The sequence below is a fragment of the Phyllobates terribilis genome, unplaced genomic scaffold (assembly GCF_046119375.1).
Source record: "Phyllobates terribilis strain yellow unplaced genomic scaffold, ASM4611937v1 Scaffold_7__3_contigs__length_470593459, whole genome shotgun sequence".
Classification (NCBI taxonomy): Eukaryota; Metazoa; Chordata; class Amphibia; order Anura; family Dendrobatidae; genus Phyllobates; species Phyllobates terribilis.
Window position 1 is genome coordinate 332,766,992 of NW_027362767.1, and position 72,089 is coordinate 332,839,080.

Below are 72,089 nucleotides of genomic sequence, written 5' to 3' on the forward strand. Positions count from 1 at the left end.
AACTTGCAATGCCCCTTACAAGAGCCATGCAGTACAGCATATTACAAACATTATTCCCATTATTGGGGAGTGGGTCTCCCATAGTCTTTGCTTATGCCTTCCAAGCAAAAGCTGCCAAAAATTAGGACGGAGGAACTTGCAATGCCCCTTACAAGAGCCATGCAGCACAGTATATTACAAACATTATTCCCATTATTGGGGAGTGGGTCTCCCATAGTCTTTGCTTATGCTGTGGCACCCCAGGGGTCTGGTTTCCACAGTAACAAGCAATGTTATGTCTGAGAGCAGGTGGGAGGTCTCTTGGTCAGGGATCCTGTGCATGCCACACCTCCTGCCCAGTCCTGGGAGGGGAAGAACTTCCCCTATATAAACCTAGGGCTGAAGCAGGGTTAGTGAGTAGAGAAGAAGTAGAGACAGAGAAGCAGATATAGGAAAAGAACATCAGGAGCTCTGTGGGAGCAGTACTACAAGGAGTCAGGGGCTGGCAGCTGCAGAGCTCGCCCTGACTGGAAAGTTATCACCGGACCCGGAGTCCGAGGCTGTGGGGACTAACTCCTATCCAGCAGCAGAAACCGACCGGCAGGGGATTGCAGGTCCTCTGGCCCAGAAACCCAAAGGCACGGTCACACGCGTGGGACCAGCACCGCCGTCGTGGAGCGGAAGCTACTAGAAGGCCCCGAGTCACCGGCCATACGGGTGAGCACCACACGGTACACTCAGGGACGTGGGCTACTTATACCCGCCTCTAGCAAGGTAGCCGGAAGAGTATCGTTAGTTTGGGAGGCCTACAACTCCGCCTGGCCAGGGGAGATCCCATCTGCTCAAGGACTGACCAGGCCCCAATCGCTAGCCAGTACTCCGGGAGGGTCTATCTTTGTCACCAGTAAAGACCCTGAACTACACCGTACCGTCTCCGAGTGGTTCCTGCTACCCCCATCATCCACGTCGGCTGCCCTGAGGCCATACCCCTCCCGTTGGGGGTTATACTATCACGCTGCACAATCCTACCACCGGCCTCAGCGGTCTGCCCTGCAGCGGCAGCTCCTTAGCTGTACTCAACGGGTGGCGTAGTCGTCCAACATCTACCGCTAATACAGCGCCACTTAGTCTGACTCCCTGGGCACGGACCGGATCACCGCCACGAGACTACAACCCTCAAGAGATCCGGCTCCGGGTAAGCTCCCGCGTGCGCAACGCAGCGCGACACAGGCCCAGGGGCGCGTCAACTTTTGGCGTAGTCGGCAGGATTCCGTGCCCGCAACCACCGGGTACTGCGTGCCTGAAAAAAAAAAAAAGAGACTTTTAAACTTACCATCGGTGAAGATTCCCGCCATCCGGCGCCATCTTCAGCCTTCTTCCCGCCATCGGTGAAGATTCCCGCCATCCGGCGCCATTTTCAGCCTTCTTCTCGCCTTCCGTGGAGTTTTCCCGCCGTTGGACGCCATCTTGAAGACGCCGCGCGGGAAGAAGAGGGGCGTGGACTCCGAAAGCGCGCGAGAACTGAAGCCCCGCCTCACGTCCGGACGTTGCATAAGGTCCTGGAAGGAGCCCAGCAGACGCCGACGTCACAGGAGCGCGACGGAAGGTCCTCAACCCTGACGATCCACTGCGGAGCCGCGGCCTACGGAAGAGAATCATTGCAAGGTAGGCCACGGTCCACTAGGGGGGAGAAGGATGTCGGATACGGAGGAGAGCTTCACCGCTTCAACCCCCGCCAGCGCCACCGCTGTTGCGGTCATGTCTTTCACCATGCCCTATATCCCGGGGGCAGCCTGGCTACCCCAGTACTCAGGGGAGTCACATACCCTGCATGACTTTAGAGAAAAGCTGGATAGCCTCTTCCAGGTGTACCCCCTCACAGAGGAGCAAAAAGTGAGCATCCTGGTGGCCCAATTAACCGGGGCAGCCCAAAGGGAGGTAAAGTCCTGGCCACCTGGGGGGAGGACTGTCGCAGGGATACTAACCCGGCTGAGGGACACCTTTGATACCCGCACCTCAGCCGAGATCAAGCTTAGATTCTACGGGTGCAAACAGCGGGCACATGAGAGTATAAGGGACTATGCCCTGAACCTACAAGAGGCCCTGAGAGCCATTAAGCAGACCGACCCTGACGGCGTGGAAGATGAGGACAGGCTGTTGACTGAACAATTTATAGAGGGTTTATATTGCAATGCCCACCGAACCCAGTTGCGGGCAATGGCCTTACAGGACCCTCATCTAGGATTTGCACAGTTCAAGGACAGAGCCATCCGGGTGCTTCGAGAACCGGCACCAGGTGGCGTTGTGACCCCCAGACGCCCCACTGCCACTTACCACCAGGAGGCGGCGCCCTTGTCGGCAGGGCCTGTGGGGGCTGATGCGCAGGCTTTGAACAATGACCCGGCTCCAGACCTGCACCATCAGGTCCAAGAGCTAGCTAAAAGCGTTGCTGCGCTAACCCGAACTGTGCAGTCTTTACAGGTTTCCACTCCAGGGAAGATCCAGCTGGCATCCGGACCGGAGGACATCCCGTGGCGTCGACCAAGGAGGACCCCACCGGCCAGAGGAAGACCCAGCGACCGATACAACGAGGACGGACGACCCATCTGCCGCCGCTGCAATCAACCCGGACATATGGCAAGGTACTGTCCTTTAAACTGGCACAACCTGGGGTAGAGGGCCAACCCCCAGGAAAAAGATCACCAGGCCCATCGAACTGGCGCGACAAATATGTGGGAGGACGTCCAGTCTTACCCGTGGTACTGGATGGCATTCCTATGAGTGCCCTACTGGACACCGGGTCACAGGTCACCACCATCCCGTACGTGCTCTTCAAGCAGTACTGGAATGACTCGGATATCACCCGCTACCCTGACGACGACTTGAGTATCATCGCCAGCAATGGTCAGCCCGTGCCACAGATTGGATTTAAAGAGGTGACCATTAAAATCGGTAGAGTCGAACTGGCAGCACAGGGACTGATCATTGTAGACATTGACAAACACGAGAGTCACCCAAAGATAACTCTAGGAACTAATGTAATTGAAAATTGTCTTGCAGAGGTGATTTTCCTTTTACAGCAGGTTGCCAAGAACGCCAGCTCCGGCCAGCAGCGAGTGCTCCAGAAAGAGACCCGGGCACTGATGCGACGGCAACAGCTAGAACTCTCCGGTGGTGAGATTGGTAGCGTGCGAATGTGTGACCCTTTCCCTATTGCCATGCCCCCGAAAAGTGAAATGATGATTTGGTGCCGGCAGCTATTGGTCTGAGAGGTAGAGATTACCAGGCAATGGTAGAACCAGTTTACTCAGACAGTAGGCCCACCATTTTGACAGCACGGGGGGTGGTCAATGTACGCCATGGGAGGGTGCCCGTTCGCATAATAAATATCGGGAAGAGGGAAGTGTACCTGCCCCGGTATGCCACGCTAGCCAAATTGTATACCATCAATCAAGATTCCATACAGTCCGTAGAACCCTTGCCTCCATCTTCCCCGGAGGAAGGTAACGGCTCTCAGAAAACAATGGAGGACTGGTGTCAGCAACTACATTTGGGTACTGACTCCACTCCCTCACACCAGAAACAGGGAGTCTATCGGGTGGTTCAAGAGTACGAGAGAGTGTTTAGTAAACACCCGTTAGACTTCGGGCGAGTCAAGGGGGTAGAACACCACATCCCCACGGGAGACCATCCTCCCATAAAAGAGAGGTATCGACCCGTACCCCCTGCACACTACCAACACGCCAAGGGGATGCTTAGAGACATGAAGGAGGCTGGGGTGATCAGGGATAGCTGTAGCCCCTGGGCAGCTCCACTAGTCTTAGTCAAAAAGAAAGACAACACCATGAGGATGTGTGTAGATTACCGGAGAATCAACCGTATCACACACAAGGATGCGTACCCCTTACCAAGGATAGAGGAGTCTTTGGCTGCTTTAAGATCTGCTAACTTCTTCTCTACCTTGGATCTCACTAGTGGGTACTGGCAGGTTCCTGTAGCAGAGGCGGACCGGGAGAAGACCGCATTCACCACCCCGATGGGACTTAGCGAGTTTACCTGCATGCCGTTCGGACTCTGCAACGCACCAGGAACCTTCCAACGATTAATGGAGTGTTGTCTGGGCCACAGAAACTTCGAGACGGTCCTGCTGTACCTGGACGATGTCATCGTATATTCCAAGACGTATGAGGACCACCTGAAACACCTGGCGGAAGTGTTCGAAGCTCTGGCAAGCTACGGCCTAAAGGTGAAACCATCCAAGTGTCACCTCCTGAAACCAAAGGTGCAGTACCTGGGACACGTGGTGAGCGCTGATGGAGTGGCTCCCGACGCTGATAAGATCACCGCAATTAAGGAATGGCCAAGTCCCTCCAGTGTAAAGGAAGTGCGGCAGTTCCTCGGGTTGGTAGGCTATTACCGCAGATTCATCCCCGGTTTCACCAAAAAGGCAGCTCCTATGCAGGACCTCCTGATAGGCCAGTCCCGGAAGGCCAAGAACCAGAAGCCGCCCTTCAAATGGGAGAAGTTAGAAGAAGAGTCCTTCCGCCAGCTGAAGATGGCCCTCACGGGGGATGAAATCCTGGCATACCCTGATTACAGCCAGCCCTTTATCCTCTAAACCGACGCAAGTAACATCGGGCTAGGAGCCGTACTGTCCCAGATCCAGCAGGGGAAAGAACGAGTAATCGCTTACGCTAGCCGAAAACTGCGACCCACCAAAAGAAACCCTGAGAATTACAGCTCATTTAAGCTAGAGTTCCTGGCAGTGGTGTGGGCAGTCACCGAACGCTTTAAGCACTACCTCGCTTCTTCCCGGTTCACCGTGTACACGGATAACAACCCGTTGACACACCTGGACACGGCAAGACTCGGTGCCCTAGAGCAGAGATGGATGGCCCGTCTGTCCAACTACGAGTTCACAATCAAATACCGGGCAGGACGCTCCAATACCAACGCGGACGCCCTGTCCAGGATGCCAAACCTACCGGACGAAGGAGAAGATCCAGAGGGACTGGAAGAAGTCGAACTCCCCGCGTTCCACCGTCATGGGACTATCCAGTATTCCCATCGGGTAAGGAGTAAGCAAGCCGCTACGTTTAACCCCTTGCCTCACTACAACTGGGAGGAAACGCAAGACAGTGACCCTGCCGTCCGGCTGGTGAAGGAGATGCTGACTCGGCCAGAGGCTCGCCTTGACCCAGACGCTCCGGAGGAAGCCAAGCAACTGTGGGCTGAGAAGAGTCGACTGTTCCTTTACAAGGGGAAGTTGTGCCGCAGAATGGTTAACTCCCGGACGCATGAACTAATCTGGCAAGTAGTGGTGCCACGGAGAGACGCAGCCATGGTGATGGAAGCATACCACGACGGGGCTGGACACTTCGGATGGAAGAAGCTGGAGTTCCTGCTGTGTGGGCGGTTCCACTGGGTAGGCATGAGGGGAACCATCGAGAGGTGGTGCAGAGACTGTGGCCCGTGCAACCTAAGAAGGAAGGACCGTGCCAGCCAGAAGACTCCCCTGCAGTCCATCGTCACCCGGCAGCCGTTGGAACTGGTAGCCTTGGATTATGTAAAACTGACCCCAAGCAGAAGTGGCTACGTCTACGCGTTAACCATTGTGGATCATTACTCCCGGTTCTTGGTTGTCGTCCCCATTAAGGACTTAACGGCTCAAACAGCAGCTAGAGCCTTCCAGCAGCACTTCTGCCGTCCACACGGATACCCGGACCAAGTGCTGACGGACCAGGGACCTGCCTTTGAAGCGGAGATCTTCCAAGAATTCTGCAATCTGTATGGCTGCCGGAAGATAAGGACGACACCCTATCATCCGCAAACTAATGGACTTTGTGAGAAAATGAACCAGGTGGTAATGGATCTCCTGAAAACGTTGCCCCTGGAAGAACGCAGTCTGTGGCCTGAGAAGCTGCCCGATCTGGTGGACCTATACAACCACATCCCGGTAGGTTCCACCAACTGTACCCCGGCTTACCTAATGAGGGCGAGACCTGGTAAGTTACCTGTTGACCTGGAAATGGGAGTCCTGACACCCGAGGACACTTCACCGGAAACAGACTGGGACACAGAGAGGCAGCAGCAGTACCGGAAAGTACAAGAGAGCGTGGAGCGAAGTCTCTATCTCGCTAGGGAAAGACAAGAGAAAAATTACAACCAGTATGCTCCCGCTGTTCCCCTGGTACCCGGAGAGCAGGTCTTGAAGAGGAAGAGACGGCTCCACAACTTGGACGACCAGTGGGAGAAGGACCCGTACACCGTACTGCCCTCAAGCCACGACAACCCAAAGGTTTGTACCATCAGTAAAGACGGAGGGGAAACCACACCCATTGTATCCCGGGATCACCTGAAGAAGTGTCCCGAACAGCTACGGAACCCAGAAGGAGAGCAAGAAGACCCTCGACCCGTAGAGGAAAGGGAAGATATGGTTAGTACTGTGCTCGGAGACTTCCCTCGATCCTGGACTCAAGTCAATGGTGCAGTTGTGGTACCCGTCCTCACGTTCCTCCAACCAGCATCCCAAGTGCCTACGGAGCAACAGGTAGAGCTGGAAGAGCAGCCGGTCCAGGAGGCAGCAGACTCCACACAAGCAGAACAGGAGGATCAACCGTCTGCTCATAGTGAGCCTGCCATACCCCTAGTGAGCCAAAGAGCAGTGAGCCAAAGAGCCCGTAGACAGCTGCCCAGTTTATCCTTGATAGCTCCTACACCCTGTAGTTCAGGGCCAGACAGTCAGCTCCGTAGGTCCACTAGGGCCACTAGAGGCCAGTTACCCGCACGTTGGAGGATTTGAAGTGTTTAAATTGTTTTATTTGTGGTCACCTGTCTGTTACTTGTAAATAATTATGTGTTTCTAGTTATTTTTAGGAGTCCTTGGTGGATTTACCGGGAATCCTTGTACAATTGGTTGGAGCGTAACCCAGGAATGGACTAAAAGACTGTTAAGGACTCGGGGCAGGACAGACCCCTACCTGGTTACGTCTCCCTGTTTTGGTGAAATGGACACCTTTGTTTTCTTCAAAGACTGCACCCGGTTGCGGACACGCCGTAACCATCTTTATGTGTTTTTCTTATTGTATTATTATTGTTTATACCTTGTTATGTTTTTCTAAAAATATGTTTAGTCCCGGAGTACTAAATTTCACTAGGGGGGGAATGTGGCACCCCAGGGGTCTGGTTTCCACAGTAACAAGCAATGTTATGTCTGAGAGCAGGTGGGAGGTCTCTTGGTCAGGGATCCTGTGCATGCCACACCTCCTGCCCAGTCCTGGGAGGGGAAGAACTTCCCCTATATAAACCTAGGGCTGAGGCAGGGTTAGTGAGCAGAGAAGAAGTAGAGACAGAGAAGCAGATATAGGAAAAGAACATCAGGAGCTCTGTGGGAGCAGTACTACAAGGAGTCAGGGGCTGGCAGCTGCAGAGCTCGCCCTGACTGGAAAGTTATCACCGGACCCGGAGTCCGAGGCTGTGGGGACTAACTCCTATCCAGCAGCAGAAACCGACCGGCAGGGGATTGCAGGTCCTCTGGCCCAGAAACCCGAAGGCACGGTCACACACGTGGGACCAGCACCGCCGTCGTGGAGCGGAAGCTACTAGAAGGCCCCGAGTCACCGGCCATACGGGTGAGCACCACACGGTACACTCAGGGACGTGGGCTACTTATACCCGCCTCTAGCAAGGTAGCCGGAAGAGTATCGTTAGTTTGGGAGGCCTACAACTCCGCCTGGCCAGGGGAGATCCCATCTGCTCAAGGACTGACCAGGCCCCAATCGCTAGCCAGTACTCCGGGAGGGTCTATCTTTGTCACCAGTAAAGACCCTGAACTACACCGTACCGTCTCCGAGTGGTTCCTGCTACCCCCATCATCCACGTCGGCTGCCCTGAGGCCATACCCCTCCCGTTGGGGGTTATACTATCACGCTGCACAATCCTACCACCGGCCTCAGCGGTCTGCCCTGCAGCGGTAGCTCCTTAGCTGTACTCAACGGGTGGCGTAGTCGTCCAACATCTACCGCTAATACAGCGCCACTTAGTCTGACTCCCTGGGCACGGACCGGATCACCGCCACGAGACTACAACCCTCAAGAGATCCGGCTCCGGGTAAGCTCCCGCGTGCGCAACGCAGCGCGACACAGGCCCAGGGGCGCGTCAATGCCTTCCAAGCAAAAGCTGCCAAAAATTAGGATGGAGGAACTTGCAATGCCCCTTACAAGAGCCATGCAGTACAGCATATTACAAACATTATTCCCATTATTGGGGAGTGGGTCTCCCATAGTCTTTGCTTATGCCTTCCAAGCAAAAGCTGCCAAAAATTAGGACGGAGAAACTTGCAATGCCCCTTACAAGAGCCATACAGTGCAGCATATTACTAACATTTATTCCCATTATTGGGGATTGGGTCTCCCATGGTCTTTGCTTATGACTAGTGTTGAGCCACCCCCATAGTGTTCGAGTTCGGTTCGGTTCGTCGAACACCCGTGTGTTCGCCGAACTGTTCGTCGAACTGTTCGTCGAACACCTTCGAACACCGTTAAAACCAATGGCAGGCAAACAAAAACACATAGAAACACATAGAAAACACCTTCAAAGGTGTCCAAAAGCTGACAAACTGCTCAGAAGACACAACTAACACATGGAAAAGTGACAAGTACATATAGTCATGCGAAAAGAAAAGAGGTGGAGGAGTAAAAGGAGGGGGAGACACAGATATAGGCATGTCATGCCCTTCTAAAATCCAAAAAGTGAGAAGCCGAGACGGCCAGTCCGCTCCTGCCCGTGCCACCTCCGTGTCGCCGGGTTTGTGCCAGAGCCGCGGTGAACCCTGACGGCCAGCCCCCCTCTCCCAATACTGGTGCCTGTCCGCTGGTGGGTCGAGAGAGCCCCCCTGTGGTGGAGGCAGCTCTAAGCTTTTTAATTTAAATTGTCCCTCTAATTTGAATGAATACACTTTAAATCCATTTACAAGGATCTATTGGAGGGCAAGTCTCATGCCAGCAGCCGCGTAATTCCAGCTCCAGTAGCGTCCACTAAAGCTGCTGCAGTTAAAAAGCTTTTATAAGGATCGAGCTCGGCTGTCCACCGCAAGGCATCCTAGTGCCAGTCCCAGCCCCTATGCCTTGGGGTGCCTCCTGATGCTCTTCACTAAGTATCCCGTGGTCCCGAAGCATTTCCTTTGAAAAAATTAAGTGTCCAAACTACAGGTGGTGTAGCTTGCTTAACAGCCGGGATAATCCGCTGACTAGCAGACACTGCTACTAGGCACAAAGTATTTCCTGGGCTAGATGCAGTTAAAAATTTGTAAGTAGATACTCTCGTTGGATGCTGAGAAAGCATTCCATAGAGTCTCCTGGCACGCCATATATGATTCTCTTAAAAAGCTTGGGGTAGGGGTCTAGGGGACCCTTTTATAGCCAAAATCACGGCCCTGTATCACAATACGTCACCTAGGCTGAAGATAAATGGAACTGTAGCACCGAGGGCTCGGTTGCTACAGACGTATTGCACCTCACCCAGAGGTGTGATATCTCACTCTCAGATAAGGATGGAGTGTGGATCAGGACCCGACACCTGCATGCATTACACCACATTGCCGTGGGGCAGGGCGACCAATATGCCCCTGAGATGGGCACGACAGTCCCTGTCCCTGGCTGGAGTGGGGGGAGGGAACACTGAGGAAGGGGAACCCTGCAGTGCAGGAGCAGGGAGGAAGCAGTTCCTGGGTGCATTGAGAAGGGAGTATAAAAGGTGGGCACCATCTTAGTTCAGTGCAGAGAAGTCTGAGCAGAAGTGGCAGGGAGCAGGGGCTCTGCATGAGCTCTGCTCCGGAGGCGGGCCTAGTAACAGAGGCCCAGGCCTGCAAGAGGGAGAAGGAAGGAAGAGGAGCGGAGAAGGCTCCAGGAACGAGGAATGAAGGGATCCCAGGGGTGCGGACGGGCGAGTCGCCACCGCACGCCCGAATCCACCTGCGTGGAGGGGTCAGGCCAAAGGGGGAGACCGGTCCCCGAACTAGTGGAGGCAGGAAACGACCCTCAGCTAGAAACCGGAGGCTCTGACATTTTATGTGGCGGAGCCCCTTGCTCCACCCGCTAGGAAGGCACCACATAGGGTCAGGGAAACTGGCGCCAAGTTTACCAAGAGGAGGCCCGAGGCAGCCGGACAGAAGTGTTGGTAAGAAAGGCCAGACAAAGGACACACAAAGGGGGTCCTGTGAAGCGCTCCAAAGTTATCTGGGAGTTGTCTGAGCCCCTCACCTGGTGAGCACAGTACGACGTGGGCAGCCGTTACCTGCAGACGTGGTCTGGATAATAAGAACTGTGAGTAAAGGCCCTGAACTGCATCACTGACTCCGTGTCGTTACTGCTGCTGCCCTGCACCATCACCCCCATCCTCCGCATACACTGCCCTGAGGCTATACTCCTCCCGTGGGGAGTTATGCTACGCTCTGCTGCACCCACAACACCAGCCTTAGCGGTCTGCCCTGTAGCGGCGGTTCACACTGACCGCAATCCACGGGTGGCGTAGTCGGACATTTAAACATCAAAACCACATAAATAGTTCCGCCACTGGTTTGACCGCCCTGAGCCACGGAACCGGATCGCCGCCACGAAGACTACAACCACCAGCATCCACCAAAAAGGGTCCGGCTCCGGGTGTCCCAAGGCCCAGGGGGTGCGTCAGAACATTTTCATCACCTTTCACAATCACCAATGGGACAAGGCAGGGATGTCCTCTGTCCCCTCTCTTATACATCCTAGTGACGGAGCACCTGCTCTCATCAATTCGCCATAACCCCAATATTAGGTGGATTGAGGTGGGAGGCACCGAGTACAAGTGCTCTCTATTTGCTGATGATGTCTTAGTATATATCACTCAATCACATATATCCATCCCTGCTGTTATGGCTGAAATAGATCACTTTGTTACATGGTAAAATTTTAAAATCAATGCAGCGAAGTCTGAGGCCCTCGATGTCTCCCTCCCTAAATCCATATAGGATTCCATCCAGTCCAACTTTCCCTTTGCCTGGCCCTCACAGGGTATCAAATACTTAGGAATTCCTATTCATAGAGACCTCTCCCATCTATGTTATCTTAATTTTGGGCCCTTTATTGAACAATTCCATACAGACCACGGTTGGCAAGTTGGAACTGTGAGATTCACTACGTGCACCACTGGTATTTTGTGGAAAAGCACATGTAAGATTCTGCAACAGTCTCTGCTGATACTCCTGCATGCGTGCATCCCTTTCTATGGCAGGAATAATTTCTGCAAATTTACTTTTGTACCGGGGATCTAACAGTGTGGCAACCCAGTAGTCAGGATTATTTCTAATTCTCACAATTCGAGGGTCATGTTGCAGGTAGTGCAGCAAGAAGGCACTCATGTGTGTTGCGCATCCAGGAGCACCAAGTCCCTGTTGTGTTGGTGGCGAGGTAACAATCATGCTTCCTTCCTCTGTCCTCTCCCCCCAACCTCGCACAACAGAAATGTGATCAAGGTCTCCCTCATCTGATGAGTCTTCCATCAGTTCGTCCTCCACTTCTTCCTGGGCTCCTGCACCTTCCTCACTAGTTTGGCTGCTACCATGCGCCCTGGTAAAATCATCTCCCCCACCCTCACATGCCTGCCGCCCTGGTGCTGCCGACCGTCTGGACCTTGCAGATGTTAGCCCTTCCGCATACAACTCCTCCTCCTCTACTTCCTCCACCTCCTCTTGTGCCACCACCTGACTCCGAATTCTGTTTAACATGTGCTCCAGCATGTAAATCACCGGAATAGTCATGCTGATAATGGCATCGTCAGCACTAAACATCTTCGTCGCCATTTCAAAACTGTGCAGAAGGGTGCATAGGTCCCTGATCTGAGACCACTCCTCCAGCGTGATTTGCCCCACCTCTGAATCTCGTTGGCCCAGGCTATACGTCAGAACGTATTGCACCAGGGCTTGTCGGTGCTGCCACAGTCGCTGCAACATGTGCAGAGTTGAATTCCACCGGGTAGGCACATCGCATTTTAGCCGGTGAAGTGGCAGGCCCAACGACTTCTGTAGAGATGTAAGTCGCGGAGCTGCGGGATGCGAATGGCGGAAGTGAGCACACAGCGACCGTGCCCTCTGCAGAAGGCCATCTAGTCTGGGATAGTGGGCTAAAAATTGCTGGACAACCAGGTTCAACACGTGAGCCATACAAGGCACGTGTGTGACATTGCCCCGGCAAAGGGCCGCACCCAGGTTTGCAGCATTGTCGCACACGGCCTTCCCAGGTTTCAGGTCCAGTGGAGACAACCATTCATGAAATTGGTTCTCCAGAGCTGACCACAACTCCTCAGCTGTGTGACTCACATTTCCCAGACATTTCAATGTAAAAACCGCCTGATGACGTTGAGCCCTACTGCCAGCATAGTAAGGAGGTGTGCAGGATCCCTTCTGCGCAGTTAGAAAGCTTGTGGCATGACCAGACAGGCTTTGGGTGCAGGTGGAAGACCGAGAGGAGGTTGAGGAGGCAGAAGCAGTGGAGGAAAAATTACATAAAGAGGATTGACGCACAACTCGTGGGGACGGCAAGACTTGGACAGCAGCCCCTTGTCCTGCTGTCACCATAGTTACCCAGTGCCCAGTCAGCGACATGTAACGCCCCTGTCCATGCCTACTCGTCCAAGTGTCTGTGGTGAAATGCACCCTGTCACACACAGAGTTTCTCAAAGAAGCGGTGATGTTGTGTGCGACATGATGGTGGAGCGCAGGCACACCTTTCTTTGAGAAGTAGTGCCGACTGGGCATCTGGTACTGGGGCACTGCGACGGACATAAGGTCTCGAAAATCCTCTGTGTCCACCAGGAAAGGCAGCATTTCTGTAGCCAAGAGCTTGCAGATGGTGAAATTCAACCTCTTAGCTTTCTCATGGCTAGGAGGAAATGGTCTTTTACTTGTCCACATCTGAGGGACCGAGGGCTGGCTATTGTGCTTAGACGGGGTTGATAAGGGTGTCCCCGGCAAACTGCCGGTCTGTGAGGAAGATGCAGGCGGACATGTTAGGTTGCCTTGATCCAAAGGTGGTGCTATCGATGTCGGACAGCGCTCAAGACCAGCTGGTGTTACCACCTCCAAAGAAAATGATGACCTGCCAATCACGCTGGCTGTTGCGGGTAAAGAGGTGGCAGGTCTGCGCCCCAAAACAGGTGTGACTGCTGTCCCCCCAGTCACAGAGGATGAAGAGGCCGCGGATGCACAAGATATGGCAGACGGTGGTTGGCCCGGCCGGCTAGACCGCATTGTAGCACACTGAGCTTCCCACTGCAACTTATGCTTCATGTCCATGTGCCGGTTCATGCATGAAGTACTCAAACTATGTATTTTTTGGCCTCTACTTAGCTTTTGCTGACAAATGTTACAGATAACACGAGTTGGGTCATCTTTATCGATCTGAAAAAATGCCCAGGCTATGCAAGGCTTAGCACCCATGCGACCTGAAGAGCCACCACGACTTGTGGTGAGAGGCAGAGTTGTGTTTGAGGATGCAGTTGTTGACGTGCTTCCAGTACTACGTCTCTGTCCAGGAAGGCGCAACCTGACCTCGTCGTCACTAGCATCTTCCTCCACCTCCTCTGCTGACCTCATCTCTTGGCTGACTGTGGGTTGACAGTAAGTGGGATCTCCGACCTCATCATCATCACCCTGTGCGTTATCACACCCGTCGTCCTCCGAGCCAACCTGTTCCTGCCCTGACAAAAAACTAAAGTTGTCGCTCCAATCAGGTATTTGAGTCTTATCATCGTCTTCCTCATTGTCTCCACCAACAGGAGTTACAGTTTGGGAATGAGGGTCTACATTATGGTCAGAACCTTCTGCGTCTGGTCCTGGATCCGACTCATAAAGATTCTGGGCATCAGTGCAGATCATTTCCTCGTCTGGATTCACAGAAGCGCTGGAGTCGACCTCTGATTCCCAGGCTATAGTATGAGTAAACAGCTCTGCAGACTCAACCATCTGTTCTACCTCATACTCAGACGGGCAGCTGGAGATTTGGGAGCTGTGAGGAAGCAAGTGCGATTTGGGTGACACCTTTGAGGACTGGAGTATTTGTGATGTTGAAGTTGATGTGGAGGAGAGCCCACTTAAAGGAGCACTTGATATCCGTTGAAGCACCTGCTGTTTTTGTGCCTCATCTGGAATTTGTAGCGATTGGCGTGGCCGTAAGAAAGGGATCTTATCACATTGTCCGCTAAAAGAAGTAGACATTTTAGTTTGGCTGGAAGATGGTCTTTCTTCTGCACCTACCCCACGGACACAACCTTTTTTCCCCTTCCCAACACGCCTATTCCCCTTTCCACCAGCAGCAGGCCTTTTTCCACTCATTTTGGTGGTTAACTAATTCACAACTCTGGAGTTGTTTGCACAAAAAAACAATGGATGGTAACCGAGCAGAGCTGAGTGGCCAAACTGTGCTATTAGGCCAAAACTATTGGCTGGGTTAGATGCAGAAAAAAATTATTTTTAATTTGCAACCTGATGGAGGTCAGTATAGATGGACTAATAGACCAAGTCCCAAACACCGCTAGAAGCCCAAATATTTTTTCAGAGCTAGATGCAGAAAATTTTTTTATTCAATTTGCAACCTGATGGAGGTCAGTATAGATGGACTAATAGACCAAGTCCCACACACTGCTAGAAGCCCAAATATTTTTTCAGAGCTAGATGCAGAAAATTTTTTTATTCAATTTGCAACCTGATGGAGGTCAGTATAGATGGACTAATAGACCAAGTCCCACACACTGCTAGAAGCCCAAATATTTTTTCAGAGCTAGATGCAGAAAAAAATTATTTTTAATTTGCAACCTGATGGAGGTCAGTATAGATGGACTAATAGACCAAGTCCCACACACTGCTAGAAGCCCAAATATTTTTTCAGAGCTAGATGCAGAAAAAAATTATTTTTAATTTGCAACCTGATGGAGGTCAGTATAGATGGACTAATAGAACAAGTCCCACACGCTGCTAGAAGCCCAAATATTTTTTCAGAGATAAATGAAGAAAAAAATTATTTTTAATTTGCAACCTGATGGAGGTCAGTATAGATGGACTAATAGACCAAGTCCCACACACTGCTAGAAGCCCAAATATTTTTTCAGAGCTAGATGCAGAAAAAAATTATTTTTAATTTGCAACCTGATGGAGGTCAGTATAGATGGACTAATAGACCAAGTCCCACACACCGCTAGAAGCCCAAATATTTTTTCAGAGCTAGATGCAGAAAAAAATTATATTCAATTTGCAACCTGCTGGAGGTCAGTATAGAAGGACTAATAGAACAAGTCCCACACACTGCTAGAAGCCCAAATATTTTTTCTGAGCTAAATGAAGAAAAAAATTATTTTTAATTTGCAACCTGATGGAGGTCAGTATAGATGGACTAATAGACCAAGTCCCACACACTGCTAGAAGCCCAAATATTTTTTCAGAGCTAGATGCAGAAAAAAATTATATTCAGTTTGCAACCTGATGGAGGTCAGTATAGATGGACTAATAGAATGATGCTATGCCTAAAAGATTTTACTTCACTAGGTGCAGTAAAAAAATTGGTATTCTATACACAGGTGGTATATCTTGCAACACAGATAGGCTACTCCACTGACTAACACACTCTGCAATAGGCCAAAAAGGATTAGCTTTGCTAGATTCAGCCAAATGCTGTGAAAAAAACTTGCACAGCACTGGCACAGACCTGCCTGGCAAAAACTGATAGGAACTCATGTAACCTAGTCCTGAAAAGGACTCCAATTACAATTAGTCTTTACTCCCACAATCTATCTATTTAAGAGCACAGACCTGCTTGATAAAAGTCGTAGGAAATGCTGTAACCTAGTTCTTAAAAGGACTGCAATCACAACTATTCCCTACTCCCAAGCTATCTGTATATTTGTGCGAAAATTGGCTTGAAATTAACAAGGTATAGCGCACACAGCAACAGCGGTGCCGTCTAACACGCAGCTGCAACAGTGAGAAAATGGTGGCGACGGGGAAAATGGCTTGGTCTTATAGGGCAAGGACATGTGACATACACTGCCAATCACACATGCCCTTGCTTGTGTGAAAAAAAGCACTTCGCTCCGTGTGTGCGCTGCTGATAGGCTGACAGATTGCACCTCCCCACTGCAAATGCGGGAAAGAGAAAAAAAAATGGAGATCTTCATTGTTCCTGCAGAGATCCATCCCCTGCCCCTCCCCCCGCCCCGCTGTACACTCAAACTGCGTATTAACATTAATTTTCATCATTACTGAGAAAAAATCCAGTTATGATTTTGGTGCACGAACAGTTATCGAACATAACCTCGAACAGCCGAATTTTTCTCAAATTGTTCGTGTTCGCCGACCGGCTCGAACACCGCCGAAAACAGCTCGAATTTGAGATTGGCGAACAGTTCGAGTAGAACAACGCTCATCTCTACTTATGACTTCCAAAGAAAAGCTGCCAAAAATTAGGAGGAAATGCAATGCCCGTTCAAAGAGTCGTGGAGGTTAGAGTTAATTAAAAACAACATTTCAATGCCCCTTGGAAGAGCTGCGGAGTTCAGAGTGGTTTAACAAGACGCTTTGAATGCCCCTCAGAAGAGACGTGGAGGTCCCAGTAGCTTAACAAGAGGGTTTTAATGCCCCTCGGAAAAGTGGTGGAGGTTGCAGTAGCTTAACAAGATGCTTTTAATGCCCCTCAGAAGAGACGTGGAGGTCCCAGTAGCTTAACAAGACGGTTTTAATGGCCCTTGGAAAAGTGGTGGAGGTCACAGTAGCTTAGCAAGACTGTTTTAATGACCCTTGGAAAAGTGGTGGAGGTCACAGTAGCTTAACAAGATGGTTTTAATGCCCCTTACAAGAGCCATACAGTACAGCATCTTAAAAATATTATTCCCATTATTGGGGAGTGGGTCTCCCACAGTCTTTCCTTATGCCTTCCAAGCAAAAGCTGCCAAAAATTAGGACGGAGGAACTTGCAATGCTCCTTACAAGAGCCATGCAGTACAGCATATTACAAACATTATTCCCATTATTGGGGAGTGGGCTCCCATAGTCTTTGCTTATGCCTTCTAAGCAAAAGCTGCCAAAAATTAGGATGGAGGAACTTGCAAAGCCCCTTACAAGAGCCATGCAGTACAGCATATTACAAACATTATTCACATTATTGGGGAGTGGGTCTCCCATAGTCTTTGCTTATGCCTTCCAAGGAAAAGCTGCCAAAAATTAGGAGGAAATGCAATGCCCGTTCAAAGAGTCGTGGAGGTTAGAGTTAATTAAAAACAACATTTCAATGCCCCTTGGAAGAGTTGTATAGTTCAGAGTGGTTTAACAAGACGCTTTGAATGCCCCTCAGAAGAGACGTGGAGGTCCCAGTAGCTTAGCAAGGCGGTTTTAATGCCCCTCGGAAAAGTGGTGGAGGTCGCAGTAGCTTAACAAGATGCTTTAAATGCCCCTCAGAAGAGACGTGGAGGTCCCAGTAGCTTAACAAGATGGTTTTAATGCCCCTCGGAAAAGTGGTGGAGGTCGCAGTAGCTTAACAAGACGCTTTTAATGCCCCTCAGAAGAGACGTGGAGGTCCCAGTAGCTTAAGAAGAAGGTTTTAATGCCCCTCAGAAAAGTGGTGGAGGTCGCAGTAGCTTAACAAGACGCTTTTAATGCCCCTCAGAAGAGACGTGGAGGTCCCAGTAGCTTAACAAGACGGTTTTAATGCCCCTCGGAAAAGTGGTGGAGGTCGCATTAGCTTAACAAGACCGTTTGAATGCCCCTTGGAAGAGATGTGGAGGTCCCAGTAGCTTAACAAGACGGTTTGAATGCCCCTTGGAAGAGACTTGGAGGTCCCAGTAGCTTAACAAGACGGTTTGAATGCCCCTTGGAAGAGACATGGAGGTCCCAGTAGCTTAACAAGACGGTTTGAATGCCCCTTACAAGAGCCATACAGTACAGCATCTTAAAAATATTATTCCCATTATTGAGGAGTGGGTCTCCCACAGTCTTTGCTTATACCTTCCAAGCAAAAGCTGACAAAAATAAGGACGGAGGAACTTTCAATAATGGCTACACAGACCACGATCACCCTGGTGGTATACTGTTGGTGGAGGCTGAGGATAAGGAGAAGAACATAAAACAGCCGAAATGAGGAAGCGTATACCCATGTGTAGGTGTGAAGCGGTGCATGGGAATACACCTCCCGAAATAACACAATGGATTTGACTTTATGTTACTCAGCTGTCATTTGGTGGTGATGAGAAGTCTGGCCAAATCCAGCCTTTGTTCATTTTGATAACGGTCAGCTTGTCAGCATTGTCAGTTGACAGGCAAGTGTGCTTATCAGTTATCATTCCCCCAGTGGCACTAAAAACACGCTCCGATAACACGCTAGCGGCAGGGCAGGCCAGGACCTTCAAGGCGTACAGAGCGAGTTCATTCCAAGTGTCCAGCTTGGATACCCAATAATTAAAAGGCACAGAGGAATCACGGAGGATGCTGGTACGGTCAGCAAGGTACTCCCTCACCATCTTTTGAAACTTTCCACTCCTTGTGAGAGTACCCCACGCCTCAGGGTCTGTCCGAAGGGAGGGTCTGAGAAAACTGTCCCAGAACGTTGACAGTATTCCCCTGCCTCTGCTGGATTGTCGTTGCGTCTCTCTCGCATGTACGCCTTGGTTGGGCAACGAACTGTGACCTCTGCCGCTAGCGTGTTCAGATGGGATTTTTTTTAACAGTTCTGCAGCATGGGCCTTCTGGTACTGCCCCATTTTTGTAGACCTCTCCACCTCAGGAATAAGAGAGTGAAAGTTCTCCTTGTAGCGGGGGTCTAAAAGTGTTAACAACCAGTAATGACTGTCACCCAACATTTTGACAACGCGAGGGTCACGGTTAAGGCAGCGTAACATAAAGTCAGCCATGCGTGCCAGACTGGTAACGGGCAAGACTTCCGTGTCCTAACCAAGATGACAACTGACCATGCTCTCCTCCTCCTCCTCCTCCCCCCTGTCCTCAGGCCACCCACGCTGAACCGACGGTATGACAGTTGTACAGATACTACCGTCTACAGTGCATGATACAAGCTCCTGTTCTTCCTCCTCCTCCTCCTCCTCCTCCTCTCCCTCATTGTCCCCCAATGCACGTTGGGATGAGATGAGGCTGGGCTGTGTGTAATCGACCGCTACGGCTTCTTGATCCATCTCATCATACTCTGGCTGCAATGCCTCCTCTTTAATTCTCTGCAGAGAGCGTTGCAAAAGACAGACAAGTGGAATGCTGACGCTAATGATGACGTCATCGCCACTCACCATCTTGGTGGGCTCCTCAAAGTTTGTCAAGATGGTACATATGTCAGACATCCATGTCCACTCCTGAGGTCTTATGTGTGGCATCTGACCTGAATATCGATGGCCTTGTTGCAGCTGGTACTCCACAACTGCTCTCTTCTGCTCACAAATCCTTTGCAACATGTGGAGGGAAGAGTTCCAATGTGTGGGGACATCACACACCAGTCGGTGTGACGGAAGCTGCAAACGCTACTGCAACACAGCAAGGGTGGCGGAAGCTGTAGCCGACTTGCGAAAATGAGCTGACAGGCGATGTACTTTGACGAGCAGATCTGGCAACTCGGGTACAATTTAAGAAACCGCTGAACCATGAGGTTAAGCACATGAGCCAGGCATGGTACGTGTGTGATCTCGCCTTGCCTCAGAGCCGCCACCAGGTTACGGCCATTGTCACACACGACCATGCCTGGATGTAGGTTCAGCGGTCTCTGCCACAGATCTGCCTGCTCCTTCAAGCTGTCCACAACTCACAAGCAGTATGAGGTTTCTCACCTAAGCTTATGAGTTTCAGTACAGCCTGTTGCCGCTTGGCGGAGGCAGTACTGCAGTGCTTCCAGCTTGTAACTGATGTGATGATATCTGAGATGGAAGCTGAACATGAGGAGGAGGAGGAGGATGATGCGCAGGAGCTGTACACTGTGGTGGCAACTCTGACTGACATAGGGCCCGCAATCCTCAGTGTGGGCAAGATGTGTTCCGTCCCAAGGTCCGACTGGGTCCCGGCTTCCACTATGTTTACCAAGTGTGCCATCAGGGAGATGTACCGTCCCTGGCCACAAGCACTTGTCCACGTGTCCGTTGTCAGGTGGACTCTCCCAGTAACTGTGTTGTTGAGGACGCGGCAGATGTTTTGGGACACGTGCTTGTGTAGTGCGGGGATGGCACACCGGGCAAAATAGTGTCGGCTGGGGACCGAGTACCGAGGGACGGCCACCGCCATAAGGTTGCAGAAGGATTCCATCTCCACCAGCCTAAAAGGCCACATTTCCAACGCAAGCAGTCGTGAAATGTGCGAATTTAGGACTGTGGCCTGTGGGGCATTGGCTGCGAATTTCCGCTTTCGTTCAAAGATCTGGGATATGGACAATTGAATGCTGCGGTGGGATGTGGACGTGGACGTTGATGCTGTTTCTTGAGAAACTGCCATAACAAGTGAAGACTGAGAGGAGGGGGCATCTTTGCATGCAGTATGGACAGAAGATTGCCTTGCACACACAACAGGGGGTTCTATTGCACGCACAACAGCGGAAGAAGCAGTGGTGACACCCGTTAACACTGGTCGTGGACCCTGGGGTTCACCCCACAAAGTCGGGCTTTGCTGCCATGTGCCTGATCATGCTGGTGGTGGTCAGGCTGGTAGTTTTGTCACCTCTGCTGATGCTGGCATGGCAGGTGGTACAAATGACCTTTTTGGGGTTATCAGCAGAGTCTTTAAAAAAATTCCAGACTCTGGAAGACTTACCGGTTGTACTGGCAACGTCCCTCATGTTGGTGTTACGGGGAACTGTTGCCTGCCTTCTGTGTGCGGCCACCACACTGCTTCTTCCTGACTGTTGGGGTACTCTGCCTCCCTCCCCCTGTATGCTGCTGGCCTCACTCTGCATGTCCTCCTGCTACGTTGGGTCAGTTATTAGATCATCCACCACCTCCTCCTCTTCCACTTGCGCACCACGATCCTCCTCCTCACTTCCTGGCAATTGTGTCTCGTCATTGTCCAACTCTTGTGATAAATTGCCAGCGTCGACTTCCTTTGGCCATAGTTGTTCAAATATTTGGGCATCACTACATGGGATCTCCTCTTCCACCACTTCAAGCGGAGCAGGCGAGGGGCACAAAAATGGAAATGGACCAGTGAACAGCTCTTCAGAGTGTCCAAGTGTTCGATCAGTTGCTGTCTGACAGCACTCGGCATGGTGGGAGGAATGAGCATCAGGGTGAGGAGGAGTATGCGGTCGAGACTCACGGCTACTAAGAGTTGACCGTGTGGAAGACAGACCGGAGGTGGTGGTGCCCAGATAGCTGGAAGTATTATCTGCTATCCAATTAATAACCTGTTCACACTGATCAGTTCGCAATACTGGTGTTGTTCTGTGCTTCCCTAGTAATTTGGTCAAGAAGTGGGAGAGAGAAGATGTGGCCGTTGGTTGTGACACATTTTCACCTTGGCCACAGCCCCGTCCTCTGCACGCACCATCACCAGAACGTCCAGTTCCACGTCCCTTGCCACGCGCCTTGCCCATTGTAAAGGAAGCTAAATAGCTTACACTCGCACTATCAATGGAAAAAGGGTAATAAAAAGTAGATTAGAACCGTGGAAGAGGAAAACCACAGTTCTATTTCTTTGGCCTACACCCGACTCTTTTAAACAATCAGAACAATCAGGGAGAAACTATTACTGTTTTTCTTTACGGAAAAAATACCAAAAACTGAATAAGGGTATGTGCACACGATGCAGAAATGAAGCAGAAAATTTCTGCATCATTTCTGCATCTCCCTGGCAGAAAAAACGCATGCAGATTGTGCATGCGTTTTTCCTGCAGAATACATGCGGATCCACATGCAGATTCACATGCGTTTCCGCATGCAGATTGACAAGCGCTTTCCAGGCGATCTTAGCATCACCTGGAAAGTGCTTGATAACTAGGTCACACTATATAAATCCATGCAAACAGCATGGATTTATATAGTGTGACCCGAGAGAGTGTATATACTTACCTCCGATGGCCTGCGCTGTCCTGCTTTACACTCCGTTCTCCCGGCTGCCGGCAACTTTGAATTGAAAGACCTGCCGACGTCAGCGTCACGTGACCCGTCACATGACTCTGACGTCACCGCAGGTCCTACAACTCACTGCAAGTGCCGGGAACCAAGCGGGAGCGCTGCGCGGGCCGACAGAAGGTAAGAATACATTTATTTTTTATTTTATTCTTCTTTTTACAGCTTTTTTAATGGTACCTGGGTGTGGATGAGACTCTCCTCTCCTCCACACCCGGGTACCATCCGCACATTAGAACGCACCAATTACGCAAGTACAAATGCTGTCTTGCGGAATTGGCGCGTTCTAATGCAAGTCAATGGCGGCGAAATCGCCGCGTTTCCGCAAAATTAATTGACATGCTGCGGATTTTTGACCGCAGCGTTAACGCTGCGGAAAAATCCGCATCATGGGCACAGCACATGCGGATTTCCATTGGGGAACATTGCTTCCCTTCTACCATGCGTTTTTCATGCGTTTCCGCGGCGTTTACGCAACTGCAAAAACGCCGCGGAAACGCATGAAATACGCATCGTGTGAACACAGCCTTATAGAGATTTTTTACCGTGGAATGGTATTTCTCGGGCCTACACCAGACTATTTTCAACAGATATATTTGTGTCTGAACAATCAGGAGACATTATTACTGTTTTTCTTTACGGCAAAAAATGCCAAAAGCAGGATAATACAGAGATTTGACCCGTGGAACTGCAAAACCACACTTCTATTTCTCGGGCCTACACCAGACTATTTTCAACAGATATATTTGTGTCTGAACAATCAGGAGACATTATTACTGTTTTCCTTTACAGCAAAAAATGCCAAAAGCAGGATAATACAGAGATTTGACCTGTGGAACTGCAAAACCACACTTCTATTTCTCGGGCCTACAGCAGACTATTTTCAACAGATATATTTGTGTCTAAAAAATCAGCGAGACACAATTAGGTTTTTCTTTACGGCAAAAAATACCAAAAGCAGGATAATACAGAGATTTGACCCGTGGAACTGCAAAACCAAACTTCTATTTCTCGGGCCTACACCAGACTATTTTCAACAGATATATTTGTGTCTGAAAAATCAGGGAGACAGTATTAGTTTTTCTTTACGGCAAAAATTGCCAAAAGCAGGATAATACAGAGATATGACCCGTGGAACTGCAAAACCACACTTCTATTTCTCGGGCCTGCACCAGACTATTTTCAACAGATATATTTGTGTCTGAAAAATCAGGGAGACACTATTAGTTTTTCTTTATGGCAAAAAATACCAAAAGCAGGATAATACAGAGATTTGACCCGTGGAACTGCAAAACCACACTTCATTTCTCGGGCCTACACCAGACAATTTTCAACAGATATATTTGTATGCTTGTGTCTGAAAAATCAGGGAGACACTATTAGTTTTTCTTTACGGCAAAAAATGCCAAAAACAGGATAATACAGAGATTTGACCCGTGGAACTGCAAAACCACATTTCTATTTCTCGTGCCTACACCAGACTATTTTCAACAGATATATTTGTGTCTGAAAAATCAGGGAGACACAATTAGGTTTTTTTTTACGGCAAAAAATGCCAAAAGCAGATAATAGAGATTTTTTACCGTGGAACAGCAAAACCACAGTTATAACTTACTGGTGTATACCAGACTTTTTTAAATATATATATTTGCAGCTGAACTATGAGTGACACACTCAAACTGTTTTTTTTTAGATACAAATGGCCCAAAAGCCGGATAATACAGAGGTTTGAACCGTGGAACTGCAAAACCACACTTCTGTTTCTCTAGCCTACACCAGACCATTTTCAACAGATATATTTGTGTCTGAAATATCAGAGACACACTTTTTTGGGGGGGGGGCACCAAAAGGTTAATAAGACGGGTATTTGTACAGTGTGAAGGAGGAAAATAAAAAGAGGATTTAGATGGAAAAAAAAAGGATTTTTCCTGGCCCCCGAGACCTGGCGCTAAGTCCAGCAATTTCAGCAACAGGAGCACACAGGACTGTAATGCAGCGTTTGCGAGTATAACCACTGCGTCTCCTATACAGCCTGCCTGCCTGCCTGATATCTTGGATGGATATTAGTCCTGAGAAGGACTGTTTGTTTGCTCTGGTAGCCTTTACAGACCTTACACTAACTATTTTGCAGTATATATCTCTCCCTAAATCAGCAGCACTGTCCCTACACTGTCTGAACCCAGCCGTCTGTGTCCAAGATGGCGGCGTCCGGTTTTAAATACTCAAGGTGACGCTGTGCGGCCAGCCAATCAATGTAATGCCCACAACCAACATGGCTGCGGCATTACAGTGACTGGCTGGCAATCCCTGCATGTTCATTGGCTCTGTAAAGAGCGCCAAACATGAAGGGCGGAGACCCGAGCTCCCGCCCGAGTAACCCGGAAATGCTCGGTGCTCGCCCAACATCCCGAGTAGCGTGATGCTCGGGCAAGTACCGAGCAGTGTCGAGCATGCTAGCTCAACACTAGTCTTTATAATGTCCGTAAAAAAAAAAAAAATTATACAGTATGTTCATGTATACCCATCAGGGGTAGATGTTTGTCAGCCCATACACTTAGTGCATGTGCATTACAAGTATTTGAGACTCGCTCCATTCTATATGGAACATTTTTTATGAGGCCCTCCTACACTTCTCTTCCAAGGGGCATTGGAGTGCCTCCCAATTTTTGGCAGCCCTTGCATTCACTGCATAGGCCAACACTATGGGAGACCCACTTCCTAATCATGGGAACATTTTTTCATGAGGCCCTCTACGTCTCTTCCAAGGGGCATTGGAGTGCCTCCCATTTTTGGCAGCTTTTGCATTCACTGCATAGGCAAACACTATGGGAGACCCACTTCCTAATAATGAGAATATTGCTTTTAGGAGGCTCTCCGACCTCTACCTCTCTTCCAAGGGGAATTCGAGTGCCTCCATATTTTTGCCAGCTTATGCATTCACTGCATAGGCAAACACTGTAGCAACGGCGTCTCTGCCCCCTGCCAGGCAGAGACGCCGTCCCACTCACCTCCTCGCTTCCCGCGCTCCCCACTCTGCGTTCACCAGCGCTCCTCTTCCTGCTGCTGGCACGCGCAGCTCCCCGGGCACTGTGCTTAGGGCGCGCGCTCCCTCCCTCTTAAAGGAGCCGCGCGCGCCGTCCTAAGGAGTCCCCGGCCAATAGCCGAGGGTCCTCCCATATATAAAGCACCTCCTCCAAAATAGTTGTTGCACAGTGTTTCTGACCTCTGCTTCAGCCCTCAGGTCCCGCTGCCAGCCTGACTTCCAGTCTTGCCCGCCAGCCTGTTACCTGCTAGTTACCTGCCTGTTACCTGCCATGCCTGCCAGCCCGCTCACCTGGGAGCACTTGCCTGTTACCTGCCTGTTACCTGCCGTGCCTGCCAGTCCGCTCACCTGGGAGCACTTGCCTGTTGCCTGCCAGTTACCTGCCGTGCCTGCCAGCCCGCTCACCTGGGAGCACTTGCCTGTTGCCTGCCTGTTACCTGTCGTCACTTGCCGTGACCACCTGCCAGTCCACCTAGAGACTCCTGCCGTCACTTGCCGTGACCACCTAGAGACTCCTGCCTTCACTTGCTGTGACCACCGGCCAGCCCACCTAGAGACTCCTGCCGTCACTTGCCGTGTCTACCTGATAGCCTACCTGGAGGCTTCCGCTCGCCAGCCTGCCTGCTGTGCCTACCTGCTATTCCGGTCAGTCCATGCCATCGGTCACCTGCTCCCTTACAAGGTCGTCCCCAGAGTAGCACCTTGTCCCTCGGCTCGGTCCCTCCCTGGTCACGGAGTCGTTAGCCGCCGTACGACCAGTGTCGGTCCGGGTTGATACTTAGTTACGCCCCCCTGGGTCCCTCCTTGCACCGTAGCACAGAGGTTCCACCCGCCAGACCCGTAACAGTTTGCTCGGGCCATGGAACCCGGTGGCCCCCAGGCCCCCGCAATCTCCGACCTGCACCAGGAGGTCTTACGTCAGAGGGCTCAACAGGAGTCGGTCCTGTCCTTCCTGCGGTCTGTTAACTCTCGCCTAGGTGCATTGTCCAATCCGTCTGTGTCCATCTCTGGACAGGCAGCGCCTGCTTCCGCGGCACCACAACCTAGTCCTATTATGGCGTCCGGCTATGGACCCCGGCTCTCGGCACCTCCACGTTTTGCTGGCAACCCCGCCTTAGCTCGGGGTTTCATAAACCAGTGCACCCTGCACTTTGAACTCTTGGCACATCAGTTCATCTCCGACCGGGCCAAGGTGGCATTCATCATGTCCCATCTCACTGGGGAAGCACTGGCATGGCTGAATCCCCTGTGGGAGAGAGGGGATCCCCTGGTGTTCGACCTATCATCTTTCCTCGCTGCTTTCCGGAAAGTCTTCGATGAACCAGGACAAAAATCCTCTTCAGCCTCCTCTCTGCTACGTCTCCGCCAAGAGAGTCTCACCGTGGGCCAATATGCCATACAGTTCCGTACCCTCACTTCTGAGCTTGCCTGGGACAACGAGGCTCTGGTGTCCGTCTTCTGGGAGGGTCTTTCCAGTCGGATTAAGGACGAGTTAGCCGGTCGGGACATTCCTACCACCCTGGATGACCTAGTGTCACTAGCTACTCGGATTGACATCCGTTTCCAAGAACGTTTCAAAGAGACTACCTGGGAGAGAAAGTTTCCTCTCCTTGCTCCTACTTTCCAGAGACCTGCCTCTCAACCAGTCACTCTCCGGGTGCACTCGCCCGAACCTATGCAGATCGACCAGACCAAGATAGTCAAATCTCGCCAAGTGTCACGCCGAGCCGAGGGGAGCTGTTTCTATTGTGGCAGTAAGGAGCACTTCATCCGTTCCTGCCTGGAGAAGCCAGGAAACTCCAGTGTCTAGGACCGCTCGGAGAGGTCATCCTAGGCAAAAGTAAGCCCTCTCTGTCCCTGACTTTGTGTGTCTCTATCTCCTGGGGAGAGAACCGTCACTTTGAAATTGCTCACCTGGATTCTGGAGCTGCTGGAAACCTCATTTCCCAGTCCCTGGTAGAGAGATACCGGATTCCCACCAAACCTCTGGCTGAACCATTGTCAGTTGCCTCCGTGGATGGAAGACTCCTTCCGGTGACCATCCTGCTCGTCACTGAACCCATAACCCTGCAAGTGGGAATGCTGCACTCTGAGAAGATCTCCTTCCATGTGCTGTCTGGACTCTCTTACTCCCTATTGCTAGGTCTACCCTGGCTCCAGACACATGAACCCGTGCTGAACTGGCAATCCGGTGAAGTACTCCGGTGGGGGCAGGACTGCCATAGGACCTGCCTGGTTCCCGTTCGCCCAGCTCGTCCTCCACCTACCCCGGCTAATTTACCCGGTCTACCGGCACTTTACTGGCCCTATGCAGATGTCTTCGGTAAAAAGGAAGCAGAGACACTGCCACCTCATAGGCCATATGATTGCCCGATCAACCTGGTACCCGGCGCCACTCCACCCCGTGGGCGTATTTACCCGTTGACGTAGGCCGAAACCCGGGCCATGTCGGAGTACATCGAGGAGAATCTGGCCAGGGGATTCATCCGGAAATCTACCTTCCCGGCTGGAGCCGGCTTCTTCTTCGTTAAGAAGAAAGATGGTTCATTACGCCCCTGTATTGACTATAGAGGACTCAACCAAATCACGGTAAAGAACAAATACCCCCTGCCGCTCATCTCCGAGTTGTTTGACCGTCTTAAGGAAGCTAGGATCTTTACCAAGCTAGATCTACGTGGGGCGTATAACCTGGTCCGAATCCGTCAAGGAGACAAGTGGAAGACGGCATTCAATACCCGGGACAGTCACTATGAATACCATGTGATGCCCTTCGGTCTCTGCAATGCTCCTGCCGTCTTCCAAGAATTGGTCAACGACATCTTCCATGATCTTCTTTACTCTTGCGTGGTGGTGTACCTGGACGATATCTTGGTCTTCTCTCCGGATCTTCCCACACACCGGAGGGATGTTCGTCAGGTCCTGCTTAGGCTCAGGCAGAATCGCCTCTATGCAAAGTTTGAGAAGTGCCTCTTCGAGCAGACCTCTCTTCCTTTCCTGGGCTATGTTATCTCCCAGACAGGCCTACGAATGGATCCCGAGAAGCTCTCTGCTGTCCTAAAGTGGCCCCGTCTGGAGGGGTAGAAGGCGATTCAGCAATTCCTGGGCTTCGCCAACTACTATCGTCTCTTCATCCCACACTTCTCTTCCCGGACTGCTCCCATATCTGCGCTCACCCATAAGGGAGCAAATCCCAAGGAATGGTCGCCCGAAGCTGAGGAGGCCTTCCTTTCCTAAGAGAAAGCCTTCTCCTCTGCCCCAGTGCTGCACCGTCCGTATAGCAACAAACAGTTCTACCTGGAGGTTGATGCTTCCTCCTCTGGAGCCGGAGCGGTGCTCACCCAAAAGTCTTCATCCAGGAGAATGGTAACCTGCGGCTTCTTCTCCAAACTCTTCTCCTTGTCTTAGTGCAACTACTCCATAGGAGACCGAGAACTCTTAGCCGTTAAATTGGCGCTGGAGGAGTGGCGTTACCTGCTTGAAGGAGCTCTATACCCGGTGAACATCTATACGGATCACAAAATCTTGGCATATCTCCAGAATGCCCAAAGACTCAATCCGCGTCAGGCCCGGAGGTCTTTGTTCTTCGCCCACTTCGACTTCGTCCTACATTTCAGACAAGAATGTCAAAGCCGACGCCTTGTCCCGATCTTTCCTGTCCTCCGATCAAGAGGAGGAGCCTATGCACATCATCGACCCCTCCAAAGTGATGAATGTGGCCTCCTTGGATCTGACTTGTCTTCCACGCGGTAAGACGTTTGTAGCGGTACCAGATCGTGAGAAGGTTCTTCACTGGAGTCATTCATCTAAACTAGTCGGCCATGCTGGCCAAAAGAAGACCTTCCTACTCATTACCCGGCATTACTGGTGGCCTACCCTGCGCAAGGATGTGGTAGACTTCGTCTTGGCCTGTTCGTCCTGTGCCCGCAACAAAGTTCCCAGACATCTTCCAGCCGGTCGCCTCCTGCCTCTTCCCGTACATGCTGCCCCGTGGCAGCACATTGCCATGGACTTTATTACTGATCTCCCTGTTTCGGCCGGTTGTACTGTCATTTGGGTGGTCGCCGACCGCTTCTCTAAGATGGCCCACTTCATTCCTCTTCCTGGTCTCCCGTCTGCATCGGAGCTGGCCAAGGATTTTTTGCGTCATATTTTCCGTCTCCATGGCCTACCCCTCCACATTGTATCGGATCGAGGGGTTCAGTTCACCTCACGTTTCAGGAGAGCTACCTGTAAGCTACTGGATATCACCCTGGATTTCTCCTCCGCCTACCATCCACAATCCAATGGCCAAGTGGAGCGTATCAACCAAATCCTTACCAGCTACTTCCGGCACTTTGTTAACGCTCACCATACCGATTGGGTGGAGCTCCTACCATGTGTCGAATTCTCCTACAACAACCATAAGAGCGAATCTACTTCTAAATCCCCGTTCTTCGTGGTCCACGGTCAACATCCCCGAATTCCGTTTCCCATCTCCGCCACGGTGGACAACCCTGCCGCGGAGGCTCTTGTCAGCGAATTCTCCACCATTTGGGAAAATACTAGGTCCGCACTTCTTCAGTCCTCTGAGCGGATGAAGAAACATGCTGACAAGAGACGTCTGGATCCGCCTCAATTCTGCCCGGGAGTTAAAGTCTGGCTCTCTTCCAAACATGTCCGACTCAAAATACCCTCCTATAAGTTGGGTCCTCAGTTTATCGGTCCATTTGAAGTTCTCAAACAGATCAACCCAGTGGCCTACAAGTTAAAATCCCGGCCACCTTACGGATTCCCAACTCCTTCCATGTATCTCTCCTCAAACCAGTTTTGTTTAACTCTTTTTCCAATCTAGGTACTCCCCCTGCTTCAGTTTCCGCTGAGGATGTTTTTGAGGTAGAGAACATTCTGGCCACTAAGAGGGTAAGAGGAAAGATTCTTTTTCTAGTGGATTGGAAGGGGTTTGGCCCAGTGGAGAGAACTTGGGAACCCAGGGAGAACATTCATGCCCCGCTTCTCCTTGAAAAATTCCTTTCTGGCCTAAAAAAGAGGGGGCGTAAAGGGGGGGTACTGTAGCATCGACGCCTCTGCCCCCTGCCAGGCAGAGACACCGTCCCACTCGCCTCCTTGCTCCCCGCGCTCCCCACTCTGCGTTCACCAGCGCTCCTCTTCCTGCTGCCGGCGCGCGCAGCTCCCCGGGCACCGTGCTTAGGGCGCGCGCGTGCTCCCTCCCTCTTAAAGGGTCCGCGCGCCGCCCTGAGGAGTCCCCGGCCAATAGCCGAGGGTCCTCCCATATATAAGGCACCTCCTCCAAAATGGAGGTGCCCGAGCAATGTTGTTGCACAGTGTTTCTGACCTCTGCTTCAGCCCTCAGGTACCGCTGCCAGACTGACTTCCAGTCTTGCCCGCCAGCCTGTTACCTGCTAGTTACCTGCCTGTTACCTGCCGTGCCTGCCAGCCTGCTCACCTGGGAGCACTTGCCTGTTGCCTGCCTGTTACCTGCCATGCCTGCCAGCCCGCTCACCTGGGATCACTTGCCTGTTGCCTGCCTGTTACCTGTCGTCACTTGCCGTGACCACCTGCCAGTCCACCTAGAGACTCCTGCCGTCACTTGCCCTGACCACCTAGAGACTCCTGCCTTCACTTGGCAGCGCTCCTTGAAAAAGGTGTCGAAATGATCGTCGGAGCGGTGGGTGTTTACCATTCTTTCATTCATACAAACATTGTTTTTATTTATTATGCATGTGTATATCTTTTGATGTGGATTGATCTGTTCACCTGTTAAATAGGATATTTCTCTATGCATATTCAGTATCATTTACCTCCTAAATATATTGCCAAGTAGTAGCATGTATATACACCTCTTGTAATGATTCATGGTTTAACACCCTACATCTGTGGTATGGGTTATCCACTGTTTTTATATCTTTAAAAAAAACACAAAAGGACACTACAATATCAAATGGTAAACCTATCAATATAATCATATGCACATCAATCAAGTGTAACCAGAATGTATATATCTCCACAAATAACAAATAAAGTGCACTGTGCAATTGGGTACAAAGCTAATAAATTCATCCGTGTTAAAAAAAAAATATATATAGAAAATAAATCCAAGTGCATATATATTATTAAATGAATCTATAAATATGTGTACATATAATAGGTATTGCACTCCAAAAATAGATATAATAAGGGCATATACACTAAGATGCAAATGAATAAATAAACAGATAAGTACTAACCCTCAAGGTAAGTAGTGTCACATGTGTGAGTCCTGCATCCAACGCACGTTTCGCTGTCGCTTTCTCAAGGATACTGAGGTGAAAAGGGGAGAGAGTGTGGTCTGATTGACCTTTCCCATTTTACCATTTCTTGTTCTTTTCTTTCTATATATTTTTATATTAACTACTTAATAAAAGTTGGTAATTTTATTCATTTTTGTGGTTATGTGTCTATTTGTCGGTTATATGTTAGTTACTGACACATTATCCTACTTACTTGTATATATTTGTTGTGATTATATCCTGTAGATTTACAGAGGTTGCTTTTTTCACTATGGACTTTAAAGCCAGAGAGGCCATGTGGCATTCACAAGCCACATTAGTTTTTAAAGGGAAAGGGACATCATCAGAGAATACCACTCAAGTTGATATTAATGAATGTAAGCGTATTTTGAAATCACTTTATCACAGACGTATTAAAACGTGGTGGAATAAATTCACCCTGGAGAAATATATTGAAGAAAAACTCATCCCACGGGGTCTCCGTGTTCAGGTCTTCCCCTCATATGGAAAAGATGATGTTGAATTTGTAAACCGATGGGAAGAAATATGCAATAGATGCTCTTGTGACTTTTTGCTGCTTATAATTGATAAAAATGGGACTACTCTTAATGAGATTGATGCGGAAATAATTTCAAAGGAAACTAGGCTTAAAGCATTAATTAACATAACGGACTTCCAGAAATTTAGTGAGGAAATGGAGGAATGCTTCTCTCTATGGGAGAAGCAGTTAAAATTGTCCAAAACCAATAAATATATTCGGGATCAAGCTGATAAAGAGAATAACCGAGTGTATAAATGGAAATCTCTAAAAATACCTCAGGGTGAACACAGAGGATCCACTTCATCCCATTTGCCTACTGACAATGAATCCATTGACTCCTATACATCTAAACCCAGCTACAACACAAGGTGGGGACAAAAGAAACGTGATCGCTGGGAAAGTCACCCTAAATCCAATATGATAAGTGGAGGATGTTCCAAGTCTACACCTAAGGTAATTAATCTCTCTGATCACATCTTAACTAAATCACAGACAGCTGTCTTGATGAAGGGCCTCAATTTTTCCCCTACGAGTAGATTTGATTTGTTCACTGGATTGAAAGATTTACATCTCTTTGCCCGTAAACTTATTTTTAAGAAAATGTTTAATAACAAAAAGATTGATGTCAATATTTTTTCTACTAGAGAGGAACGTGAGGCCTTGAATATTCTCGAAAGCCTTTTGGATGAACAGACCATCAAACCGATGGGAAGATTCCCAGTTTCTATTATTCCAAAGTCCCAACGCTGTCCTCCTCTTTCCCTTTATTCGAACATTGAACTGTTTGTTCAATTGGTGAGTGACAAATTTAAGAGTATCTCAACATCCATCTCTTTTGACAATTGTAGTCGTGATGAGAGGAAGGTGATTTCAGAACTTCAATCTCTCAAAGACATCATTATTAAACCTTCTGACAAGGGGGGCAACATTGTGTTGCTCCCCTTGTCTAAATATGAAAGAGAAGTGAAATGGCAATTAAATGATCCATCCACCTATCGAAGATTAACGTTTAATCCTTTGTCTAAATTTCAGAATCTCTTTGAGGCGATTCTTTGTGTTGCTGTTCAGAGCGGAACCCTGACTCAACTTGAGATCTCTTACCTCTTTAAGAAGGATCTACAGATTTCTACTTTTTACATTCTTCCCAAAACTCATAAGGATCTCATCAACCCTCCAGGTAGGCCGATTGTGTCTGGGATTGACAATTTTTGTGAACCTGCCTGTAAACTGATTGATCACGTTCTAAGACCTATGGTGGAGACCCTACCGTCATATTTGAAAGACACCTCAGATTTTTTGAGGAGGATTGATGGTATCCAAGTGGACGACGATGTTCTCATGGTTACCTGTGATGTCGAGTCTCTCTATACTTCTATTCGCCATAGTGATGGAATTAGAGCGGTATTGGCCTTTCTGGAGATGTCTGATGTGGATCATGAATTTGGGAATTTTATTGTTAATTTGTTAGATTTTGTGTTGAAACACAATTTTTTTACTTTTAAGGATTCCTTCTTCCTACAGCTCCAGGGCACTGCAAATGGGGCGGCCTGCGCCCCCTCTTATGCTAATCTTTTCCTGGGGCTGTGGGAAAGAGAGATTTTCCTAATTAACCCCATTTCAAATATTGATAAAGTAATCTTTTGGGGTCGCTTTATCGATGATGTTTTCTTTTTGTGGCAGGGTTCTGATGCTGACCTGTCATCATTTATGAATACTCTTAACGCAAACAATCTCAACATCAAACTTACCTTCATGGCTGGATGATGTAAAATGGATTTTCTGGACGTTTTGGTTTACATAGATGATGATGGCTTTCTTCAGACAGATGTCTACTGAAAACCAACCTCGGCTAATTCTCTATTGTGTGCCACTTTGTCACATCCCAGGAGTCTGGTTAACAATATTCCCACCGGACAATTTCTAAGGATACGCCGCATATGCTCAAATGATACGGAATTCGAAATTCAAGCCAATCAATTGAAAGAACGTTTCCTTGATAGGGGTTACAGTGAGAAGGTCATTCAACGCAGTTATAGGAGGGCTAAATTCTCTGATCATAAGGACCTGCTATACAAACGACGTAAGGTGGAAACAACAGATACTGTTCGCTTCATTTCTACCTTTAATGCCTGGAGCTCCGATGTTCGGGCTGCGCTCAAAAAACATTGGCGTATTCTTGAACTAGATCATTCATTATCACCATTCATCTCTAACCATCCTACCATCACCTATCGTAGAGCACGAAATTTACGTGACATTTTAGTCCATAGTTATTTGACATCTGGCAAGAAATTTATTTTTAATTCAAAAGGACCTCAATGGGGATGTTGCCCTTGCGGTGGGTGTGTTGCATGTCCTAACATAGAATGCACCAACAATTTTACTAATGCAGAGGGCTCAAAGAACTACAAAATTACCCATACTGTCTCTTGCAATACAACCGGCGTTATTTATAGCGCCAGATGTCCTTGTAATAAAATCTATATCGGAATGACATCACGAGAGCTGAGAAGGTGGACACGCGAGCATGTATTGGACATCCGGGCAGCCAGCGAAATTGAAAACCTTGAAGATTTAAAGACTATCCCTCGCCATTACAAGAAGTATCACAATTGCGATCCATCATCTTTAAAGGTAAGTGGGATTGATCGAGTGTACCCAGGTATCAGGGGGGGCAATTGGAAGAAGGCTCTTGCCCAGAAGGAGGTAAAATGGATTACCATTCTAAATTCTATCTCTCCACATGGCCTTAATGAATCATATAGTTTTGCCCCTTTTCTGTGAGTTTCTTCAGATTTAGTCTATTAAGTTCATTATACGCTTTATCATTTTTTATTTGTCTTATTTTATTTGGTTTTTTATCTTCTATATATATTTCTTTTTCTTAATTTCTAATTGTTTTTTCTTCTTCTCTGTTTAGCCCATCTGCGTTTTTTTTGAGGCAACATTGGGTTTACTGGGCAGCCTATGAGGATCCTGTTTTCATCTGATTCTTCACACAATTTGATTGTCTTTGTATTGTTTGTCCATTTTTGTTTTGTTTATTATTTACTCATTTATGTATTTTATATTCATCTTTTGAATATGTAGGCACATGTTTGTACACATATATTCATATTGATGTTTATTTTATATATGTACATACCTACATTGATAGGCATTGTTTTGTCTGTACCGTGTAGCTTCATTATATTCACTCACATAAAATTGGGCTATGATACACTCTTGTGCTATATTATATACTTTTACATTATAGATTATATAAGAGATCACTTACACATTTTATATATTTTTTTATTCATATTTATCTTTTTATTCATATATATTCTTTTTATATGACCCATTTTGAATTATTTAGGCACTTTACTTAGTCACTTCAATTGATCTATCTATTTGTTTCTCTTATGGTCTCTTCATTATAGGCTGCTATTTAGCGCTGCTATTATTTTGGGCTCTGCTCATTGCGTTCCACTGTGGAGCGCATCTTTCTACTGTCTGACCCATTTCTTACCAGCGTCTATGTAATCCCCCTTAGTGACATCACTTCCGGTTCCGCTCCCAGCGCTCCACGGTGGAGCGCATTTCCTGCCCTTATGCGTTCCACTGTGGAACGCACTCCGGTTTATCGTCTTCCTGGGCGGTTGCGCTCCTAAGAGACGCACCTGCTGTTGGAGGACGCCATCCCGGATTTTACCATGCATGGTATTAATTTCTCCCTCCCTGCCTTACCTGGATAAAATCGATTATGGCGGATCCAGACATATATATATACACTCTCTCCCCTTTTCACCTCAGTATCCTTGAGAAAGCGACAGCGAAACGTGCGTTGGATGCAGGACTCACACATGTGACACTACTTACCTTGAGGGTTAGTACTTATCTGTTTATTTATTCATTTGCATCTTAGTGTATATGCCCTTATTATATCTATTTTTGGAGTGCAATACCTATTATATGTACACATATTTATAGATTCATTTAATAATATACAGTACAGACCAAAAGTTTGGACACACCTTCTCATTTAAAGATTTTTCTGTATTTTCTTCACTATGAAAATTGTACATTCACACTGAAGGCATCAAAACTATGAATTGACACTTGTGGAATTATATACTTAACAAAAAAGTGTGAAACATCTGAAAATATGTCTTATATTCTAGGTTCTTCAAAGTAGCCACCTTTTGCTTTGATGACTGCTTTGCACACTCTTGGCATTCTCTTGATGAGCTTCAAGAGGTAGTCACCGGAAATGGTTTTCACTTCACAGGTGTGCCCTGTCAGGTTTAATAAGTGGTATTTCTTGCCTTATAAATGGGGTTGGGACCATCAGTTGTGTTGTGCAGAAGTCTGGTGGATACACAGCTGATAGTCCTACTGAATAGACTGTTAGAATTTGTATTATGGCAAGAAAAAAGCAGCTAAGTAAAGAAAAACGAGTGGCCATCATTACTTTAAGAAATGAAGGTCAGTCAGTGCGAAAAATTGGGAAAACTTTGAAAGTGTCCCCAAGTGCAGTTGCAAAAATCATCAAGCGCTACAAAGAATCTGGCTCACATGAGGACCGCCCCAGGAAAGGAAGACCAAGAGTCACCTCTGCTTCTGAGGATAAGTTTATCCAAGTCACCAGCCTCAGAAATCGCAGGTTAACAGCAGCTCAGATTAGAGACCAGGTCAATGCCACACAGAGTTCTAGCAGCAGACACATCTCTTCAACAACTGTTAAGAGGAGACTTTGCGCAGCAGGCCTTCATGGTAAAATAGCTGCTAGGAAACCACTGCTAAGGACTGGCAACAAGCAGAAGAGACTTGCTTGGGCTAAACAACACAAGGAATGGACATTGGACCAGTGGAAATCTGTGCTTTGGTCTGATGAGTCCAAATTTGAGATCTTTGGTTCCAACCACCGTGTCTTTGTGCGAAGCGGAAAAGGTGAACGGATGGACTCTACATGCCTGGTTCCCACCGTGAAGCATGGAGGAGGAGGTGTGATGGTGTGGGGGTGCTTTGCTGGTAACACTGTTGGGGATTTATTCAAAATTTATTCAAAATTGAAGGCATACTGAACCAGCATGGCTACCACAGCATCTTGCAGCGGCATGCTATTCCAACCGGTTTGCGTTTAGTTGGGCCATCATTTATTTTTCAACAGGACAATGACCCCAAACACACCTCCAGGCTGTGTAAGGGCTATTTGACGAAGAAGGAGAGTGCTGGGGTGCTACGCCAGATGACCTGGCCTCCACAGTCACCAGACCTGAACCCAATCGAGATGCTTTGGGGTGAGCTGGACCGCAGAGTGAAGGTAAAAGGGCCAACAAGTGCTAAGCATCTCTGGGAACTCCTTCAAGATTGTTGGAAGACCATTTCCGGTGACTACCTCTTGAAGCTCATCAAGAGAATGCCAAGAGTGTGCAAAGCAGTCATCAAAGCAAAAGGTGGCTACTTTGAAGAACCTAGAACATAAGACATATTTTCAGTTGTTTCACACTTTTTTGTTAAGTATATAATTCCACATGTGTTAATTCATAGTTTTGATGCCTTCAGTGTGAATGTACAATTTTCATAGTCATGAAAATACAGAAAAATCTTTAAATGAGAAGGGGTGTCCAAACTTTTGGTCTGTACTGTATATCCACTTGGATTTATTTTCTATATATATATATTTTTTTACACGGATGAATTTATTAGCTTTGTACCCAATTGCACAGTGCACTTTATTTGTTATTTGTGGAGATATATACATTCTGGTTACACTTGATTGATGTGCATATGATTATATTGATAGGTTTACCATTTGATATTGTAGTGTCCTTTTGTGTGTGGTCTGATTGACCTTTCCCATTTTACCATTTCTTGTTCTTTTCTTTCTATATATTTTTATATTAACTACTTAATAAAAGTTGGTAATTTTATTTATTTTTGTGTCTATTTGTCGGTTATATGTTAGTTACTGACACATTATCCTACTTACTTGTATATATTTGTTGTGACCGTAGCACAGAGGTTCCACCCCCTGGACCCGTAACAAACTCTATGGGATACCCACTTCCTAATAGTGGGAACATTGTTTTTAGGAGGCTCTCCGACCTCTACGTCTCTTGCAAGGGGCATTGGAGTTCCTCCAAATTTTTGGCAGCCATTGCTTCACTGCATATGCAAACAGTATGGGAGACCCTCTCCTTTCTAATGGGAATTTGTCGTTACTGTGGCCCTGCTCTATGTGTCTTTAAATTGTTAGTGGGGTTTTTCCTAAATTTTGGCAGCCCTTACAGTCACAGCATTGGCATTACCACTAGAGGAGACGCGCTCCTTTGTAATGGGAACATTTTTTTTTACTGAGACCCTCCTCTTTGTCTCTTCAAAGGGGTATTTTGTTGCGTCCGAATTTTTGGCAGCCCTTGCAGTCACTGCATATGCAATAACAGTATAGGAGACCCACTCGTTAGTAATGGGAACAACAAAGCATAGCCGGCTGATGGCTCGCTAACAATAGCGAAGGCCGCCTGCTGGCCCTTTAAGAATAGTAAGGGCCGCCTGATGGCCCTATAAAATAGGCTTTCTAATTTTCAGAGTCCCTCCATCATAAATGAAACAGGATGTGTCTGATGGTGTGTCACACACCACATGGCCAGATAAGGTTGTAAAATGTTAAAATGACATTTCCCGGTGAACGCATTTGTCTTAAAAAAATAATGTAAAAAAAAAAAACAGTAGGATCTTTCTTTAGTATAAAAAAACAGAGTCGCCAATGTAACCTCAATGTAATCACATTATTCAGCTCCTGCACATCCTCCTCCATCTCCGAAATGACCACATCAGTCACAAGCTGAAAGCACTCCATCACTGCCTTGGCCTAGCGGCAACAGGCTGTGCTGAAGATAACATGCTTAATGCTTAGGTGACAAACCGCCCAGTGCTGCAGAGTTGTTGAAAGCTGTAACACAGCAGCTTGATCTGTGGCTCTCAACTCTGAACATACAGCCAGGCAGGGTCGTGTGTGACAATGGCCGGAACCTGGTGATGGAGAAATGACAGCCGGAGCAGATACTGTTTCCCTCTATGCCAGTCCTTTCACCGAGCTAAAGAATATGGCTGTGGTTAAATACAACTCTCACTGAGAAGCTGTTTCAGATTGAAAAACATTGGGCCCACCAGAGGATTTGATTTTGAGGGCTCACCTTTCTCCCCCGCTCAAGAGCCCCATAGCAGCTGCAAAGTTTGCGCTATCATGAACTCATATGATGTAAAAGACATTGCACACCAGAGAATTCTCTGGTGGGACCGTCCAACCCTGCTGAGAAGCAGTCCTGGCTAAGAAAAATGTGTGGGAAGGTTCCCGGACACTCTATGGCTGTATTTTACTGAGACTGTACAAAATCCTTGCAGATGTTGTCCTTGCTGGGATTTGATCCCAGGATCCTAGCTCTTCAAGGCTTCAGTGCTAACCACTGATCCACTGCTCACCCTCTGATATCTAACAGGCTGGAGAAACTTGCATCAACTGCCACTCTATCTTCAGCTCCTTTGTGAGAAACTAATGTATTTGGGCAGCCACTCAGTCTACCAAATAAAATTCCTGAGTATTAAATTGGGGATGGCTTTGCTACTGGTACTGGAAGCATGCTAATACCATGGCGTCGTACCATAGTTTACTGGAAATATTCCAGGCTGGTAGGAGGCAAGCAGATTCCCACAGAAAAGTACCAGCAGGAATGTTCAGAGACCCACACTTGTAGAAGACGGAGACAATACCGGGAGAAATAGTGGAAGCTGGGGACCGAGTATGGACACCTGGCTGCCGCCGCCACCATGAGGTTGTGGACAGCTTCCACCTCCATGAGTCTAAAAGGCCACATATGAAGTGCAAGCAGCTGCCCAGAAATCTGGCAGTTTAGTATTGCAGCCTGTGCGAGGGTGTCTGGCTGCATACTTGCGCTTGCATTCCAAGTAACAGAAAACTAAGCAGATGGTAGCCTTTATCATCATCATGGCCTCACCTCGGCACTATGAACTCTCCTGATGGAGAAACCAGGGCCCACCGGAGGAGTCTCCGGTTCTCGGGTGGGCCCGTCCAACCCTGCCGAGAAGCAGCCCTGGCTAAGAAAAGTGTGTGGGAATGTTCCCGAACACTCTATGGCTGCTTTTTTAATGTGGATTGGATGGGCTTATGCATGTTATTTCTCAAACCACATTGCAGATCAGGCCATTGCCCAACTCTGTAGTCATGAAAGTAAAGGTGCAAAGAAAGATGTTTGTGTGTCGAAGCACCACCGACAAGTGCGAGCTGATGTTGGATGGGCTGCCATTGCTTCTGCATCAAGCTGCATTAGAGGACTCCTTGGGAGAAATGACACCTAGAGCAGATATGGTTTCCCGCTATCCCAGTCCTTTCACCGAGCTAAAGAATATGGCTGTAGTGAAATACAACTCTCAATGATGAGCAGTGTCAGACTGAAAAACATTGGGCCCACCAGAAGATTTGATTCTGAGTGCCCACCTTTCTCCCTCGCTCAAGAGCCCCATAGCAGCTGCAAAGTTTGCGCCTATCATGAACTCTCCTGATGGAGAAGCCAGGGCGCACCCGAGGATTCTCTGGTGGGCCCGTTCAACCCTGCTGAGAAGCAGCCCTGGCTAAGAAAAGTGTGTGGGAAGGTTCCCGGACAATCTATGGCTGCATTTTTAATGTGGACTGGCTCGTATCATCCCTGGCCACACTCACCTGTCCACGTGTTTGTGGTTAAGAGGTCCTTCCCAGTAAGTGCACTGGGGAGGGCACGGGTAATGTTGTGGGACCCGCGCTTGTGGAAGGCGGAGACAACACCTGGTGAAATAGTGGCAGCTGGGGACCGAGTATGGACACTCGGCCGCCGCTGGCATGAGGTTGTGAAAAGTTTCCGCTTCCACGAGCCTAAAAGGCCACATTTCAAGTTCAAGCAGTTTTAGAGGACTTCCTGGGAGAAATGACAGCTGGAGTAGATATGGTTTACCAAGTCCTCTCACCAAGCTAAAGAATATGGCTGTGGTGAAATACAACTCACGGATAAGCTGTGAACTGGCTCCGTACCGACCATGGCCACATTCACTTGACCACGTGTTTGTGGGTAGGCGGTCCTTCCCAGTAAGTTCACTGGGGAGGGCACGGGTAATGTTGTGGGACACGTGCTTGTGGAAGGCGGAGACGGTACTGGGAGAAATAGTGGCTGCTGGGGACCGAGTATGGACACCCGGCCACCGCTGGCATGAGGTTGTGAAAAGCTTCTGCCTCCATGAGCCTAAAAGGCCACATTTCAAGTGCAAGCAGCTTTAGAGGACTTCCTAGGAGAAACGACACCTGGAGAAGATACGGTTTCCCAAGTCCTTTCACCAAGCTAAAGAATATAGCTGTGGTGAAATACAACTCACCAACAAGCTGTGGACTGGCTCCGTACTGTCCCTGGCCACATTCACTTGACCACGTGTTTGTGGTTAGGCGGTCCTTCCCAGTAAGTAAAGTGGGGAGGGCACGGGTAATGTTGTGGGACCCGTGCTTATGGAAGGCGGAGATGATACCGGGAGAAATAGTGGCGGCTGGGGACCAAGTATGGACACCCGGCCGCCGCCGGCATGTGGTTGTGAAAAGCTACCGCCTCCACGAGTCTAAAAGGCCACATTTCAAGTGCAAGCAGCTTTAGAGGACTTACTGGGAGAAATGACAGCTGGAGTAGATACGGTTTCCCAAAAGTCAGTCCTTTCATCATATTTTTTAATATGTTTGTGGTGAAATACAACTCACCGACAAGCTGTGGACTGGCTCCGTACCATCCATGGCCACATTCACTTGTCCACGTATTTGTAGCTAGGCGGTCCTTCCCATTAAGTAAACTGGGGAGGGCACGGTAATGTTGTAGGACCCATGCCTGTGGAAGGCGGAGACGACACCGGGGGAAATAGTGGTGGCTGGGGACCGAGTATGAATACTGGTCGCCACCGCCATAAGTTTGTGGACAGCTTCCGCCTCCACGAGGCTAAAAGGCCGCATTTCAAGTGCAAGCAGCTGTCAAAAATTTGGCAGTATATTATTTCAGCCTGTGGGTGGGTGGGTGGCTGGCTGCATACTTGCGCTTGCATTTCAAGGAATGGAGCTTTGAGCAGGGGGTTGGACCAGATGACCCAGGAGGTCCCTTCCAACTCTACCATTCTATGATTCTATGATTCTATGATTCTAGTAGGGACAACTGAACGCTGCACTGGGACAAGGACATGGATGGTGATTGTTGCAAGTCTGCAATGACAGGTGCATGGTGGGAGTCATCTTCGCATGCGCCAAGGATCACTTATGATGGGCACACTTTTAGGCAGTGACCTGGGAGTCAGAGATGCTTCCAGGTGACTTCCCCATGCTGTTCTCATGTCTCAGCACTGTATGCATGTGTCTGATGATGTGTCACACACCACATGGCCAGATAAGGTTGTAAAATGTTAAAATGACACTTCCCAGTGAATACATTTGTCTTGGTTGAAAGCAACGCAAAAGTGCAAAAACGCATCAAAAACGCTACATGTGAACATAGCCCAAGGTGTGGAGGAGCATTTTTGTTTTTGTAGATTTATTTTGCCTTATATGCAAGTCATTACCCTGGAAAGGATGTTCCTTAACATATTTCCCAGGAAAATCCATTTTGGTTATGTTTTTGTATGTTTTATTGTGAGTCTGTAAAAGTGGCGTAATACCTCTGACAACATTGTTGACAGCAGTGACCTGGAAGTCAGAAATGCTTCCAGGGGTATTCCCCATGCTGTTCCCATGTCATTTGAGCACTGTTCCCATCGATTTGGGCAATTTTTAGGCCCTCTGCAGACCGCTGGGGGGAGCCGCCTTTAAAATGCTCACGTTTCCCATAGACTTACATTGAGCTCGTTGCTCGGGTCGAGCACCCGAGCAGTGCAATGTGCTCGACCCGGGCTTTAGTGCTCGCCCATCACTAGTAAGGATTTAGAATGAAAATTAAATTGGACTTCGTATCACCCCTTTAATAGAAAGGTCTAAATCTGGCAAATTCGAAATTATTGGGATTTGATTTGCACTGAATTCTTTTGAAAGTTGGGAATGGGTTAAAATAATAAAATACATTTCATTCATCTGTTTTAGGCCTTCACTAGAGATGAGCGGTGTTCGACTAGAACTGTTCGCCAATCTCAAATTCGAGCTGTTTTGGGCGGTGTTCGAGTTGTTCGACGAACCCGAACGATTTGCAAAAAATTCGGCTGTTCGAGGTTATGTTCAATAACTGTTCGTGCACCAAAAGCGTGTCCTGCATGTCTGGCGCTATTTAGAGCACCAATCATGCAGGGATTGTCTGCCACTCACTGTAATGCCACAGCCATGGTGGTTGTGGCATTACAGTGATTGCCCAAATCGATGGGAACAGTGCCAACAGTGAAACATGAAAAGCCGGCAATTCAGCAGCGGCATACACCGGTACCCGACAATTTAGAACCGAAAGAATAGAGCTTCACACATAGATTAGATAGATATAAACATGTCAGCCACATATATACGAAGTACAGTGAAAGTGTTGCTTACTGTACTTGTCATTTAGCGTAAAGGATTTATCAAAAAAAATAATAGTGTTTTCATGCACCGTCTCTTTAAAAAAGCCGGCCGGCAATTCAGCAGCGGTACCCGACAATTTAGAATAGAAGGAATAGAGAATCACACATAGATTAGATAGATAGAAACATGTCAGTCACATATATAAGAAGTGCAGTGACAGTGTTGATTACTGTACTTGTCATTTAGTGTAAAGGATTTATTTAAAAAAATAATAGTGTTTTCATGCACTGTCTCTTTAAAAAAGCCGGCCGGCAATTCTGCAGCGGTACCCGACAATTTATAACAGACAGCATAGAGCATCATACATAGATTAGATAGATAGAAACATGTCAGCCACATATATACGAAGTACAGTGACAGTGTTGCTTACTGTACTTGTCATTTAGTGTAAAGGATTTATCAAAAAAAATAATAGTGTTTTCATGCACCGTCTCTTTAAAAAAGCCGGCCGGCAATTCAGCATCTGTACCCGACAATTTATAACAGACAGAATAGAGCTTCACACATAGATTAGATAGATAGAAACATGTCAGTCACATATATATGAAGTACAGTGATAGTGTTGGTTACTGTACTTGTCATTTAGTATTAAAATAAAGGATTTATTATTAAAAAAAATTGGCGTGGGGTTCCCCTTAATTTTAGGCTCTAGCGGAGGTTAAGCAGACGGCTGGGGCAGATGTTTGAAGCCTGGGAAGGGGGTAATACCCACGGAGCTTCCCAGGCTACTAATATCAGCCCCCAGCTGAATACATAGCCTTTACTAGCTATTAAAATGGGGGACCCCCCAAAAAAAATGACGTGGGGTCCCCCCTAATTTAATAGCTAGCAAAGGCTAGGCAGACAGCTGGGGGCTGATATTAATAGCCCAGGAAGGGAGCCATGAATATTGGCCCCCTCCAAGGCTAGAAACACCAGCCGTCAGCCGCCCCAGAAATGGCGCATCCATAGGATGCGCCAATTCTGGCACTTAGCCTCGCTCTTCCACGCTGCCCTGGTGCGGTGGCAGGGGGTAATAGGGTTGGGGTTGATGTCAGCTTATAATGCCAGCTGACATCAAGCCCAGGTTAGTAATGGAGAGGCGTCTATAAGACACCCCCATTACTAACCCCATAGTCAAAGTTAAAAAAAACACAAACACCCAGAATAAAGTCCTTTAATTGAAATAAACACACAATCCTTTATTGTTCTAAATTAAACCATACTTACCGTCACGCCCATTCCAGCTGAAGCCAACGATCTCCTGCAATAAAAGAAAAATAATAAAGCAACCTCATCCTTACCTTTCCATGGTTCCCACGACAGCTTCAGCTCTGCTACATCGAGATGACAGGCTGGACCGCAGCAGAACGCTGCCATCCAGCCTCTCATCCCGCAGACACTGAGAAGCGCAGGCTTGCTTGCGCTGCTCAGCGTCTCTCTGTGACGAGATCCAGATGAGCCGAGTTCATGTCCAATGAACTCGGCTCACCTCATGCACGTCACTGACAGCGTGGGAAAATTCTCAAGCTGAAGCGGTGAGTGCAGGAGAATTCTCCCACGCTGTCAGTGACGTGCATAAGGTGAGCTCATGTCCAATGAACTCAGCTCACCTCCTGCACGTCACTGACAGCGTGGGAGAATTCTCCTGCACTCAGCGCTTCAGCGTGAGAATTCTCCCGCTGAAGCGCTGAGTGCAGGAGAATTTTCCCACGCTGTCAGTGACGTGCATAAGGTGAGCTCATGTCCAATGAACTCAGCTCACCTCCTGCACGTCACTGACAGCGTGGGAGAATTCTCCTGCACTCAGCGCTTCAGTGTGAGAATTCTCCCACGCTGAAGCGCTGAGTGCAGGAGAATTTTCCCACGCTGTCAGTGACGTGCATGAGGTGAGCCGAGTTCATTGGACATTAACTCGGCTCATCTGGATGCCCTCACAGAGAGACACTGTGGAGCGCAAGCAAGCCTGCGCTTCTCAGTGTCTGCGGGATGACAGGCTGGATGGCAGCGTTCTGCTGCGGTCCAGCCTGTCATCTCGATGTAGCAGAGCTGAAGCTGTCATGGGAACCATGGAAAGGTAAGGATGATGTTGCTTTATTATTTTTCTTTTATTTCAGGAGATCGTTGGCTTCAGCTGGAATGGGCGTGATGGTAAGTATGGTTTAATTTAGAACAATAAAGAATTGTGTGTTTATTTCAATTAAAGGACTTTTTTCTGGGTGTTGTGTTTTTTTTAAATACTTTACTAGAAATTCATCGTGGTCATGTCTAATATTGGCGTGACCCCATGAATTTCGGGCTTAGGGCCAGCTGATAATGCCAAGCTGGCCCTAACCCCTTTATTACCCAGTGAGCCACCGCATCAGGGCCCTGGATGAGTTGGGTACAGCGCCAGAAGATGGCGCTTCTATGAACGCGCCATTTTCCGGGGTGGCTGCGGACTGCAATTTGCAGCGGGGGTGGCCCAGAAAGCTTGGGCCTCCCTGCGCTGCGGATTCCAGCCCCCAGCTGCCTAGTTGTACCTGGCTGGACACAAAAACAGGGCGAAGCCCCACGTCAATTTTCTTTAAATTATTTCATGAAATAATTAAGAAAAAAAGGGCTTCCCTATATTGTTGTGTCCGGCCAGGTACAAATAGGCAGCTGGTGGTTGGGGGCAGCCCATTCCTGCCTGCTGTACCTGGCTGGACACAAATATAGTGCGAAGCCCCACGTCAATTTTTTTTAAATTATTTCATGAATTTCCTGAAATAATTTAAAAAAATTGAAGTGGGGCTTCGCACTATATTTGTGTCCAGCCAGGTACAGCAGGCAGGAACGGGCTGCCCCCATCCACCAGCTGCCTATTTGTACCTGGCCGGACACAACAATATAGGGAAGCCCTTTTTTTCTTAATTATTTCATGAATTTCATGAAATAATTAAAAAAAATTGAAGTGGGGCTTCGCACTATATTTGTGTCCAGCCAGGTACAGCAGGCAGGAACGGGCTGCCCCCAACCACCAGCTGCCTATTTGTACCTGGCCGGACACAACAATATAGGGAAGGCCTTTTTTTCTTAATTATTTCATGAATTTCATGAAATAATTAAAAAAAAGTACGTGGGGCTTCGCCCTATTTTTGTGTCCAGCCAGATACAACTAGGCAGCTGGGGGCTGGAATCTGCAGCGCAGGGAGGCCCAAGCTTTCTGCCCCCCCCCCCCCCCCCGCTACAAATTGCAGTCCGCAGCCACCCCGGAAAATGGCGCGTTCATAGAAGCGCCATCTTCTGGCGCTGTACCCAACTCATCCAGGGCCCTGGTGCGGTGGCTCACTGGGTAATAAAGGGGTTAGGGCCAGCTTGGTATTATCAGCTGGCCCCAAGCCCAAAATTCATGGGGTCACGCCAGTATTAGACATGACCGCCATGAATTTCTAGTAAAGTATTTAAAAAAAACACAACACCCAGAATAAAGTCCTTTAATTGAAATAAAGACACAATTCTTTATTGTTCTAAATTAAACCATACTTACCATCACGCCCATTCCAGCTGAAGCCAACGATCTCCTGCAATAAAAGAAAAATAATAAACCAACCTCATCCTTACCTTTCCATGGTTCCCACGACAGCTTCAGCTCTGCTACATCGAGATGACTGGCTGGACCGCAGCAGAACGCTGCCATCCAGTATGTCATCCCGCAGACACTGAGAAGCGCAGGCATGCTTGCGCTCCTCACTGTCTAGCTGTGACGGCAACCAGATGAGCCGAGGTCATGTCCAATGAACTCGGCTCACCTCATGCACGTCACTGACAGCGTGGGAAAATTCTCACGCTGAAGTGCTGAGTGCAGGAGAATTCTCCCACGCTGTCAGTGATGTGCATGAGGTGAGCTCATGTCCAATGAACTCAGCTCACCTCCTGCACGTCACTGACAGCGTGGGAAAATTCTCCTGCAATCAGCGCTTCAGCGTGAGAATTTTCCCACGCTGTCAGTGACGTGCATGAGGTGAGCCGAGTTCATTGGACATGAACTCGGCTCATCTGGATGTCGTCACAGAGAGACGCTGAGCAGCGCAAGCAAGCCTGCGCTTCTCAGTGTCTGCGGGATGACAGGCTGGATGGCAGCGTTCTGCTGCGGTCCAGCCTGTCATCTCGATGTAGCAGAGCTGAAGCTGTCGTGGGAACCATGGAAAGGTAAGGATGAGGTTGCTTTATTATTTTTCTTTTATTGCAGGAGATCGTTGGCTTCAGCTGGAATGGGCGTGATGGTAAGTATGGTTTAATTTAGAACAATAAAGGATTGTGTCTTTATTTCAATTAAAGGACTTTATTCTGGGTGTTTGTGTTTTTTTTAACTTTGACTATGGGGTTAGTAATGGGGGTGTCTTATAGACGCCTCTCCATTACTAACCTGGGCTTGATGTCAGCTGGCATTATAAGCTGACATCAACCCCAACCCTATTACCCCCTGCCACCGCACCAGGGCAGCGTGGAAGAGCGAGGCTAAGTGCCAGAATTGGCGCATCCTATGAATGCGCCATTTCTGGGGCGGCTGACGGCTGGTGTTTCTAGCCTGGGAGGGGGCCAATATTCATGGCTCCCTTCCTGGGCTATTAATATCAGCCCCCAGCTGTCTGCCTAGCCTTTGCTAGCTATTAAATTAGGGGGGACCCCACGTCATTTTTTGGGGGGGGGTCCCCATTTTAATAGCTAGTAAAGGCTATGTATTCAGCTGGGGGCTGATATTAGTAGCCTGGGAAGCTCCGTGGGTATTACCCCCTTCCCAGGCTTCAAACATCTGCCCCAGCCGTCTGCTTAACCTCCGCTAGAGCCTAAAATTAAGGGGAACCCCACGCCAATTTTTTTAATAATAAATCCTTTATTTTAATACTAAATGACAAGTACAGTAACCAACACTATCACTGTACTTCATATATATGTGACTGACATGTTTCTATCTATCTAATCTATGTGTGATGCTCTATCTTTCTGTTCTAAATTGTCGGGTACCGCTGCTGAATTGCCGGCCGGCTTTTTTAAAGAGACAGTGCATGAAAACACTATTATTTTTTTAAATAAATCCTTTACACTAAATGACAAGTACAGTAAGCAACACTGTCACTGTACTTCATATATATGTGACTGACATGTTTCTATCTATCTAATCTATGTGTGAAGCTCTATTCTTTCTGTTCTAAATTGTCGGGTACAGATGCTGAATTGCCGGCCGGCTTTTTTAAAGAGACGGTGCATGAAAACACTAATATTTTTTTTAATAAATCCTTTACACTAAATGACAAGTGCAGTAACCAACACTGTCACTGTGCTTCTTATATGTGTGACTGACATGTTTCTATCTATCTAATCTATGTGTGATGCTCTATTCCTTCTTGTCTAAATTGTCGGGTACCGGTGTATGCCGCTGCTGAATTTGCCGGCCGGCTTTTTTAAAGAGAGTGTCTTCTGAGCAGTTTGTCAGCTTTTGGACACCTTTGCAGGTGTTTTCTATGTGTTTCTATGTGTTTTTGTTTGCCTGCCATTGGTTTTAACGGTGTTCGACGGTGTTCTAAGGTGTTCGACGAACAGTTCGACGAACAGTTCCTCGAACATCCCGGTGTTCGACGAACCGAACCGAACCCGAACACTACGGGGGTGGCTCAACACTAGCCTTCACCTGTCTTATTCCAAGACAAGGAAGAGAAACAGTCGCATTCACCGTCCCTTTAAAATTCTTCACTTAACATGAGGTTGCAGGGAGAACAGAATGCATGCATTCCGTTCACCCCTGCAACCACATGTTTTAGCTTTTCCATTAAAGTGAAGAATTTTAAAGGGACGGTGAGTGCGACCATTCTTCTTCCTTGTCTTGGAAGTACACAGTCTGTGTCTTTTTGGTACGCACCCGAAATCCCGTTGGTCTGGCTATTACTACGGTTCAATAAGGCAAGGACAATCTCAATGGTTGTGATTTAGATGGTGCCGCCACACACCTTTTCCTTATTTTCATTTTTCTGTCTTATGCCACCTCTGTCACCACAGCTCCACGGTCCATAACACTAGTCTTCAGTAGCTCCAGGTGAGTAAAATGTATTTTTTCACTTTTTAATCCCTTCATTCCCCTTCCTTTATTATACTTTGGAAGTTGGAGAGACCTCCAAACTGGGTATTTTGGATTTGGACTAAATGTATTTGCTCCGAATCGAATTTGCCTGCTGGTTCGAGGGAATCTGACCTGAATGAATTTCAAAAGATTTCCTTATTTCTTTTTTTTAAAAGCAACCTGTCACAAGGTTTTTTTCCACCTGGTCTGAGATTAGCATAATTTAGAGACCCAGACCCCGATTCCAGTGATGTGTCACTTACTGTGTTGTTTGCTTTAGTTTTGATAAAATAACTGTTTTATCAGCAGGAGATGATCACTAGAGAACTGGTAAACCTGCTGCCAGGTAGTCCTCCATATTCATGAGCTCTGTATAACTCCGGCCCCACCAATGACTGGCAGGTTTCTGGCTATGCATAGTGTATAAAGAAAGCTGCTAATCAGTGGTATGGGCGGGGTTATACAGAGCTCAGCATTCAGAGAACTGCTAGATCTGCAGCAGATAAAAAACTGATTTTTATCAAAACTACAGCAGGTAGCCCAGCAAGTGATACATCCCTGGAACCAGGGTCACTGTTCCTAAATAATGCTGCTCTTAGATGGGGTAAAAATACCTGGTGACAGATTGCATTTATTAATATATGCAATTTGTATTGGTAAATCTGGTGACACATTTGCTCTAAATTAACATGGACACTAATTTGGGACATAACCTGCCACTGAGTAACTAATAAAAGCTCTGCCCCTCAGTAAAGAAAAAGGCACTGGTATTGTCATGTATGGAGGAAAATGCAAAATGCTTCACATGATGACACCGCTCTGATTGGCTGATGAGTTCTGCAATTTCCACAAGAAGATCTGAAAATTTTCCACTTCATGCATGGTTTATATGATCTTGATGTGAATAAGCAAACAGCTCAACATGTTACATTGTGTTTAACAAAAATCCATAATTAGCCCCTGTAATAGAAACATGACGCGTCATTCATTCTTTCATTAGATTATTCACATCAACATATCAACCTCCTGGTAAACTGGCTTTACTTGTCCAACTTTGATGCAGTAATTCATAATGACACGATTTACACTGAGAATTCGGCATGTTTTCTACATTACAACATTTCTTTGAACTGCATGACGTTACTATACTAAGACTAATATCATAGACAATTAACACGAAGTTGTAGAGAAGGCTCTCCGAGACTGAGAAACATGACCGAAATTGTTGAAACTTTTCATTTTAAATGTAAACCAAACTTACTATTGTTATTGCCTCCAAGCTATTCTTGGTGGCACTATAAGAAAATGATGAAATTGCATAATGATTCCAAAAACAATTGTATCGAAAATAAACTTCAGGTATCAAAAACATCCAAAACAATCTATACTTGCACCTTATGTATCTCATAAAGGATATCTTACAGATTTCCTTTTTTATGTACAGATGAAGCCATTCTTCAAATGACTAAGATATCATGATGCAAAAATATATTTTGGCGCGAATGGGTGTAACTTCACACTAACCTAACAGTACAAATTCATTGTCTTTTGTGGAGTTAAAAGGAACTTGTCTTGTCCCTAAAATGTACTTACTTGCAGCTATAAGGTTCATCTCCATGTTAATAAGGTTACAATGTTGTCCAGCCACTGTGCGGCTGCCAGGGGAAAGTTAACTTTATTCATCCAAGGGGCCGCCAGCTTTCAGTCATAGAGACGTGCACAGAGCGGCTACTGTCACCACTCAGTGACTGTAAACACGCCCTGGCACTTTGATTGACAGCTCACTCTGCAGTGTATCCTATGCAGAGTGGGCTATCAATGAAATATCCGTAGCATGCTTACAACCGCCACTCACAATGCTATGAGCGATGACTCTAGCCTCTTTGGGCACGTCATTATAACTGAAAGCTAGCGGCTCCCGGAAAGAATAAAATTTATTTCCTCTCAGTAGCTGGGTTTTCAACAAGCATTGTAATGCTATTAACCTGCAGGTTAACCCTATATCTGCAGATTAATAGCAGTTGGTGACTTGACAACTTCCCTTTAAGTTATCCCGTCGTGATATCCTTCTGATGTGTTAAAGAATGGTTACATGTGTAGTTGATGTACAGTAGGGAAAAAAAGTATTTAATCAGCCACCAATTGTGCAAGTTCTCCCACTTAAAATGATGAGAGAGGCCTGTAATTGACATCATAGGTAGACTTCAACTATGAGAGACAAAATGAGAAAACAAATCCTGAAAATCACATTGGCTGATTTGGAAATAAAATGTTTTCAAATTTTGGTGGATAAATAAGTATTTGATCAAGTATAAAAGTTCATCTCAATACTTTGTTATGTATCCTTTGTTGGCAATGACAGAGGTCAAACGATTTCTGTAAGTCTTCACAAGGTTGGCACACACTGTTGCTGGTATGTTGGCCCATTCCTCCATGCAGATCTCCTCTAGAGCAGTGATGTTTTGGGGCTGTCGCTGAGCAACATGGACTTTCAACTCCTTCCAAAGGTTTTCTATAGGGTTTAGATCTGATGGCTGACTAGACCACTCCAGGACCTTGAAATGCTTCTTACGAAGCCACTCCTTCATTGCCCTGGCGGTGTGCTTGGGGTCATTGTCATGAGGAAAGGCCCAGCCATGTTTCACCTTCAATGCCCTTGCTGATGGAAGGAGGTTTGCACTCAAAATGTCACGATACATGGCCCCATTCATTCTTTCATGTACACGGATCAGTCGTCTTGGTCCCTTGGCAGAGAAACAGCCCAAAAGCATGATGTTCTCACCCCCATGCTTCACAGTAGGTATGGTGTTCTTTGGATGCAACTCAGCATTCTTTCTCCTCCAAACACGACGAGTTGTGTTTCTACCAAACAGTTCAACTTTGGTTTCATCTGACCATATGACATTCTCCCAATACTCTTCTTGATCATCCAAATGCTCTCTAGCAAATTTCATACGGGCCCGGACATGTAATGGCTTAAGCAGGGGGACACGTCTGGCACTGCAGGATCTGAGTCCCTGGCGGCGTAGTGTGTTACTGATGGTAGCCTGTGTAACGTTGGTCCCAGCTCTCTGCAACTCATTCACTAGGTCCCCCCTTGTGGTTCTGGGATTTTTACTCACCGTTCTTCAGATAATTTTGACCCACGGGGTGAGATCTTGTGTGGTGCCCCAGATCGAGGGAGATTAACAGTGGTCTTGTATGTCTTCAATTTTCTAATTATTGCTCCCACAGTTGATTTCTTCACACCAAGCTGCTTGCCTATTGCAAATTCAGTCTTCCCAGCCTGGTGCAGGGCTACAATTTTGTTTCTGGTGTCCTTCGACAGCTCTTTGGTCTTCACCATAGTGGAGTTTGGAGTGTGACTGTTTGAGGTTGCGGACAGGAGTCTTTTATACTGATAACAAGTTCAAACAGGTGCCAGTACTACAGGTAATGAGTGGAGGACAGAGGAGCCTCTTAAAGAAGAAGTTACAGGTCTGTGAGATCCAGAAATCTTGCTTGTTTGTAATTGGCCAAATACTTATTTTCACCAAAATTTAAAAAAAAAATTCTTTCCAAATCAGACAATGTGATTTTCAGGATTTGTTTTCTCCTTTAGTCTCTCATAGTTGAGGTCTACCTATGATGTCAATTACAGGCCTCTCTCATCTTTTTAAGTGGGAGAACTTGCACAATTGGTGGCTGACTAAATACTTTTTTCCCCACTGTATTTACTAAATATATTTCTATTAGTCCATTACTACAGGGTGAGACAATGTTGCACAGACTAAAAGGGTGTTTTTTTTCTCTTTAGGTGGAAATAACTGATCTAAAGAAGAGAAAAATGTAAGTTTCCAATATCTCTGCTTCATTTCTTTGGAAAGTTTCTTTTTAACTATCACACGCATATCCTTTCTATTATATATGTATTTGATTGACTTTCTAGGCAGCTTTGTGCAAATTTGAGTTAACGTATATAGAAGTAATTATGCAGCATTGCTAAACAGATGTTTGTTCCAAATCTTGACAGTTTGGCAAGTAATAACGAGCTCCATATGTTTATTTACTTATTTCGAGAGAATAATGGTAATATTGTACCAAGTAATGCACACAGTATAAATTGTAAAAAACACCAACTCAACTCAGTAGAGTAGTAGCACAAGCCAGGGGTAAATCTACCTATACATGTGTTACATATATTTTTATAGAAATGGTATAATGAAAACATATAATTAAGAAAAACTTGTGCAAAGTACAGTCTGTGCTTATATTCTGGGATCTTTAGTCAGTAGGATAAAAAAGATAAAGATGTTGGGTAATAGTAGAGCTGATCTGAGACTGCTATCTAGGGTCATGGCATCTCCTGTCTCCTGTTTCAATGAAGTCTGCTCTGGTGTGGCACTTTGTTTGAAAAGTGATAAAGTAGGAGAAGTGTGATGGATTTTTTTTCTTATGTCTGCGGCTTTTTGATGTAACCTGTCATGCCTACTGTCAGAGCGCACAGACTGTCTTTCTGTTACTGTTAGAATTATATTATGTGAAATGCTGAGAAAAAGGTCAAACGACTTCCACAAAGAGCTCTGCACTTAGATATACCTGATATTTAAAGCAATGTATATTCATGCGCTCTCATGGTTACATAGTTACATAATTTGGAGGATTATATCAACAATTTATGGGAACGATTGAGGGTAAACATTAATGGAGTTGTACTGAAGATGTATGAAGATGTAGGAAAAGCTGTAGGGTATGTATTCTCTGCCTTTAAAGCAATTCACACATGCCTACAGGTGTCCTTTATGGCTGAGACATCTTTATGGCTTCTGAAGACTTTCACTAGGATGGAATGAAAGTCACATATGAAAACTTGTATTTCTTCAATCTTCACAATAAATTGGGGGATCAATATCACTTATAGGTGGAATGAAAGGAAGATGAGGGTAAGTCCTCACAACAGTGAGAAGAACTGGAAAGTTCCACCCAGAAGCTGCTGAGCAGTTTTGCGCAATTGCTTAGGGTCTTGGCCTAGGGTCTTCTCATCTATGATCATTTAGAAGGTCTAGTGTCTGTATATAAGGGGTCTAGTCAAAGCTCTGTATTTATTTATTCAGATCAAAATAGAAGAAATTGGAAAAATGGGAGCTGCAGTTGTAGGACTGCTAAATAAATAAGTACAGAAGTCAACACCAAAAAATGGACATATATTTGAATAAATAAGTAAAACCCAGTACATAAAAGAGTAACATAAAACATAAAAGGGCAATGCGTCTTAACATGGAAATGATGTCTTCTTCAGGTCAATAATGCTCATTACAGCACAATGGAGCAGGTACAACAGGCAGGAAATGAGGTGGGTGAGAGGTCAAGCTATGCATAGGCTAAAAACGTCAGTAAGTGAGGTAGGCAGTGAGATCATTGCCTGAAGAGTCAATGCATACAAATGGAGATTAGTAGCAAAAATCCAGACGCGTATGAGCAGTTCTGTGAGGTTAGGGTCTGGCTTAGGGTCTTTATTACTTAAAGGGTCTAGGATCTGTATTTAATGTGTCTAGTCTAGATTTTGTATTTAGGAGGTCTGGGATCTGTATTTAAAGGTTCTGTATAAATAGAATATGACTTTGTTTAAGGGGTGTGGTCTGGACCATTTTTTTATTTAGGGAGGCTGCTCAGAGGTATGTTGTTAATTTGGGGGTCTGTTTATTTTTGATGTCTAATCTGGGGGTCTATACTTATCAGTGGCTTTGTATTTATATATGTTATGCCTAGTTTGGGTTGTGTATTTGTTTATGGGGTCTGATCTAGAGGCGATATTTAAATAGGGGGTCTGTAGTTATTTTTGTGGTCTGTTTTGATTTTGGTTATAATATTATTATTCTGAAATATACAGTACAGACCAAAAGTTTGGACACACCTTCTCATTTAAAGATTTTTCTGTATTTTCATGACTATGAAAATTGTACATTCACACTGAAGGCATCAAAACTATGAATTAACACATGTGGAATTATATACTTAACAAAAAAGTGTGAAACAACTGAAAATATGTCTTATATTCTAGGTTCTTCAAAGTAGCCACCTTTTGCTTTGATGACTGCTTTGCACACTCTTGGCATTCTCTTGATGAGCTTCAAGAGGTAGTCACCGGAAATGGTCTTCCAACAATCTTGAAGGAGTTCCCAGAGATGCTTAGCACTTGTTGGCCCTTTTGCCTTCACTCTGCGGTCCAGCTCACCCCAAACCATCTCGATTGGGTTCAGGTCTGGTGACTGTGGAGGCCAGGTAATCTGGCGTAGCACCCCATCACTCTCCTTCTTGGTCAAATAACCCTTACACAGCCTGGAGGTGTGTTTGGGGTCATTGTTCTGTTGAAATATAAATGATGGTCCAACTAAACGCAAACCGGATGGAATAGCATGCCGCTGCAAGATGCTGTGGTAGCCATGCTGGTTCAGTATGCCTTCAATTTTGAATAAATCCCCAACAGTGTCACCAGCAAAGCACCCCCACACCATCACACCTCCTCCTCCATGCTTCAGAGTGGGAACCAGGCATGTAGAGTCCATCCGTTCACCTTTTCTGCGTCGCACAAAGACACGGTGGTTGGAACCAAAGATCTTAAATTTGGACTCATCAGACCAAAGCACAGATTTCCACAGGTCTAATGTTCATTCCTTGTGTTCTTTAGCCCAAACAAGTCTCTTCTGCTTGTTGCCAGTCCTTAGCAGTGGTTTCCTAGCAGCTATTTTACCATGAAGGCCTGCTGCACAAAGTTTCCTCTTAACAGTTGTTGTAGAGATGTGTCTGCTGCTAGAACTCTGTGTGGCATTGACCTGGTCTCTAATCTGAGCTGCTGTTAACCTGCGATTTCTGTGGCTGGTGACTCGGATAAACTTATCCTCATAAGCAGAGGTGACTCTTGGTCTTCCTTTCCTGGGGCGGTCCTCATGTGAGCCAGTTTCTTTATAGCGCTTGATGGTTTTTGCCACTGCCCTTGGGGACACTTTCAAAGTTTGCCCAATTTTTCGGACTGACTGACCTTCATTTCTTAAAGTAATGATGGCCACTCGTTTTTCTTTACTTAGCTGCTTTTTTCTTGCCATAATACAAATTCTAACAGTCTATTCAGTAGGACTATCAGCTGTGTATCCACCAGACTTCTGCACAACACAACTGATGGTCCCAACCCCATTTATAAGGCAAGAAATTCCACTTATTAAACCTGACAGGGCACACCTGTGAAGTGAAAACCATTTCCGGTGAATACCTCTTGAAGCTCTTCAAGAGAATGCTAAGAGTGTGCAAAGCAGTCATCAAAGCAAAAGGTGGCTACTTTGAAGAGCCTAGAATATAAGACATATTTTCAGTTGTTTCACACTTTTTTGTTAAGTATATAATTCCACATGTGTTAATTCATAGTTTTGATGCCTTCAGTGTTAATGTACAATTTTCATAGTCATGAAAATACAGAAAAATCTTTAAATGAGAAGGTGTGTCCAAACTTTTGGTCTGTACTATATATTAGGAGGTCTATATTCAGGGTTTTGAGGTATCTATTTTTCAGGTGTCTGTATAAGTTTTAGAGACCTCTTTAGTTTAGGGATTAGGTCTGAGTCTGCATTTATTTAGGGGCTTGGGGTCTGTATTTATTCTGTGATATTTATTGCCTTTGTGGCCCTTTGCAGCATTTTGTAGTATTTATTTTGGGGTCTGGTCTGCATTGTATATTGAAGTGCATTTTTAATGTTTTTTTTCTAGGGTCTGTATTTATGTTAGGACTGTATGTTAGGATGAATTCTCATTGCCGCACAATAAAAGAAAAAAAATAGATCTACCTGTTGCCAAACATTTTTGTATCCATAATCACAGCATAATGGACATGAAATTACTGGTATTAAAAGATAACTTCAAATCTCAGAGAGACGGGATAGTCTGGGAATACAAACTCATGACAACCTTTGACACACTCAGTGCAGGAATGATTGCGTCGCATGAATTTCTGTCTTTCTATATCCACTAAGAAATTTGCTTCTCAGACCATGTGGGGGCATCACAACCATGGACCAGACCTCAATCACAGGCAATAAAACTTTCACACTCCTTCTCTATGAACTGCTCCTATATTTATGGCTACAACTGTTTATCTCTCTCCCAAAATGATAGTTGTGCTTAACGTCACATCTCATCTGTTGCATTATTCCTTTGTCCTGTTGTGCATAAATATGTTGCTCTTCAGATTTTGTGTTATTCCATGCCTGGTGAAGAGACCCTAGTATTCTTGAAGGCTTGCAATTTGTTACCATCTTTTCAGTTAGCCATTAAAAGGTATCAACCACTGAGGACTCTCAAATCGTAATATTTTTCTATCTACTGGCTAACACGGTACAACAATATATATTTTTCCTGTTTAAAAAAAAATAGTAATTTTGAGCAAGTTTTCATTGCAGAAATATTGGAATACTTCAATTTAAACAGCTAGAGGGGTGGAAGGGTGGGGGTGTGTGGAGGGGAGATCCTGAATCTGAATGCTGTCTGAAAATGAGAAAATGACAATCCTTTTTTCTCACTACTTCATGCACTCCTGCTTCACCCACTTACTTCTTTATTAATTAATTAATTTATTTACTTATTTTATTACTTTTTTATTTCCAGTAGGTAGGTTGTTTTTTTTGAGCATGAAAATAAGAAAACATATTGGGAAGCCTTTTTATTGTATATTTTTGTGATAAGAAATAAAGTTTAATAAAAAAAATATTTTACTCAAAAAACACACTCCTTATGCCAAGTACAGTTATAATGTATATTCACGAAAACGGGAAATACACAGTATTTTTATTTTAAGCCCAAAAAGTACCCCCAATCAGAAGAAATACTAGAAATAAGACCTGTGCACAATTAATCCAAGCATAAGTGGTCAAATGACAATTGTTACAATATCAGCTCTTTAGTTGATTCCCTGAGACAGTAAATTTGTCATAAGCAACTTTAATAACATTATGGTGCCTATGTATAGGCATGTATTATAAATAGAGATAAGAGGATAGATCCTTGGATATTCAAGTTCGAATTCCCTGAAATTTGTGGTTTCATGTGAACTTAAATATTTTGAGATTCGATTCGCGGTTCACAAAAGCAAGAAAAATAACTTGCCAGGGACCATTTCCCACACTGGTAAAACATCAGAGAGTGGGCTAACATAATTTTGCGTTGCCACGCCATCTTCTCTATATTGCCCTGCAACTATGACATCTAGTGGATTATCATTCCTAGTACAGTGGTGGTCGGCACCTGGGCGATCACAGATCAGTGGTTCCTAGTGGAGCACAATTTGTACAACAGAGTCGTGTCCATCTCCAGAGTAAGTACTTCTCTCTTCTGCAGAGTGAAAGCTGTTATAGTCAGCGGGGTCCTTTCTTCCTTGAAGAGTGTAAGCTCTTATGATAAGCAGGGTCTTCTCTCTTTCTTTCTCGCTCTCATGCAGAGTGTAAGCTCTTATGGGCAGCGTGTTTTTTTCTTTCTTCAGTGTAAGCTTCTATGATAAGAGGTGCTCTCTCTCTTCTGTAGAGTATAACCTCTTATTATCAGTGTGGTCCTCTTTTTCTCTTTCTCTCTCCTGTAGAGTGTAAGCTCTTAAGGTCAGTGGGACTCTCTCTCCTGTAGAGTGTAAGCTCTTATGGTCAGTGGGACTCTCTCTCCTCTAGAATGTAAGCTCTTATGGTCAGCGGGACTCTCTCTCCTGTAGAATGTAAGCTCTTATGGTCAGCGGGACTCTCTCTCTCCTGTACAGTGTAAGCTCTTATGGTCAGCGGGACTCTCTCTCTCCTGTAGAGTGTAACCTCTTATGGTCAGCAGGGTCATCTCTCTCTCTTTCTCTCTCTCCTGTAGAGTATAAGCTCTTATGATCAGTGGGGTCCTCTCTCTCCTGTAGAGTGTTAGCTCTTATGGTCAGCAGGATCTTCTCTCTTTCTCTCTCTCTTGTAGAGTTTAAGCTCTTATGGTCAGCAGGGTCCTCTCTCTCTCTCCTGTAGAGTGTCAGCTCTTATGGTCAGCAGGGTCCTCTCTCTGATCTCCCCCTATGTGTATTTTCAAAACAATTACAAGCTTTCCATTAATGAGATTCACACAAACTTATTTGCAAAACAACCAAATTATTTGAGAAAAGATAAGATAAGACGGCAAATTTCAAAATATTTGCTCATCTGCAATTATAAACCTTTGAGAAAATGAATTTATTCATTTGAGTCTTCAATGGCTCATGCAATCTCTTGCTTTGCATAAAATGGCGTTGGACATTGTTTTTGTGATTTGCGCCAATTGAATAATACATTTTTTTAATTCATTGGTTCTAGCGAAATATCTAAGATTTGACACACATTTGATTAACTCATCTCTAGATATTATCTCTGTATTAAAACATCTGATTTAACATGGTACAATTTGTTTTTTTTCAGCTTCATCTAACAGAACTAGACACATATTCAGGTACAGCAGGGCAGCATAGAATTTTATGGGTGCTGTATTATATTTTTATACAAGGAGATTACATGGGGACTTCACATAGTACTGTGCATAAGCCCAATGTATAGTGAACCGAATCATCAAACCTTGTGATCTACAAAGCTATAGGATAGAAGGACACATAATAAAACTTTCCAGAACATTTCCATTTTCCGTTAGACTTACTGTAGACCTTTTATAATATGGTTTTGTTTAATTTAGTTGTATGATCCACAAATTTGACTTTGTACATGATCATTACACCCAAGTGTTTCATATAATATGAAGTAAGAAATGGATTTTTTTACGTTTATGAACCAAATGGACCAATTGGCCAGATGATTCTGTGCATGGCCTTGAATTTCTGATGTCGTGCCATTTGCAGAATTTCTTCTAACACCTGTTTCCTGTGTGGAGCTGCTTGTAGCTTGTAATACATACTTAAAGAAAGTAGTGAAATGTAAATCATCATTACCAGATGTTTATTGTTTCTGCTCCGACCTACCTAATCAGTTTACTTGAAACATATGTTCACTTTAATTAAACTTTTGTCTAAATGATTTATTTGCAGACTTGAAACAAGCTTGGCAAGAGCTTTGACCAACCAAGGATATCATCCTTAGGCTGTAAATAATGGGAAATATGTTCATGTGCAAATGTCACTGGTGTTAGTACACAGAGATTTTCTTTAAGAACTTGGAAAAGAAAACAAGTTTCCCCAAATGTGTTTCTGAGATGACATCTACTCTTTCCCCCTCTATAAAGAAAAAAGGCAGAAGAACCCGTCGTCCGTCCCTGTACCACATCTACTGAGAAATTCAACATTTTACTGTGGTTTGCAAATAATTCAATTACATGCAAAGTTCATACAAATTTTTCATTCGGCGGAAAACTGACGTTTCACACAGACATCCCTTAAGCAAACACACATGAGGCTTTTACATCTATAGAAAAAATATACTCTAAGTACAAGGCTCATGGAACAAGCAGTCCTTTGATATTTTGCAGGATTAACAGCATTAGAAAGTAATATTAGGTTCCAGACATTTAATACAATACATTACATTGTTCATTGACTGTAATTCATAGCTGGGTGAAAGGGAATGTGGGAAAATTGTATTATATATATATTTTTTTTAAGCAGGGAGAAAACATATTATGTAAGAAAAGCAGGAGAATGTATCAAGAATAAAAAAACTGTACCCCAGCTTAGAGCCAAGATCTCCTCCTCCTGCCCTAGGTTCCATATTGGATATGAGTGACCTGAACCATGTCCCACTTTTCCTATTTATTGCCATCAAGTAACCTGTGGAGAAGGGTAACATTGGGCACATTTGTACTTTCCATTTGGAAGAGTGGTTATTTTGTGGCTAGTTGATGCCTATCATCTACACATGGTACATTTCCCCAAAAAGAACTATATCGTTGAGTATTCATTCATATAAAAATAAATCTGTCCAAATATTCTAGTCTCAATATCTTATCAGTTTTTTTGGTTCGCGAGCTATCCATTATTTTTTGCCGATAGAGCTCAGGCTCATTACAATAAATGTACCTTTTTCACATGACCTATTTTCATATTATTAAAGCAGCAAATAACGAGTAATATCTAAAACATAACTTGTAATAATATATGAAAACATACCTGCAGACCGCCTAACCACACAATCAGAAATAATGCAACGTCCACTGTGTGGGGTTTCAGCAAAACAGGTAATATAATAGTAAGTGATGTATAAGGATAGCGATAAATAAGACAGTAGTCAGCTATGTATTGGTGGTCCATAAAATCAAAGACCAAAAAAAAAACACCTATATATTATAAGAATTGCACATGTGTCATCTTATTAAAGTTATCCAAAGATCCCCTAATGTAAAAAGTGAGAGAGAAAATTGAAGCGATCTCATCATCTGTTGATTTAAGGAGAATCCTTGCATATCGATCCTTGCCATGGTAACCCCAAGACGAATGCCCTTAAATGGCAGCAGAAAGCTGACCCTGCATAAAGAATGCCTCAAGTTTTCCCTATGTGCCTCCAAACGCGTATCTGAATACATTCTCAACATTGAGGACACCAAGAAATTACAATGTTAAGGATAATAGATGCAGTGGTCAGCCAAAGACACTTAGTGCAGCCGATGAAAGACACATGGTGAATACTTCCCTTTGTCAATAGAAGATGTCCAGCAGTGCCATCAGCTCAGAACAGGCAGCAACCAGTGGAACTGAGCTACACCCCTCTACTGATTGGAGAAATCAGGCCAAATGTGGTCTTCATGCAGGAATTACGGGCAAAAAAAACATGTCTTTGACATGAAAACAAGGCCAAGTGACTTAACTATGCTCAAAAACATAGGAGCTGGAGTGCGGAAAAATAGCATTAGATGCTCTGGGCTGATGAGTTAAAATGTGAAATATTTGGCAGTTTGTTTGCCAAAGGGCTGGAGAGCGGTACAGTATTGAGCATCTGGAAGCAGCACGGAAGCATAGTGGAGGTTCCTTGCAAGTTTGGGGCTGCATTTCAGCAAATGGAGTTGGGGACTTGATCAGGATTAATGGCGACCTCAATGCTGAGAAATCCAGACAGATACTTATCCATCATGTGATCAAGAAGGCTCCAAATATATTCAGGTTAGTATCACCAAATATTGATCAGATTTTGATTTCTCGTTTGGTCATTCATTTTGCATTTTGTTAATTGCTAAAAATAAACTAATAACATTTCATACTTTGAAAACATTCTTACGTTGCAGCATTTTTTCTACATTTGCCTCAAATTTTTGCACAGTACCATGTATCAGTTTTTTCCATAATTTTCAGGAGTGACAATTCATTCTAAATCTTAAAGAGGTTGTCCACTGCTTTTACATTGATGTCCTATCCATAGGATAGGTCATCAATATATGATCGGCCCGGGGTCCAACACCCGGCATCCCCGCCGATCCGGTGCTGCCGGCGTCGGTGGCGTTAGCCGCCGGCCGGAAGTACTCACTTGCCGCGTTGCTCCATCTACTTATAGTGGCTGAGGCTTGGTACTGCACATCTGTGTCCAATTGATTTGAATAGAAGGCAAATGTTTAGTATCCTACGGCGGCCATTACAAGCAGACGGAGCAACTCGGCAAGTGAATACTTGAAAAAGACGTCCGTCGCCTAGACCCATAATAGCTTGTCGGCGGAGGTGCTAGGTGTCGGACCCCAGCCGATCAGACATTAATGACCTATCCTGTGGATAGGTCATCAGTGTAAAAGTAGTAGTGGACAACCTCTTTAACATTACACAGTGATAGCTATACTCTACATATTTAGCACTTTTGTTATTATTTTGTTAAAATGTCATGAATTATGATGTATTATTCCAATCATGTGCTGTCTGGAAAAATAGCATTATTTTATCTTTTCTCAATCAATTCCTTTTCATTACCATGCACTTAGCCGAACTATCAATATCTTATAATATGTTAAACTGTTTCATGAGAAAATATTTTTTTTTCGTTTCATTTATTGATGCATACTCCGATTTATACTAATATCCTCAATGAGTAAAGCGCGGCTTCAGATATACACTTCACTCTAGATGTCTTACATGCTGATTATTAAACAAACTCATCCATTTCATACACTTGACATTAGTAAATGATACACTCGTGAAGTATTCTGACTTTTAATGTTCTGCAGGTGTAGATAGTGTAGAAGGTCTCATGTAATGAGTTTTTAAGAAGCAGACTACAATTTGTTTAAGAAACCAAATCAGTCATTTTCTATAGTCCTTAGAAGAGTACATAAGGAAACAATTTCTATACATGTCGCCTGCTCTATAATCGAGTACTACACATGAATCGTCAATGATGTCAAGCTCCTCTTTGTAGATAACAATAAACAGTTGGGCTTTAAGTATCGAATCCGCCAAACTATGCAAAAATATAAGGAAACGGGAAAATTATAAAATTATCAATTCAACTAGACTACAGTCAGCCTCTGAGAAGCTCTGCTGCCTATTGTATTTAGTATAGAAGTAAAGAAGATTGTTGAAATACAATCTTAACAAATAACTTTCTTCTTTAAAGGGGTGGCCTATCATTTTGATGCTTTAATATGCTATTTCTAATATACTTGCTTTAAAAATTCCCTACTGTTCCCTAGCTACACTGTCTAATAACTATTGAATTTTTTTTCCCTACTTTTTGTGTGACGAAGAATCATTTGAGTATCCCAGAGCATGCTGGGATGCTCAAACAAAGGGTCATCGGGGGGTCAGAGGCTGTGGTCACTGTCACAGCCTCTGCCCCCTCCTTGAAATGAAGCATCATCAGTGACACTCATTTCAGGTGGTGGTGTTGTCCCTGCTGTGGCCTCTATGTGCCGTCTCCATTGTACAATGTGCGCAGTGCGCTGTCTTTCCTGTGTGCTCTCTGTTATCTGCTTAGGTGAATAGTAATAAGCCAGAAAAAGAGTGGTGTCACTATACCCAGAGGAACAGGAGACTAGCGCCGCCCCCACAAGTGATGTCACTGGTCTCTGCTTGGTATTCCGACACTGTCTTTTGAACTCCAAATTAATAAGCGCTCAGGAAATCAATACGGCACAGCCTTGTATGGTGTACTCAGGATTTCTGCTTTATTAATACAGAACCCAAGGTTAAATAGTGTCACAGACAAAGGAAAGATCCCTCCAAAATATGTAGCCAATAGGAACCTTATTGGCATGAATAGTATTGTGAAATACCCCTGCCCAGCAGTGTTATTTGATCACCATGACACAGGAGTTATAAGACAAGATGGATACAACAGACACAAAATGGAATCTGTTCTCTCACAATACCTTTATAGGATTTACTCTCTCAGGTAGGCATTAGGGCTTAGGTAGCGTTCACACAGGCAATGCAGTTTTGTTCCAAACATGTGCAGTTTTTATTGCTTTCCCCAGATTGCACAGAACCAAAATAACAAAATCATAAGCATAAATCCCTAGCCTTGTCCAGGCATTAACTTAACAGTATAGACCCTGACTACTTCAGACACTGTTGAGCTAGCCCTAGTTTGGTCAAACAAAACTGCTGTCATCCATAGCAACCACTGATACTTGCAGTCTGGTGCACACGGCCTGGGCTGACTCTTCTCAAAGAGATTCTGGCTTGTTTCTTTCCTCAACTTCGAGACACATCCAGTCTGCTCAGCCTCCCCAGCAGACAGACTTAGAAGAACACCTAGGCTCTTTAAACGCAGGGCTAGCCAGTTGTACATAGCAAAGCCTACAGAGAGAATGCCAAGAGTGTGCAAAGCAGTCATCAAAGCAAAAGGTGGCCACTTTGAAGAACCTAGAATATAAGACATATTTTCAGTTATTTCACACTTTTTTGTTAAGTATATAATTCCACATGTGTTAATTCATAGTTTTGATGCCTTCAATGTGAATGTACAATTTTCATAGTCATGAAAATACAGAAAAATCTTTAAATGAGAAGGTGTGTCCAAACTTTTGGTCTGTACTGTATAAGAACATACAATTAATAAATGTTAAAAGGCACCTCCATACTCCCTGAGGAAGTCAAAAGATGAAACGTGCGTAGGGGATGAGGGACTCTGCATTGTGTTGGTGCCTGCATTAAGGTAAATTTGCGGTGTGTCATTACTATACTATACCATATATAGTTCGTCACTGGCATCTCTATATGATCATGGTTCACACTCAGGTTAATAGCTGTATTTTAGCATACTGGTGAAGCAGTAATATATCACAAGCAGGTACACACTCCCTGACCCAATGCAGTTCATGGTCCCTCACAGTATGGAGGTGCCTTTTAACACTTATTAATTGTATGTTCATATATATATTTAAATACTAATAAAAATTTGTGCTTGCTGAATTAATTTGGTCTTCGGTGCATCTATCGGATATAGACCTCATTATATGATATCAATGGTTATGTTGTGTCAGCAACTCTACTAGAGTGTGTAGGACAAATAGTTTTTTTGATTATAATTTGTATAAATGTAGCATTTTCTTATCGACATAACAGGGGGAAGCGCCAATGAACCATAGGATCAGTGCTGCGTATAAACCTTTTTTAATGCTGGATTACAAACCCGTGTTTCCGAGCTGGCAAGCTATTGACATTGATTTTTTTAAGTCCTGTAAATTCATTTAAGTACATTAAAACAGTTCTATCACTTTGCCTGAAGTTTTTTTGGGATTCTTAAAATAATTGTAAAGGCTGAGACGTGATAATGGTATTCATGTCTGCTGATTTGTTACAACAGGACAGTAAACAACATTTCTACACACAACACTTAATGTTTTGTACGCTTTGTTACACAGAACTGTAAATGTGAGAACAGCCTTTAACACTTCTTGTAGCAAACAAGGGAAGTATTGTTACATTAATGGCAGACACAGCTGAATGCTTGGAAACTTGCTGTAAATTTCAAACATTATAAATAAAATAGCAAATAGTAAGAACACAATGTCTGTGTATCAGTTTTCTGGTGTAAACTAATTAGAAAATATAGGGTTTAGGTTAACAAGTTGTAGCTATTTTGAGCTTTGAGGACTGAGTGGTTTTTTTTTTTGTTTGTTTTTTAGTACAGCAATTTTAGAGCTTATTTTAAAAGCAGGAAAGTAGGATGAGATGTATTTTGGGGACAAGTTTGGGGTACATAGAATGTGTTGAAAATATTCTATTCTTTTCTTGTGGGAATTGGATAATGGAAAAAATGGCAATTCTTCTGTATCCTTGATTTGTTTTTTTAGTTATCAAAAAAAAAAAATAATAATAACAACTTTAAAGGTAATTTATCTGCAGTATTTGCCACCCCAAACTATTTATATGCACATTTAGTCCATTCAAAGACAAGTCCAGCAATACATTTACATGGCCAATTTGTTCCTCCCTTAGTGAAAAGTCAACATTTGAATTGATATGACAGGCTGAAGAGTGATTTGTAGATCTGAAGCCTCTGTCACTCTGAATCTATGCCCCACCCTGCATCACCTTCTCCTGCTTGACTGACAGTTCATTTTCCTGAAGTCACACTGTATAGAGGCTGTCAGTCAAGCAGGAGGAGGAGGTGGCAGTTGGCAGCTTATAGAGCTGGAGAGACAGAGGAATCAGATATACAACCTCATTTGCATATTGAGGAATGAACTGGACATGAAAAAATATTGCTGGACTTGTTTGAAAGAGCTACATGCACATATAAATAGCTGAAATTATGCTGATAGATTTCCTTTAAGAATTTTTTTTGTGTTGCCATATTCTGAGAATCTTAAAGGGAACCTGTCACCAAGTTTGTCCCATTTGAGACACAGCCACCACCTTTCAGCCCTGATATACAGCATTCTAATATGCTGTATTTATGCCCACAATCCAGCCTGCAGCAAAAGAAAAACACCTTTTATTATACTAACCTGTGGGGTGGTTGGGTCCGATGGGCATCGCTGTCTTGGTTCGGCGCCTCCCTTCTTTATGCAATGCCGTCCTCCATCTGTGTGTAACATCCCTGGCGGCATGCTGGCATGGCTTACCATCTCCCACCATGCAAGACCGCCAACTTACCTACCAGTCCAGGCTGTGCACTATGCTCCTCTACTCGCTGTGTGCATGTCTCTTGTCTGCTGGCTTAGGGTGGCGGCGCTGGAACTTCCTGATTCTTAAAGTTACAGTGTGCACAGTCCTAATGCATCCCCAGCCTATTGCTGAGAGTCACTGGATACTTAAACCTCCTCCACCCGGTGGGAAGGGCCTGAGCAACACTTTCTTTCAGTGTGTTCTGTGCAACTGTGAGTTGCCAGGTCCTGTCCTGAATCTTGCTTGTTTCCACCACCCAGGGGGCTGAGTACCCAGGCCCGTTACCTGTATCTGTGACTTCTAGTCTATTTCTGCCACCCTGGGGGCTGAGTACCCAGGCCCGTTACCTGTATCTATGACTTCTATTCTATTTCCGCCACTCTGGGGGCTAAATGCCCAGGCTCGTTCCTGTATCTCGTTCCTGTCTGTACTGTGTCCAAGCCCGTTACCTGTTTGTCTCTATGTCCGATCCTTCCCTTTTCCTGCAGTGTCTGAACCAGTACCTAACTCCTACTCGTTATCTCTGTACTTCTGTTTGTGAGTTTTGTGTCCACTCACTACTTCTTAGCAAGTACCTTGTTTGTATCTGGTTGTGCTTGTCCCATTTCCCTGCCTCCGTATCTACCTCCTGTGTTCTAGCTATCTTCCTGTGTTTCCCTGTCCCTGTCTGTTCCATGTGAACAGAGCCCAGTCCTGTTTGTCCGCTCCTGCGGCACTGCTCAGCTCCGCTTCCTGTCTGCACCTGCAGCTCTGCTCTGCCCTGCTCCGTTTCCCGTCCGCACCTGTAGCTCTGCTCTGCTCTGCCCTGCTCCGCTTCCCCTCCGCACCTGCCGCTCTGCTCTGCCATGCTCCACTTCCCCTCCTCACCTGCGGCTCTGCTCTGCTCTGCCCTGCTCCGCTTCCCCTCTGCACTTGCTGCTCTGCTCTGCTCTGCCCTGCTCCACTTCCCCTCCCCACTTGAGGCTCTGCTCTGCCCTGCTCCGCTGCACCTGCTCTGCTGTGCCCTGCTCCGCTTCCCCTCCGCACCTGAGGCTCTTCCCTGCTCTGCTTTCCCTCTGCACCTGCTGCTCTGTTCCTGTATCCCAGTCTGTACTGGTCCCTATCCAGCCTGTTTACCTACCTGCCAGTACCCACCTATCTGTATACCAGCCGTGCCTGCCAGTACCCGCCTGTCTGTATACCCGCCGTGCCTGCCAGTACCTGCCTGTCTGCATACCAGCCAAACCTGCCCGTTCCTGCATGACTGGGGTCTGACCTGGAGTAGCACCTGTGCCACCTCCCACATCCCTCCTCGTACCACGGAGTCGATTAAGCTGCCGTGTGTCCGTGGTCGGATCTGCAGAGACCCCTAGTCACGCCCCTCCAGGCACTCCTTGGTTCGTGGCCCAGTGGGACCACTAACCACGCTCTCGCCAAACAGTCTGGGCGTGAGAGTAACACTGTGCTTCTTGTGGAGGACGCGTCCTATGTCCTATTTAATTAAATGCTAAAAAAAAAGCATCAAAGATTCACGCAAAAAAAGGCCTAATTTTACATGGCGTTTTTCCTGCAAAAGACCCATTTTTTGTCTGCAACAAATACTTAATGTGCGCACGTACCCTATGGCTACGTTCACGCTTTCTTATGGACATTCTCCTTGTTCCTGTTTAAGGAACAGACAGACAGAATTAATGTCTAAAACAGATCTGTTGCATAACTGATGCAGACAAAAGCTGGCGGACCCCATTGATCATTATAAGGTCTGTCTTGGTTCTGTCATTGTCAGTCAAAATTGTTTCAGTTTTTAGAATAGGAGAAAAAGTTTTGAAGTTTACGATTTTATTTTCCAATCTACTGTTTAAATTATGTTTTCATCTTAAGAAGATTTCTTCAAAATATTTAGTGGGTATTTTATTTTCTATGTCATCTTGAAATCTTGAAATACTGCAGTTTTCTCAATGGTTATTTCGCATGTACAGTAGGCTGACACTTCCTATTTCTTCCCAGCTTCCCATTATCATCTTAGGCGGGCTTACAGTTTAAGACAGCACGTCTATTACACAGTTCAAGGCAGGTAACACAGAATTATATCAATATGCCCCTGATGAAGCCACCTTGAGTGGCGACACGCGTTGGGCACGGGAGCTTCAGCTATACCTTCCCATGTACAGGCTGTATCCTTGTAGCACTTATCTACCCTAGGTCTCAATGTAGATTTGGTTGTTCTACAAGCTTCAGGGGCAGAACTAGCCACTGATATTGTCTATATGTTTGCATTTGTGGGGTAAAAGGTGGGGCATGGGCAATATATATACTCTTATTCACACCTTTATATTTATTGTTATTGTTTTGGTGCCCCATATATGATGATTCTCATCTCAATCTACCGATAGGTTTCTGAGGTTATGTATACACATTTATATATTTTCATCTAATCATTTTTGTGTTTTGTATGCCTCATGAGATTTTCTATTTTGGTATGTGCAATATAGAGTCTGGGGAATATTGACCATCACAGATACCCCGTTTCAGCCTGTGCAATTTTTATCCTATTTCTTACTCACTTACGTGTATTACTATGCATTATATTCCACCAAAATATAGGAAGGTACTTTGCTATAGCTGGCTCCCCTAGTAGTGGCTTTTGTCCACTATTTATTATGGTGTTTTAATTGTCGGTCGGTATATTCTTCTGTATATGTGTGTCAGGATCTATATGTTTTGAATAAACTGATGTATATTTATGGTAAATTACTTATTGTTGATTATTTGGGTGATCACCGCTAGTAAGCATATCTCCTTTTTTCTTTGATTGCCATGTCTGTCTTGGTTCTGTCATTGTCAGTCAAAATTGTTTCAGTTTTTAGAATAGGAGAAAAAGTTTTGAAGTTTACGATTTTATTTTCCAATCTACTGTTTAAATTATGTTTTCATCTTAAGAAGATTTCTTCAAAATATTTAGTGGGTATTTTATTTTCAATGTCATCTTGAAATCTTGAAATACTGCAGTTTTCTCAATGGTTATTTCGCATGTACAGTAGGCTGACACTTCCTATTTCTTCCCAGCTTCCCATTATCATCTTAGGCGGGCTTACAGTTTAAGACAGCACGTCTATTACACAGTTCAAGGCAGGTAACACAGAATTATATCAATATTGGTAATGGTGACTACTAGTGTTGAGCGAGCATTAAAATGCTCGGGTGCTCGAAGCTCGGGCCGAGCTCACCGTGATACTCGGGTGCTCGACCCGAGCAACGTGCCCAATGTTAGTCTATGGGAGACCCGAGCATTTTTGCGGCGGCACCCCCGGCACTCTGTAGAAAACCAAAAAAGTGCCCAAAACGATAGTGACAGTGCTCAAAAGACATGGGGACAGCACGGGGATCGCCCCAGGAAGCATTTCTGACCCCCAGGTCACAGCTGTCAACAACGCGATCAGAGGTATTAAGCCACTTTTACGGGCTCACAATAAAACGTTTAAAAACGAAACTGAAACAGTTTTCCTGTGAAATATGTTAAGGAACTTCCTTTCCAGGGTAAAGACTTGTGTAAAAGGTAAAATAAATAACCAAAAACAAAAATACTCCTCCACACCTTGGGCTATGTTCACAAGCAGCATTTTTTATGCGTTTTTGCACTTTTGTATTGCTTTCAACTGTGACAAATGCATTCACCGGGAAATGTCATTTTAACATTTTACAATCTTATCTGGCCATGTGCTGTGTGACACATGCATACAGTGCTGAAAAGACATGGGAACAGCATGGGGAAGACCCCTGGAAGCATCTCTGACTCCCAGGTCACTGCCTAAACATGTGCCCATCAGAAGTGATCTTTGCCGCATCAGAAGATGCAGACTTGGAACTATCCCCGTGCAAGTTCTTATCCCAGGGCAGTGTTCAATTGTACCTCCCTCATTCCTTGCAATGCAAGCGCAAGTATGCAGCCTGCCACCCACCCACCCTCAGGCTGCAATACCATACTGCTAGCTTGCTTGCACTTGAAATGGGGCCTTTTAGTTTGGAGGAGGCCGAAGCTGGCCACTACCTCATGGCTGCTTCGGCAGCGAGGTATCCATACTCAGTCCCCAGACGCCCGGCGGCCGGGTGTCCACGCTCGGTCCCCAGCTGCCAGGGGGTGGCCGGGCATCCATACTCGGTCCCCAGCCGCCCCACGGACGGGTGTCCACACACGGTCCCCAGCCGCCTGGGGGCAGCCGGGTGTCCATAAACAGTCCCCAGTCGCCCCTATTTCTCCTGTCACCTTCCCACACACTTTTCTTAGCCTGGTCTGCTTTAGGGCAGCATTGGATGAGCCCACCAGAGTACCAAACTCCTTCGGTGGGCCCTGGCTTCTCCATCAGGGGAGTTGAGAGTGCCAAGGTGAGGAGCGTGATGATGATGATAGAAGTTAGCATCTGCTTTGTTTTCTTGGAATGCAAGTGTGTGTAACCTGCCACCC